The sequence below is a fragment of the Rattus norvegicus genome, chromosome 18, assembly GCF_036323735.1.
Source record: "Rattus norvegicus strain BN/NHsdMcwi chromosome 18, GRCr8, whole genome shotgun sequence".
In the NCBI taxonomy this organism is placed as follows: domain Eukaryota; kingdom Metazoa; phylum Chordata; class Mammalia; order Rodentia; family Muridae; genus Rattus; species Rattus norvegicus.
The window spans coordinates 79,581,489-79,653,577 of record NC_086036.1 but is presented as its reverse complement, the minus strand read 5'-3'; the positions used below and the strand labels follow the sequence as shown (position 1 = coordinate 79,653,577).

Sequence of the window (72,089 nt, the reverse complement as noted above, 5' to 3'; positions counted from 1 at the left end):
GTGAGCCCCTCTCTGGACCCACTAGCGATGCTCTATAAGATCAGCAACAGCATGCTGGACAAGCCTGTCTACCCCACGACCCCCGCTAAGCAGGCCGACGCCATCGACCGCTACTACTACGAGAACAGCGACCAGCCCATCGATCTGACCAAGTCCAAGAACAAGCCACTGGTCTCAGGCGTGGCGGATGCCGTGTCTTCGCCTCTGCGGGAGAGTGCCCTCATGGATATCTCGGACATGGTGAAGAACCTCACGGGCCGTCTGACTCCCAAGTCCTCCACACCCTCCACGGTGTCCGAGAAGTCAGATGCAGATGGCAGCAGCTTTGAGGAGGCCCTGGACGAGCTGTCACCTGTCCACAAGAGAAAGGGGCGCCAGTCCAACTGGAACCCACAACACCTCCTCATCCTCCAGGCCCAGTTTGCCTCCAGCCTCCGAGAGACGGCGGAAGGGAAATACATCATGTCGGACCTGGGCCCTCAGGAGCGGGTGCACATCTCCAAGTTCACAGGCCTCTCCATGACCACCATCAGTCACTGGCTGGCCAACGTCAAGTACCAGCTACGGAGGACAGGGGGAACCAAGTTCCTTAAGAACCTCGACACAGGGCATCCTGTTTTCTTTTGTAACGATTGTGCCTCTCAGTTCAGAACTGCCTCCACGTACATCAGCCACCTGGAGACGCACCTCGGCTTCAGCCTGAAGGACCTCTCCAAGCTGCCACTCAGTCAGATCCAAGAGCAGCAGAGCGTCTCCAAAGCCCTCGCCAACAAGACTCTGGGCCCACTGGGGTCCTCCGAGGAAGACCTGGGCTCCACATTCCAGTGCAAGCTCTGTAACCGGACTTTTGCGAGCAAGCACGCAGTAAAACTGCACCTCAGTAAGACCCACGGCAAGTCGCCGGAGGACCACCTGATCTACGTGACAGAGCTGGAGAAGCAATAGTGTGCAGGGGTGCAGGTGGTTGCAGAGGACTGAGCTCCCTCTTGTGCTGCACTAGGCCTGGCCTGAGCCTCTGAAATCAGTCTCTCCTTTGTCGCTGACCTGCCTATCTGGACTTGGTTTTTCTCACACATATTTTGTAGTTATATTTATATGCTCTTTGTCTGGTCTGTGCATGTTATTTTTCTTTTTCTCCGTGAGTCAAAGTCTGACCTTCATCTTCAGCATCTGTTCTTGTTGAGCTATCTTTTGTAGGAAATAGTGGGGGCACGCTTGGAGACATTGTTTAGCAGTAAAGAAACAGATACAAACAGCAGCGATAAAGAGACATCCTAAAATTAAGAAGTTGCCATGACAATAAAGGTCACGGGACCTGGTAGTATCAAGTTTAACCCTTTGAGGACTTTATCTCTGTGCCTTTCACTCAAAAATTAAACAAAAAAAAAGTTTAAGAAAAAAAAGAGAAAGAAAGAAGGGGGAAAGGCGCTTAAAGGCATTTCATTCAGATCAAAAGCTGTGTCAGACACAAAACTTATTTAATAATTAAAAAATGAGCTTTTATGACAAGACATGCATGCAGCGGTTGGAGACAGAAAGCTGTCTAGGACTCACGGGGTTAGGAAGCCACAACTTTATATGTTCAAAACAAAAACAAGGAACACCCCAGTCGCCACTATGCCCAAACCCTCTGGATGCTGAAAAATGCCACTTTTGGCAAAAAAAAAAAAGTATGCAAGCTTATTATTTAAAAAAAATGTGTAAAAATGCTATTTCTTTTTTTTTTCTGTAAAATACTGCAGTTTATAGTTATTTACAAATGTAAGCTTTGGTATCAGCTGACCTTTCTATAGCGTGATGCATTGGTAAATGAAAAAAAAAACACAGAAAAAAAAACCAAAAAAAAAAAAAAAGAAAGAAAAAAAAGGGGGGCAAATATTGGATCCTTTCCTTGTAAACCGCCAGCCTCAGCTTACACACGCCTGTATGTTACATATCATATCATTTTAATCTACCCCACTTTCTTTGTACCTTCTGGCTGTATGCTTTCTCTTTTAACTTTTTATATTGTCATTTTATATTAAATTTCTGTGTATATAATGTAAAACCACAATTTTTGGATAAAATTTAGTTCCTGCAGCTTGATTTAAATAGAGAAAATTTTACCTGCACCTGCGTCTTCTCAGATGCATGTACTCAGAGGAACTATCAGACAAAAGTAAATAAATAAAATTAAAAAAAAAAACCAGAGCAAGCAGTGCACTGTTAATTATACATTCTGATGTCCCGTCATTAATATTGTACAGTCCATTTTGGTTCACACAATTAAACCCACTGTTTTCTCAAATGTAAAATAAACCCACACGCAGTTCTTGATTTACAGAGATTGTCCTGGCTGTCGTTACTTTCCCTTCAAGATGTTATTTCAACCACAAGAGGCATTGCTTATGTGATCAACCGACGACAGTTCCATTCAGACGCACCAGCCCATGATGTGTGTGCTGGTGTGCTTCGTTCGGACGAGAAGTGTTGCGTGTTTAAAGGTGATAATTGACATGTTTCCCTCATGGGTGTCCAGGATGCCCAGAGTTCAGTCCTTCCATGGTGGCTCTTTGGTCCATTGGTAGGTTATGGTGATTCTTTCAGAGAATCCTCCCAGACGATTAGAAATAGTTGCCGCCAGCTTCTTGTATACATCTGGGGGCTTCCTGGCCAGGTAGCAGGCTAGACCTCACGCAGCTCAGGCCCTGGCGATCTTGGATTAGTTCTGTGTGGCTGGCTTGTGAGTGTTTAGTATCGACTGGCTGTTTTTCCATTCAGTCGCTGAGCAGAATTTTTGCTTTTCTTTTGTCCTTTCCGAGGCACAGGAGGGACCCGCCCAAAAGAACCAGCACTGGTCCCGAGGTGTCATGTCTCAGCTCCTAGATACCCGAACTGGTTACTCTGGCCCACTTTCAGCAGCTGAGGATACCAAGACCCAACACCTAGTAAAGGGTTTTGTCTTGCTTTGTTTTTACTATTTGCTTAAGTCTCTATAGAATTATGTCTCCAGAAAAGTAAGAACTCATACTGTGTTCAGGAATGCTGGATTTTTCTAGCGTTTTCCATTGGTAAGGAGCTGACTCAGCTATTTAGACACATCGCTGGGTGATTATGAAGATTAGGCTGAAGGTAAATGCTGGGACAGCAGTCAAGCCTGGGGTGTGGGCCGACATGGGGTGCTTCCAAAGCCATGTCTGGGTGATGGATACCTTTTTTTTATACTGCAGATGTGCAAACGTTTCGTCCTCACAGTCAGAGTCGTGAAGCCTCAGTCTAATAGGAGGTGAGAGTTCTGAGGAAGATTCTGCTGCAGACCATCCCAGTGTCTGTCACTTGCAGCTTGAGTTTGAGCACCAAGGGGACCATACAGAGCTCCAGCTTTCTTGGTGTTTTCTTTCTTTGTAGTTCCTGGGCTGGCTGGTACGTTGTCACCGTTCCCAGTTTCCCAGTTGGTGGGAAGATGTTTCCTCAACACCACAGAGATGGTGACCCCAGTTAAGGTTACTGAGTCCTCCTAGTGTACCAAGTCCTACTGTGCGCTCTGCACATGTGAACCCATTCCTTCTTCACAGCTCTGCACCAGGTCCCTGACTGTCAGCCAGTCACAGCAAGGGGCAGGTATTTATCGTGTCACGCGGCTTGTGACGGACTGAAGCTGGACTTTGGGCTCTGGAGTACTTACTGCAGTGGCCATGCTCAGCATTACCAGAAGAAAGACCTGGGGCAAAAAGATCTGATTTGACCCCGGAAGAGGCCAAGAAGGTTGTCTTTTACAGGGAGATGAGATAGAACCTAGCCCTTAAAAATGGAGTGCCGAGGATGAGCATGGTTTGGTAATCAGCTACCAGAGCAGACGCCCTACCATGCTTCCAGCCACCTCTGCCTGTGGCTGCAGCAGGTCACAAGCTTCTGTGACTTTATCTTCTGCTGGATCTGAAAATAAGCCAAAATGATGTTGGTTGTGAGTTTATGAATGGAGTTTCACAGAGGATGCCCGGTGACCCAGAACCTCAGCCAAGACAGACAGCAAGCTCAGCTGGTCGGGTTGTTAGCAGAGTACCAGAGTTGGATCCCCAGAGCCGGGTTAGAGAAGTCAGGTTTGGTAAGCATAGCTGTAAGAAGAGCAGGAGAAGAGGGAATGCGGGTCCTCTGGGCTCACTGTCTCACCTGCCTAGCCCACTGCTGAGTTCCAGCCCAGGGAAAGACCCTGCTTTATAAAACAAAGTAGACGGTACAGAAGAACGGAATCGTAGGCTGTCCTCTGGCCTCCATATGTCCATACAGGTACCCACACATGAGCATACATATGTACACACATAGACCAACTGAGGGGTAAATCAAAGGCCCACAGTCTGAAGACTTCACATGTCTGTTCCTTTTCACTGTGTTGGGACAAACACCTACCATCTTTCCTCTGACCCAGAACACATACTTCTGTGCACCATGAAACCCTGTCTGTCCCACATAGTACTGAGCAATGAATGGGCCCTGAGCAGTTGGAAGAGCCGGTTACCAATACCCTTAGGATGTGGGAGGAAGCAGGAAGATGGCAGGCAGCTGCTCACCCAGTCCAGAGTTCTTGCCAGGCTGGTGGTTGTGCATATACAAAAATAATTGTGGTTTGCATTTAATCTGCAGTTTAACCGTGAAGTTTAATAACCAATTAAACACTTCCCTCCTTTGGATGCGGGATGTTAAAAGCTTGGGCTGTTTCTCTGAATGTGAGTTGCTGCTGCTTAGCCAGTATTTGAAGTGGGATCCAGCCTGGGAAATGACGGACAATAGTTTACATAGGAGAAACTAACATTTAGGCAGTGTGCAGAAAAAGGCATGTTTAAACACTTCAAGATGTAGGTCTCTTATGGCTAGGAGATAGATGGGTTAAAGTGCTTGTTGAAACAGCAAAAGGGCCAGAGTAGCTCATCTCCAGAACCCATGTAAAAATACCAGATATGCAGGCACACCTGTGTAAGCCCAGCCACTGGGGGGGGGTGAACATAGAAGGATTCCAGGGGCTCACTGTCCAGTCAGCCTCATCTAATCTATGAGTTCCAGGCCAATGTGAGGCTACACAACTAAAGGAGAAGGTTGGGATTTCTTTTTTTTCTTTTCTTTTTTTTTTTTTTTTTGTCAGAGCTGAGAACTGAACCCAGGGCCTTTTGCTTGCTAAGCAAGCGCTCTACCACTGAGCTAAATCCCCAAGCCTGAAGGTAGGGATTTCTAAGGATGACACTTTTACTTATATACTTATGTTCACATATACATGAGCACGGCACACACACACACACACACACACACACACACACACGCACGCACATGCACACACACATACACGCAGAGTTTGTGGCTTTTCATTTCTGTTCCTGATAATCTTTAAAAACCTGTTGAACTGGCAGTTGTGGTACACATCTGGAATCCAGCACCGAGGAGGCGAAAGTAGGTAGACCTCTGGGTCAGAGGTCAGCCTGGTCTACATAGCAAATTCCACGCTATGAAGCTACATGCTAAGACCCTGTCTCAACTTGTTTTTTTAAAGTGAGCCATCGTTATCCCATCATTATAGGACAAATGCATATCTTAGCCAGGTCCAAGAACCCAGCACACACAAATAATGGTTTGGGTATTTTTACCAAGGTCCTTTTGTTTGTTATTTATTAAAATTTCTAAGAAGACAGCAGATTCTATTGAATCTAATCATCGAATTAAACACTTAAGAGGCATGGAAGAGTTCAAAAAAGAAACTAAGAGAACTTGTGCTTTTACTCGACTTCGATGACAGTGACTGAAGTGAGGGCTCTCACCTCAGGGACGCAAGAACAACAAAAACACGAAAGGAATCAAAACCACTGTTGGCAGTTTAGGGACAATCACTGCTAACATTTCAGTGCTGACATCTTCCCCCCAATATGTTTGCACAAAGTACAGGTCACGCTGAACATAATTCCTTGTTTTTCTACCTCACCAGTTCACAGTTTGTTTTTATCTTCCTGATTCTTTTAAATATCGATTACTTGACATCCTATTGGGATATGCTGTAACACAAGCAAGTCCCTAATTGTTAAAAATTTTAGAAGCAACCCCTAGGTTCATTTTTAGATTTTCACGATTCCTCTTAATATTTTTGTAAACAGTTCTGGTCACCACCTTTAAACCCAATACTTGGATTTGAGGTTTCCCTTACAGTGCAGGGAAACATAGTCAGATCACCTACAGGCAAGTTCCTGGGAGCTGCCCCTAAGACAGTCTGTCCTGCTTCACTCTGCTTTCTACAGGGGGGGGGGGGTTAAAAATATTTTGAGTATTTCATTAATTGTCTAACGATATTTTAATTGAGGGAACTTGCAATATTTACTGCCTATTGAAGCTATTTAAAGGGAATGCATAACTGCAGGTGGCTGCAGGCATGCTCTCAGGTGGATTATAACGTCACTTAAATTCGCCAATCAGCTCTAGAGACACCCCAATAATGAGGAGAAAAAGCACCCCCAAGTTACCTGGCTCACCTGGAATGAGGGCTAGCTTGTGGGCAACTGCCTTAATCTCTGGCACCCATTTCTAGTTCACCGTATCTCATTTGTGGGCACAGTGCTCGTCTAGCTTCCTCAAGCCCTGGGTTCCAACGCCAGCCCTGTATAAGCTGGGTGTCTGGTACAGGCCTCCAACCCTAGCATACAGAGCGCACAGGCTGGGGGATCCGAAGTTTAAGGTCTCCCTCCATTACCGTGAGGCAGGTAGACTGGACAAGAAGATACTCTGTCTCAAACAAAACAATCAAACAAAACACAGAATAGCCAAAGTAACAATCATTAAAAATAGCGCCAACAAAAACTCCCCTAAACTGACCTTGGTGGTGTAGGTTTGTAATCCCAGCTACAAGTGAGGCAAGGTCACAATGTTAAGACTTTGAGAGCTAAAGAGTGTGTTCAAGGGCAACTTAGTAAAATGCTGTCTAAAAATAAAAAGTAAAAGGAGGGCTTGGATTTTGGTTCACTGAAAGTATCTGACCAGCATATGTCAGACCCTGGGTTCAGTCCCTAGTACTAAAACACCAACAACCCACTCCGAGCAACCCAAAATCAATCACCAGCGTATTTCTGGACCACTTCCAAATAGTCCAACCTGCTCCCAGGAAGCCAAGTTGAGATCCTATGATTTACATGTGATGGACCTTTAATATTAGCAATAATAATAATAATAATAATAATAATAATAATAATAATAATAAATTCAGAATCAAGTGGCAAACTGAGACAGACCACTTAGGGTTGGCTCCACCAAGTTCAGTTCTTTTATGATCATTAGCAGGTATGGGTCTTCCTGCAAAAACTTGTTAGCCATTGTTTCCCATAGCTGATTTGCTTTCAGAGTTGAAGTTCAGGGCATTGCTGAAGACCTACCTACCTTCTGTGGTCAGGTGTTTCATGACCAGATCCAGGAGCTCGCTGCAAGGTGAGCACGACACGGGAGGCTGGTATTCGGGAGGCTCATAAGCACTCACAGATGGGTGCTTTCCCATAAAGAGCAGGAAGTTTCAGGGCCAATCCGGAGTCAGTCACATGACCGACTTGGGCTTGACCTGGAAACATCTCCTCAGCCATCCCGGCCTGACTGACTGCCGCAGAGGATGATGGGCCTCGGGACCTTTACTTGGAATAAAGGTTAGAAGAAGTGATTCCACACATCTGACCACGTCTTGTTACATGGCTTTCTTCACATTTAAACAGAAGCTTTAAAAAATAGGAGGCTTCTGGCTAGGAAGATGCACGTCCTCTTGAAGGTGGATTTGGAATGTATTAAAGCATGAAGCTGTTGCGGTAAGTATTAAAAAATATCTAAACCTTTTATCCCGCGCTAGTGCCAGCACCTGTAAGGCCGCATGGCACTGCAGGTCACTTATATCTTAGTGGCTCCACGCTGCCCCCAAGTATTCTCTGACCCAGGCGGTCCTCGGGCCATTCGAGCGTGGCACCTTGCCATGCTAGTCCCTAGAGTTAGTTCTGGAACCTGTGGGGCCATAGGGAACTAGTCATAATTTATCTCTGGTTACTATCACTCCTGGGGGCTCTCTACTAGCCACGAACTCTCTGGTTCCAGCCACACAGTAAAATCTGCCATTCAAGACCACCGGATCTGGGTCATCCTTCCCCGAGTTCATCTTGATTCTCCCCCTCCTTCCGCTTCTCTCCCGCCTTACAAAAGCTTTGTCCCCACCTAATTTTTTTTTACTGTTCAATGGCCTTGACCTAACTTTGCCAGCCCTCACCTGCATATAGACATCAACCTACAAGAAGCATTGAAAACTGAACCACCATTCCAGGACAGTTTTCTTTGAAAACTTGTTTGACCAAAAGGTCCATTAGTAGCAATGGACTGGGGACAGGAATATTGGGAGCACCAGTTTCTAAATAGATAAACAAGGAAACCCTGTCCTGAATAAATAGAACCGCCAATCATGTTCTGGTGACTCTGACTGGGCTGAATTTCCCAGTGGGCTGTCACAAAGTAGCAATCAGTCCCAATATGGAAACACCTCTTTTTTTCCCCATCAGTAAATTTTCTCTTTTAATACAATTTAACTCATTTTTCCTTTTTTAGAGTGATTTCTCAGGTTTTCACACATCGGACATCAATAATTTCCTTTCCTCTTTAAAATACACCAAAAAATATGTAGTGTAAAACTTACACTCTAGCACAACAAAACCAAGGGAGGGAGAATTTTAAATCTGTTATGATCAGGATAGGTTAAAGTGAATACTCTTTGTATGTGTTTGTGTGTGCACTGGTGCATGCATGTGTGTGTATGCTCACCCTTGTGGAGGGTAGGGTCAATGTCAACTGTCTTCCACTGTTCTTCTTTACTTTTCTCAAGACAGGGTACCTTCCTGATCCTGGAGGTCATCAGTTTGTCTAGACAGGCTGAACTCCTGCTACCTACATGTACCCACCTCTCAGTACTGGGATAACAGTTGGGTACCTCTGTGGGTACAAGGCATCTAAACTCAGGTCCTCACGCGTGCATGGCAGACACTTTCCTGGCTTATCTGTCTCCGCAGCCCTCTAAGGGAGAGCTTTCTTCATATGTTTCACGGTATTCTACCCAATTTATATCACTTAACTATTAATAAATCATTAACATCAAGCTTTGCATCTTAAATATTAAAGCAGCAGTTGTCGGAATCTGTGGTTGTTCTGATTTGTTAACTGGAGAGACTAGTGCCACAAACCCCTGTTATGTCATTTGTAAAATGCTTACACATAATGTAGACCTAGCTTTCACTTTCAAAGCAGTGGATTGTCCTCTTGGCTCTTCCCCGTGCCTGCTCCACAAGAGACATGGAGTTCACAAGTCATCCGTGTGAATCATCAGGGTCCACGTATGTGCTCAGGGGGTTTTTACTGACCAGGACTGTGAGCCCTTGTGTCGTGGATTGGTGGGATGAGTGACTACCCCTCATGCTGTGTCTGGCCTGTTGGTTGAACACTTGTTCTCTCTTTTTTTTTTCTACCATTCCTTTACTAATGATTAGAAACTGGTGGCATTAAAATCTGAAGTAATTTCAAGAAGAAGTCAGAATGAAAGGACTGTGTTCACATGACAGAGGGCTGTGAAAAATAATTAAAAAATAATTTTAAATAGTAGTTATTCGAATGGCAAGGGCATCATAAACTCACATGAATATTCCCCTTCAGTTCTAGGTAGATGGTTGGAACCTGGCAATAAATGACATCTGATTTGTTGTCATGGAAGCGTTGTAATACCCTCCTGACAAAACAAAGAAGGCTGGCACAGGTGCAGTCTCCCAACTCTGCTCTGCTCAAAGGAAAGCAATAGTTTCACAAAAGAGTTTCCAGGCGACCTGCCTCTCAATTTCCTTAAAATGTGCATCCCTAAAACCTCACCTCCCTGGTTTTAGAGGCCTAGAGTTTCCAGTTCTACTGAGCTGCATTCAGCAGCTGCATTTGAGAAGTTGGAGCCTGTTTGGGATGGTAAGTGGGCGGTCTCCATGCTGGTTTCAAAGTCCCCCCTTTGCCGATGGTTTCCATGCTAGGAGAATGATCTCACTGCATTGTTTTGACATGAATAGATGCATGGACTTTTAAAAAAGTCTTTTCGGTGTGAAATTGGCAATACGCTTGCTTGACGCAATTCTGGCAGAGCCCGGTGTTCATTTCTTCATGTTTCTCCCCAAGGGCACAGCTGGCCTCTCCTAAGCTTAATGCATTAAAGACAAAGTAAACTATTTATCCTGGTGCAGTAAGAGCTGTCCTTAAAGGCCGCACTATCTAGGGTGCTTTGGATTAGGAAAAGAAAATGCTTCTGCATTCTGGGGTTGGGGGCAAGGGGAGGGTGTGGTAGAGAGCAAGTACACCATCAGCTGACACCCCATGTGGGTCAAGGGTCTCCTGATCCATGGTCAGCCCTTGTAGTAAGGACACACTAGCTTTGAGTGTTAGATGGAGCACTTGCTCTCTACAGCACCCCCCTCCCCAAACCACCAGAATGCAGAAGCGTTTTTCCTAATCCAGAGCACCCTAGATAGTGTGGCCTTTAAGGGCAGCTCTTACTGCACCAGGATAAACATGTTTACTCTGTCTTTAATGCATTAAGTTTGGGAGAGGAGTGCAGAGAGTATAAGAATGGTAGGGCACGTGAGAGTTAGGAGAACAGAACTGTAGACAAGCCAGACAGGCTGGAGAGCCCTGAGTTGTAGGGCACAGTTCACCATGACCATTGTTATTTTTTAAAGTTCATGGTGGCATTCTGTCACCTGCAGTAGAAGGAGGAAAGAAACGTGAATGGTCACCAAGGAGAGAGAAAGAACAAAGCTGGAATCAGGCCACTGATCCAGTGGCGCACCTGGTTGAAAGCAACAGGTAAACATCATGGTAAAATGACCGAGAAAATGAATGCATGGACATTGGCTTGGAGAAGGTGACGCTGGGCCTGTGACCACGAGACGATGCATGTTTGGTGGACAGAACAAAACTGATAAGCCACAGATGGACAAAAACTAAACCAAGCAACTGGGAGGACCCAGACCTGACAGTTGTAGATGGTCTGGGCTGCCAGTTGATAAAGAAAGCACCAGCAAAAGGGAATCGGAGCGTGGTCTGTCTAGGGTTAAAGATCTTTAAGCTTTAGAGAGAATGTATAAAAGAAAACTCTTTCTGAAATAATTTATGGAAATGCCGTGCTCCCTTTGAAGGCTCCATGTCACTGTGTGGCACTACGCAGTGTTCTCTTTCTTCACCTGTCAGGCAAAGACCACCTCGAAGAGTCTCACTGCTGATTACTAGTTAATTGTCATTAATAAGTGACAACTGACATTATGGGGGCTTAATGCAGAGAGAACAGAAAAGAGCCGCAGATATTCTAATGAGCTGACTCCTACGTGCCCTCTATTGTTGTCGAAAATGAGGAGCTGTCGTCATTGTTCAGGAGATGGGCTTCGGCTGCTCTGGAAATATTCTCTCTAATTTCTTTATGCATAGATAATTCCTGGTGCTCTGTAATTCTCTCTCTCCGACCGCCTCTCCTTTGAACACATATGCACACACACATGGACACACATGGACACATACATGGACACACATGGATGTACATGAGACATACATGGGCAAACATGAACACCCATATGGATACACATAGACTCACACACATGAGCATACACGTACACACATGGGAATATATACAAACATATATGGGCACATGCACGCAGACAAGGGCACACATGCACACACACATGAGCACATGGATGTACACATATAAGGACACACATGTGTACACACATGCACACATACAAGGACACACATGTGTACATGCATGGGCATACATGCACACACATGGTCACATATACACACACAAGGGTACACATGACTACACACATGGACACACATGAACACACACATGGACACATATGCACCCACACATGGGCAGACATACACACATATGGGCACTCATGTGAATACTCAATACACACACATGGATACACATACACACATACAGGGACACACATGCACATATACATGGACACACATGCACACACAAGGCACATATGTCCCCCACATATGGACACATGCACACACACATGAACACACATGCATGTACACACATGGGCACACATGCACACTCACATGGGCACACGTGCACACACATGGACACGCATGCACAAGGGCACACGTGCACACATTCATAAGGGCACACATGAACAGCTTTTCAGCCTTTCCTCTGAGCACAATTTAGAAAGAAAATAAGAGAGAGAGAGAGAGAGAGAGAGAGAGAGAGAGAGAGAGAGAGCGCAATATAAGAACAGAGAGAGTTATCCCTGGACAAGGGACCAATATTCTCCAAAGCACTTATGTATATCTAACGGGCAGATGGACAAGAGAAGCTGTTCAACATCACCATGCTCATTGATTGAGAGAGGAACGGAGGTTGAGAGGCCTGAAGTGGAGAATGAAGGGTAGAAAGACAGGAGAAAGGAGGGGTTAGAAAGAGAGACAGGACAGTCATGGCTGCAGCACTAAGAGTGGTGATCGGGAACATATTAACATGTCATAGACAATCTTCCAGAGAGATGCTGCTCTTCCCAGCCCTTGAGCACACAACAAGAGAAATGAAAATCCCCACAGAATTTTCCAGAAGAGAAGCCAGGGCTGCATCAGTTGTCATTCATTTTTTGTAAACCTTATTCACACAAAATTGGGCTGTTCAATCATTAATCATAAGACTATCCAGAGTTTTTTTTTGCCTGTGCGTGTGTGTGTGTGTGCGTGTGTGTGCATGTGCGTGTGTATGTGTGCACACATGTGTATTTGTATGCACATGCGTCCATGCTATGTGAATTTAGGGCAAAAGTTAAGTAAAAAATGTACAGCAGTGTTTCCCTTATCGCGCGTCTACCCTCTTTCGTTGTCTACCGATCTACCTGGATGAGTTTGATCCTTTAGGTTCCACATGCAGGTTTCACATGGTTTCCCTGCGCCCCATTTCCATTGCTTCCCATAACGCTCTCAGGCTTCATCTGTGTCTTTACAAGTGACAGAACTTGTGGGGATTGAGGCACGAATAAGATAGATGCATGGGGCTCGCTGGCCAGCAGGTCCAGCCTAATTGGTGAGAACCTAATCCCAGTCTGCTTCAAAAAACCAAAGTGAATAGAACAGCTCATTGGGAACAACATCAGTGGTTTAACCATGGCTCCACATGCACATACATGTGCGTGCACACGAATGAGCGACATATGAATGTGTACACATCTGTGTACAGTAAACAGACAGGTAATGGATATGCTAAGAAACCTCATTTGATCACTCTGTGGTGCATACATTAGACCCCTGAATCTATACAACGATTATTTGTCAGTCAAGAATAAGAGGAGACAAGAAGATGAACCCAGCAGAGCCTGGACGACAGGAGCTCTCGCTGATTCTCAGTGTTGTGTGAAGGGAGGGCAGGTGTCAGGGTGCGTGTCGTGCTCACTATCAGCTCTAATTCTGAACAGGAGCATGGTATCCGGGGGAAGGCTCAGGCTGACACCCACAGGGAAGAGACGTGTTGTTTTTCGAGTGCCAACACCTACTAACAACCATTTTCCGTGCTATCAGATCATTTCGCACCCGGCATCCCACCTTCTCTCAAGTCTCATCTCTCTCTCTCTCTCTCTCTCTCTCTCTCTCTCTCTCTCTCTCACACACACACACACACACACACACACACACACACACACACACACACACACACACACATGCAGTTCCGAGCCAGAGACCTGAAGCCTGAGCTGGGAAGAGAAAGGTCCTGCTGTCTTCAGACTCGGTTGCTCCAGCCTCCCTGCGTGTAGCGCTCTCCCTGCCTTTTGTCTCTTGCTCTGTCTGTGGTGGATTTGGAAGACCAGTGGCAGTGGGGTCTGCCTTTCTCCACTTTCAGAATCATTCTTGGCTTGCTGATGAGCCGGGGCAGGCCAGAACGCTACAGCTCAGGATGACCCTCCTTCTTACGGATTACTGGAGCGAGCCAGCTCCCTCTGCCCACACAAGTACTGTTCCCAGTTTAAAAGTGTGGTGCTGTGCATGTCCGATGCTTATCACCACTGGACGCAGTGCGCTGTGAACGTGAAATGTGGTCCACTGGCTCATGTGTCTGAACACTTAGTTCACAACCGGTGGTGCTATTTGGGGGAGGTTGTGGAACCTTTAGGAGGTTGGTGGAGTCTTGCTGGAGAAAGTGGGTAACTGTGGGGTAAGCCTTTGTAGCCCGCTGTACTCCCCCTGCCTGCTCTTAACTTAGGGATGAGGATTGCAGTGTGAGCATCTGGGCAGGTGAGCTGGCTGAGCGGGTGTGGTGGTCAGGAGGATTTGCTGGCCTTTGTAGACTCCAGCAGGGTTAAGGTCTGATGGTTTCTAAGGGGAGCCCACCAAAATAAATGGGGAGCTGGACTCTGCTCTGTTTCCATCGAAGCCTCACCAAATCTTATTAATTGTATCTGGGCCTGAGGTGAATTCAGGCTCGTCCCCCTTGGTTGTTATGGACCAGGGAAGTTTGTGGCTTCCCCTGGCTTTGAGGGTGAAGCTAGTAGGTAGGAGAGTTGGCATCCAGCAGGGAAGACCACACACTCTTTTCTGCCATGGTGCATCTAGAGGGACCCGAACCGACAAACCAGGGAAGCAATGGTCCCATCTCCAAATGCACTGTGATGCCTTGGCGACGCTCACCCTCTGTTCCTGGAGGGTCTTAACCTCTCTGGCCTTACTGGTTTTTGCTCTTTATTATTAATTTTTGAAATGTATTGGTTGTGCCTGTGTCTGATGTGCAAGTCTCTCACCCTCTGTTCCCCCACCGTGTGTGCGTGTGAACATGTGCATGTGTGTATGTGTATGTCTGTGTGTGTGTGTCTGTGCATGTGTGCGTGTGCAGGTTTGTGTGTTCCTGCATGTATGTGTGTATGTGTATGTCTGTGTGTGTGTCCGTACATGTATGCATGTGCATGTTTGTGTGTATGTCCGTGCATGTGTGTGTGTATGTCCGTGCATGTGTGCGTGTGCAGGTTTGTGTGTGTGTGTGTGTGCGTGTGTGTGTGTGTGTGTGTGTGCGTGTGCTGTTCCTATATGTAGGTGCAGGTGCACGCTTGCCATGTAGGGCAGGGGGAGGATAGCGGACAGCCTTCTGAAGCCGGTTTTCACTGTTCTCCTTTGTTCGAGGCAGAGTCTATTGCTACTTCCTAGCCCAGGCTTCTGGAGATTGTCCTGTCTCTGCCTCCCACCTTCCCAGCGGGGTGCAGGGGAATCAGGGATTCAGACATCACTCCATCCACTTAGGTTTGCACGGTTTCTGAGGAGCAGAGCTCAGGTCAGCAGGCTTGCATGGCAAGTGCTTCCAGATGCTGAGTGATCTCCCAAGCCCCTGACCTCGCTGTCCGTCGTCTGCAGTGAGTGTCTCGCTGCTTGAGTCGTTTCTAATCTTCGCTTGTCATCTACTTTGGTTTTTTTGTCATTTTTTTTTCCTGAGGTCCACCAACCTGTCACCAAGGTCCGCTCATGAAAAACTTCTCATTTACTTTTTATTCTTTAATTAGCATGAATATAGATTTAGTTCATTACAAAACAACTTTCAATGTTCATTCTCCATGGAGGGGACATCACCCTCCAAACGACACTTCTGTCACATCCAGCAATGGATACTGAGAGAGCCACTTCCCGTGATAACAGCACCACAGTCTACAGCACCGTAACTTTGACCTCACATCACTTCTTCACAGCAGAGAAGACTCTTCCTTCTGCTGCTCTTCTCTGCCACTTGCTTTGCACTAAGACGCACCCAGCCACCACACACAGAGTGGCAACCAATGGCCTTTATGGATCTCCGGTTCTGTAGGGTCTCTTTACTCACAGGTTTGGCAGATGTCCCTATGCCTCTGAAGCATATGATCTCAGTGAAAGACCCTGCCTCAAAAACATAAGGAGGATGGCATATGAGGAATGACACCCGAGGGTGACCTCCTGCCTTCACACATATGTGCATACACACATGCTCTTGCATACAAGAATGCACATGCACACAAACACATACATGTGCGTGTGATCACACAATGCATACACACACATGCACACACACCACACACACATACACACACATACATACACATACACACACATACACACACATGCACACACACACCACACACACATACACACACATACATACACACACATACACACACATACATACACACACATACACACCACACACACATACACACACACGCACACACACATACACATACACACATATACATACATACACACACACATACACACACATACACACATACACACACATACACACACATACACACCACACACACATACACACACACGCACACACACACACACATACATACACACACACATACACACACATATACATACATACACACACACATACACACATACACACATACACACCACACACACATACACACACATACACACACATACACACATGCACACACACATACACACATGCACACACACATACACACACACGCACACACACAGGTAAATAAGGTGCTACTGAACATCCACTGTGAAGTATTTCCAGACTCTAGATCTTACAATTTACAGATGCCTCTTCCGTGTTCGTAACTGTCGGTTGGCCAAACACTTATAATTATAATATAATTGTACTCCAGCTAAACAAGCGAGAGATTGCTGAATCCTTAGCAATCCAGGAATCCAGAGAACGCTTGGATGAAAACCATCCAGATGACGGGGTAAGTCAGTGGTGGCGGTCTCCACTATGCATGTGGTGATCCTCAACTGTGGTGGTGGCGGGGGTGGGGAAGGGATGCCAGTGTGGCTAAGTCAGCGCTCATCATCCAGGGTTCTCCCGGTACCATGTGTGTCGTCGAGCAGGGTGAGAGATTGTCTCGCATATGAAATGTCACATCCAAGGGTGACCCTCACCAGGATCTGACTGCTGCCGGATATAGAGGCCCCAAGCAGGAGGAGTTATTTATTCGATGATATTATTTCTGCCAGTAGAGGAAGCCTTCTTTTGTGAAGACGCCGATTTTTGTCAAGATATTTTAAAAGTGTTCATTTGAGGGGGGGGAGGTTGAAATGGGACCGGGGGTAGGAGGCAGGCGCGTGCGAGGCGGGCTGCGGGAGCGTTTCAGGCTTCCCTTTCCTCTGCTCTTGGCTGGTGTTTTGATTAGTTTGTCCCTTAGGCTGTCATTAGCGTCTTTTAGGGGAAAGTATTCAGTCCATAAATATGAAAATAAGCCCATAATTGACCCTTGGACTGAATTTGTTTCCATTAGGTTTTGCTGTTGAAAGAGGCGACTGTTGGAGAGCGACACTTGTGAAAGAAGCGGACAGTGGGGTGCCTGGAGCAGCTGATGACAAAGACACGGGGAGGGAAGGGACTATGCTCAGGAAGGAGGGAAAGGGCGGGAGGAGGAGACGGAGAGGAGCTTTGCTTCCAGATGGAGGCATAATCGGGTACAAGCGAACGGAGCATCTAGGGAAGGTCCTCACAGTGGTGACTAACTGGATGCCCATGGCAGAGCGACCCTGCAAGCCCATCCTCCTCCTCCTCCTCCTCCAACCGCCTAGGTGCGCCAGTAGAAGGACAATGTAGCCATGAAGTTGCTACGTGGAAGATGCTAAAGATAACACAGGAAGATGGAGGGCAGAGAAAGCCCAGGGCACGGGGGCACCTGCCCCACTTGCAGGGACTCCCGGGGGCCTGTTGGGATGAGATCAAGTTCTCTTCTCTCCCAGGACCAGGCACTCCGCGCCATCTGTGTGGGAACTGGATGGACTGCCATGCTCCGGTTGTTGCTTTGGTTCTGAGTCTGGCTGCAGAGTCCATTAGAAAGGGCTTCTCCTTCCTTTAACTTTTCCCTCGTAGGAATTCCTGCTTCTGAATGAGAACACACGGTCCCACAGTTATGAACGACTGCAGCATCAGGGTGATGCTGATCTAGCATGGGCACTCGGAAGGAAAGACACAATTAGCTCAGGGAGCTGGGTGCAGAAAGTCTGGTATCTGAAGTCTATGCCCATTCCAGAAAGATTCATGGTGGGTTTGGAATCCATGGGGAGGCTGGCTGGAGAGGGAACCCATCAGGAATCTGGCAGGGCCTCAGGGATGCTCTGCTAGCGAGAGCAGCTGGAGTTCCTCCCCAGAGTCTGCCAGTTTCTCACTCCCCAGACAGGCTCTGCTCAGCTGCTCTCAGGGATACAGGGCACTGCTGATGCTCTGCCATGGGGGAAGATGTCTCCTACCTGTTGATGAGGGATGCAAAACAAAGGGAGAGGCTGTCCTCCGGACAAGAGGAGTCTTTCTTTTTCCCAAGCTCGACCTCCCCACATTAACTTTTTTATTTCTGCTCTTCAGGACCATCTTTATATACAAATATTTCATTCTGCTTCAAATCCGATGTATTGCAGTAGGCAGTTAACGCTGCTCAAAATGCCCCAGCAGCCATGGCACCAGTTCCTTGCTACTCGCCCCAATGTTCTGGATACCCAAGTGAAAGACACGGGGAGCCGGGAGGGGTGGCCAATGGCTGGGCAGAGAGACAGAGGTGGGACTTTAAGATTCATGGGCAAGGGGACCAACCTAGAGAGGAAGGGGGATTGAGAGTCACCATGCTGGCAAAGGAGAAAGACCAGGCCTGAGGGGAACAGAAAAGAGAGCATAGCAATCATGTGAGAGCCTGGGAAGAGAGGCTCCAGTCAACCCCCACTAGGTCTAGGGCAACAACAATGGAATATAGATTTTAGTAATAACTCAGGAATGTCAGAAGAGAGGTGATAGCCATGTGGATGTTTGGAAGTGGCCCAGTCATTGAGCTGATTAAGGAATATTAAATATAAGGTGGTGTGTGTGTGTGTGTGTGTGTGTGTGTGTGTGTGTGTGTGTGTGTGTTAACAAGCACATGGTGTTGTGTTTATTCATTCGGTGCAGATGTGAATTGTTCCTATATTTTGGACAGCGTGGCTAAAGCGTTTATGAACACTGGTGTACACATAACTATTTGAGTTGTTCTGAGTTCTAGATTCTTCAGATATAAACTGAGAGTGGGACTTTGAGGAGCCAAGGAAGCATTTTCCATCATGTCTATATGTTCTGTGCAGTCCTGAGGATAATCTGTGATGGATACACTTTTGGTTTTGTGTGAGTGAGAGAGTTCCTTAAGTATATAGCAAGCCAAAGAAAAAGAATACATAGTCAATCAGTCAGACAGACAGACAGCAAGAATTGGGGCTAGATAGATGGCTCAGTAGTTAGGAGCATTTACTGTCACTCTTGCAGAGAACCTGGGATTGGTTCCTCACCCCAACATTGCAACTTACAACCATTTGTAACTCCAGTTCCAGGGAGTCAGACCCCTCTTTCAGTTTCCTAGGGCATAAAGTATGAATGTGATGTATAGGCATGCATGTAGGAAAAACATTCATAGATATAAAATATATCTGCAAAAAGTCCAGCAGAAACTGTCTTAGTTAGAGATTTACTGCTGTGAACAGACACCGTGACCAAGGCACGTCTTATAAGGACTACATTTACTGGGGCTGGCTTACAGGATCAGAGGTTCAGTCCATTATCATCAAGGCAGGAGCATGACAGCATCCAGGCAGACATGGTGCAGGAGGAGCTGAGAGTTCTACATCTTCATCTGAAGGCTGCTAGCAGAACACTGGCTTCAAGGCAGCTAGGATGAGAGTCTTAAAGCTCACGCCCACAGTGACACACCTACTCTAAGAGAGCCACACCTTCTAATTGTACCTCTTCCTGGGCCGAGCATATACAAACCATCACATTCCAATCCCTGGCCCCCATAGGCTGGTTCAAACGCATGAGTCTATGGAGGTCATACCTAAATATAGAATAATGCAAAATACATTTAGTTCAACTCCAAAGGTCCCCATAGTCTATATCAGTCTCAACGATGTAAAAAGTCCAAAGTTCAAAGTCTCTTCTGAGATTCATCCAATTGCTTAACTGTAATCCCCAAAGCAAGTCAGGAAACCAGCTGGGTAAACTCCCAACTCTGCATCTCCATGTCTGAGGACAAAGAGGTCTTCAGATCTCCAACTCCTTTTCATCTTTGTTGACTGTAACAAACTTCTTTCTCCTGGGCTGGTTCCACTTTGTGTTAACAGTTTTCCTCAGCAGATAGCCCACGGCTCTGGCATCTCAAACATCTTGGGGTCTCCAAGGCAACTTCAATGTTACAGCTTCTTGTTTCAATATCTGGAATCCACACACGATCTTCTGTCTCAGTCAGGGTTTCTATTCCTGCACAAAACATGACCAAGACGCAAGTTGGGGAGGAAAGGGTTTATTCAGCTTACACTTCCACATCACTGTTCATCACCAAAGGAAGTCAGGACTGGAGCTCACATAGGGGCAGGAACCTGGAGGCAGGAGCTGATGGAGAGACCATGGAGAAATGCTGCTTACTGGCTTGCTTCTCCTCGCTTGTTCAGCCTGCTTTCTTATAGAACTTAAGACCACCAGCCCAGGGATGGCACCACCCACTAGGCTGGCCCCTCCCACCTTGATCACTAATTGAGAAAATGCCTTACAGCTGGATCTCATGGAGGAATTTCCTCAAGGGAGGCTCCTTCCTCTGTGATAACTCCAGCTTGTGTCAAGTTGACACACAGAACTGGCTGAGGAAGGCCTGTGAAGGCAGTCAACTGTGCTCCTGCTCGAGAGTCCGACATCCAGCAGATAGAACTGGGGAAGACCCAGCAAAGCTGCCAGCTGGAGCCCTGAAGAGGCTTCCTCCCCATGCTGAGCTCATCTTGGCTGGGCTTCCAGTTTTGCTTTCCCACCGCAGGCATAGTTTACCATCTAGCTGCTCTGACTGTTGCTGCTTGCTGCTCTCCTTCCTCACTGTCAGGCTTTGGGGGTAGCCCATCTCAACATAGGAGATCTTAAAGGATACCTAGGGTCTGCAATGAGGTAACCACCTCACATCTGGAGTCAGTTATTTAGTGAGCTCAAACAGCATGTGACAATCTACCAATATAATTAATATTACCCTATACCGTCTACACCTCATCAGTAATCCATAGGTATTCCAACTTGTCTGCATTTCCATGAACACCTTTTAATTGTTCATTGCTTTTGTTCATAGCTATATGAGTGGGTAGGAAGCACACCTCATGGTGGCTGCGCTTGGCCTTCCCCAGGGACTGGTGACATTGGCCACATTCTCATGCATCGCTGATCATTACTATATTTTCTCCCAGGAAATGCTTGCTCATGTCTTCTACCTAAGATCCACTGCCAGCCCCACTGTCTGCAAACACCCTCTGCATGTTTTCTTCTAAGAGTTCTATAGTTTTAACTCTCATGTTCTATAGTTTTAACTCTCATGTCTATGTGTGTGGCTCACCTGGAGTTAATTTCTATATGATGTATGGCAAAGGTTATTTTCTTCTAGACAACACACAGCCTCCTACTGGTCTTACACTTACACAGTAAAGAGAGTGACCTTTCCTCATGGCATGGGGTTGGAATCAGTGCCAAAATCTTCTGGGAATTGCACGAAGCTTTATCCAAGTCCATCGGTCAATGTATCTGTCTCCATGATCTCTGAGGCAAATTTGGAATAAAAAAAAATGAGAACGTTCCAATTTTGACTAGACTTGATTTTTAAAATGAGTAAACATTCCCCCACCCTGGACTTATTGACATCTCTTAGCTCCTGAAATTCAACTTCAAGAGTATTTTTTTCCAGATTAACTATAATTTATTATTCAATAGTTTTAAAGAAAACCATTTATCTATTTCCATTCAGGTTTAACAGTTCAATATCGTAAAATAGTAGTTGAGACAGTTTAAAATGTAGAAAATTGAAATTTTATGCTTGTCTCTGAAAACTCATTGCTATGTAAGAGGCAGAGTCCCCTTACCTTCCTGAAATCTAATAATCCATGCGCCTCACCTTTCCCCTCCCCAGTCACCAGGGTAGACGGCAGCCTGAGAAGGATGTTGTGACAGCTAATGAAATGGAATCCCCAAAATGCTCAAATGAAAGAAGACTGCCGTCTGCATTCAAAGTAAAAGCTCTGGGACAACTCCTGAATGGGTCCCACACGAGGGACCCAGATCGTTCCGTGGAGTATATCAAACGGTGCACACCCCCAACTCTGGGAACTCCGAGATTATCTGAATCCCGAGAAAAGCACCTTCCTTGTCAGCTGTTCATTACAACACAGTTCACCATGGCCGAGAGTGGAAACACCTGAACTGTCCATACACACACAGAATCCTGGCATTTGTGACAACATGGATGGAACTGGAGACCACTATGTTAAACGAAAGAAGCCAGGCACAGTAGTCAAGCAGCATGCCACTGCACTGAGGTTGCTAGCAGAATGGTAGATACTGAAGGTTGGTGTCACAGAGAAGGGGTGGGAAAGGGCTGACTGATGGGTACTGAGTTACAGTTAGGAGTAAGGTGTTCTAGAGTCCTACTGTACAATAGGGTGATTGCTGTGGAGAACAGCAAGGTACTGTACACACTTCATGAAGGTAAAAGAGAAGGTTTGAAAGGTTTTACCATTAAAAAAATAAAACACTTGAAGAGATAAATAGGTTTGGCCTGAGTTCAGTAGTTCAGTACATAAAACCTTATATACTACCCTATAAATATATACTTTTTAATCTGTCCATTCGAAAATAAATTTAAATTAAGCCAGGTACGTTGGCACACTTATAACCCCACTGCTGTGGATTTTGAAGCCAAAGGACCCTGAGGTTCTGGGGCTCATTAGTGTGGGATGAGTGATTTTTGTTTGTGCTCTGGGACTTCTGTGTGTGACACAGTCCCTTCGTTACATTTTTCTTTTTGCCCAGATCACCGTTCCTCTTTCGATGTACGCATGTGCCATATCCAAGAGACGGTTGAGTGGTAAGAGGGTTTGTTTTATTTTATGGAATTGCTTTGAGGGCTGCAGGTTCGATGCCTAAGCTTTTGACAGTCCACTACTATGTGTGTGAACAGACAGTGTGCAAAGGTCAGCACACCCCTTGCTGGTCCTCTGAGTATTTGCAGCCTTCTGCTGTCGCTCTCCCAGTGTAGTTGCTGTATCTCCTTAAGCTCCTGTAAACTCAAGGTCGGGGATCCTAACCCTTGGGAAGGGAGCCTGCTGAGGTGCTTGGCTCCTCGTAGTGTATAGGAGAAAGGAGCTGTGGTTTTTAAGGCACATGATTCTGTAGGGTTTATTATTTACTTGTGTATGTGACATGCATGTCCCTGTTGACGTTTGCATATATTTGTCTAGGTTTGCATGTACATATAAGTGCATGTGTGTGCTGGTCAGATTGACTCTCACATGGCACTCCCTCTGTATGTCAGGTGTTACACATTAAATATAACGTATTCCTTGGGCCATGGGTTGGGTCCGGTTGGGCCTTGGGATTCAGAATTTTCCATCTTTACAGGACTGATCTAAAAATATGTCATCAGGGAAAAGGCAAGGGAAAGATTGTTTGAGAAATAGACTTCTGCTTATATTCAATGTTTCACCGCCTATGGGACCACAGCCAAGTAATGGTGGTTAGAGACATTTAGGGTATGAACACCTGTGTGCATGCATGAATGTATGAGCATACACATACTCACATATATGCTCACAGGCTTGCACACATATAGTTTATTCTCAACAAAGGGTTCTCAGTGGAAGGGGAACATGCAGTCTTTATTAACAATAATGAGAACTATATGAGAGACTCTGTTCCCAGTTCTGGAAGTTCACAACTAGAGCCCACATAAATCTGAGTGGTTGACTATTTGAAATGTTCTTTTATAGGTAATAAAGGCAGAAAGAAGCAGCAACATGTTGTCCTAAACCTGACCATCCACTGAGAACCATCTGCATAATTCTTCAAATTTCCTTTCTTGAGTCCAAGTGCAGTGTACAAATTGATGTCAAGTGGGTAGTGATCTCCATAACTCAGTCCTAGAATCAGACAGTGGTACTAGGTAGGGATCCTCCTTTCAGATCCTTTGACTAGCAATCCTCAAGCTGATCAATGGAGCTAATTCTGTTCTTCATTTCTGTAATTTGTGTAGTATTTATAGAATAGTATGTGAAAATGAGTATCCTGGATGCAGATAAATAGTCTTTTATACAAACTCGATCCAACGCTAGCACTCACAGTTGTTCACACATGCACACACAGGTATTTACACATGTACTCACAGGTGTTCACAAATGAACTCACAGGTGTTTGCACATGCACACGCTTGCATGTATACTGGCAGACTTATGCACTCTCTTTTCTATGGATATGTCTAATTGTAAGAAGATGGTGGGTGGGCCTGTCCAGTAACTTAATGGACCACTTTAGGACACAGATTAGTTAATTAATTGATTCTATTGGGATATAACTAAGTACAAATATGTATATATTTGACATCATCACCAATACAGGTAAGACCCAGGCACATCCCAGAATTTTCTGTACCTTCCACATTTGTTTCTGTGACAGAAACACTTAACATGAAATCAACCCTGTTAGCAAAATCTGAAGCACACAGCCTTCTATGTTATTACCCTCCACAATGCCCTCAAGCACTTAGATTCAAAAAATATATTTCCGGAACTTATTTATTTATTCACTCATTTATTTATTTCTCTATATTGCTCTGAGATGTGTTCTGTTTTGATCAGTCATATAAATAATTTCTCAATATCCCAGGGCAAACCAAACAAACTCGGCAGTCTGATTGAAGGTCTTCCTTCAGAGACCTACAGGCCAGTGGCATCGGTGTAGAATGCCCGGGTTCCCAGTGCAGCTTGTGCTAGGGTCCTCCTTGCAGGTGTATAGCTTGGAGCCATGGGGATGGGTGTCCTAGTCTAGGTTGTGGGGGAATTTCACCCTACTTTTCCTGCTTAGCCGTGTCTTTGGGAGGCAGGATATTCTCTTGGATCTCTGTTGTCTTCAGTTTGGCCTTATCAGAACTGGGAGTTTCCTCCACTTTCTGGCCTGTCTGGTTTTTGTCTCTGCCTGGACTCCCACTTGAACTGCTGCAGCAAGAGAGCCAGACTATTTTTATAAACATTGGAAGGGGTAACAAGAAGGATTAGCAGGGTTATGGAAGGAAAGGAGTCTTCTGACTTGTACCCCGTTTCCTCAGTGCTTCCTAGAAGTGACTCGGCTGGAGGGCTCTCATTCAGCTCAAACCAGGTACTCCCTGTTCTCACTGTCTCCCGTTTTCCCAGCAGCCCACAGACCCAGTCCTCCCTCCTTCCTGACCTCAGCTGAGAGAAATCGTGGAGCAGGTGGTGGGTGTTTTGTAGGCAAGATGATGGTTTGGTAAAAGTAGGAGGTCACATGTGTCTTCTCATGTCTTCCTCGGGTCCACACCCTCTGCACTGAATGTGTGTGAGCATGTATATTTGTGTGTACATTCGAACATATGTATACACACACACACACACACACACACACACACTCTCTAGAGGGAAAGAGAAAAGCAGCAGAGTGCCAGTCATATGTATGACCATGTGAGCATGTGTATATGCATGTGAGGTGTGTGTCCATATGTGAAGCACATGCATATGTACAGGCATGTGTATGTATGTGTACCTCCATGTATACATGCCTGTGTACATGTGTGTGGTAGGGTGTTGATATGTTTCCTATGTTTCTGTTGATTCCTGCTCTCTTCATGGCTCCCATCATTCTTGCCTTTGGCACTCTTATGTCATTACTGTCTATTTTCCTGGTTATTTTTCCCCAGGGTCCGGCATCTTTTTAAGTACTTCACTCAGACCAGCCCTCCTCATCCTTCAGGCTTGTGCTCAGGCACCAGTGCATTTGAAAAGGCTAGTGAGAGTTGGGGATTTAGCTCAGTGGTAGAGCTCTTGCCTAGCAAGTGCAAGGCCCTGGGTTCGGTCCCCAGCTCCGAAAAAAAGGAAAGAAAAAAAAAGAATAAAAGAAAAGAAAAGAAAAGGCTCGTGAGGCCTGGTTAGAGACAGGACATTACACTGTCATGTTTTCATTTCTGAATCTCCTTGGGAGTCAGCCTAGTGCTATAAGCCCATGGTAGAGGTACCATGATATCTATTGAATAGGTTACGTAAGTTCTGCATAAGATACATTATTTAGAAGGTAGTAGGACTTCCTAGGTAGGAGTCAGGGGCCATGTGGTTAAATAGATATGATGAGGAACTCCCAACCTGGCAAGAGCTGGTGGCCTCAGGTAATGAGGCTTGAGGTCCGGGGTCCCTCATTTGCATGGCCCTCTACAAGATGTTGGGAGCAGCATCTTTACCTATGGGATGGGTGATCATCACTGTCAATATGACTGTGATCACCAAGGAGGTGACTGGTAAGGCACCTCAGGTGCCTATGAGAATGTTTTAGAGAGGATGGACCAAGGAGGCAAGACTCCTCTTGAATGTGGGGTCCCATTCACGAGCTGAGATCCAGGTGAAACAAAGTAGGGGGAAGGAGAAAAGCAGTACAGTGCTAGTGTCACTCTTGTCTGCTTCTTGTTGGCCATGAGGAAGCCATGTTCCATGATGAGGGACTTAGAACTGAGGTCATGAGCTAAAAATAAACCTTTACTCCCTTAAGTTATATGTATTGGGGGCATTGATCAACAACACAAAGTAATACACCATAGATAAACAATCAACATCGAGTGAGACTTTTTCTTAAAGAAGATATCCCAAACCAAGAGTCCTAAGAGTCCCAGTATGCCCTGTGGCAGAGCTAAGTGTCAAATTTGCCAATAAGGTACACAGCAAACAGGAACCCAACCCCATGGAGGCAGAGCCAGTGTTCTAAGCTTTGCTAACAGCCTTCCTCATTCTTAGCAAGCATTGCCTTCATCACAGATGAAGCTGACCTCCAAAGTTCCCTCTAAAACAAGAACAGATCTGAGAGCAGAGATTCATGTCGGCAGGGATTTTCCTTGTTGATTTGTTTTTGTTCTTGAGAGATGGCTCCACGTTGCCTCAGCTTGCGTCAGACTTTCGATGTCACCGGTGATGACCATGAACCTCTGATCCTCTTGGATCTACTTTCCAAATGCTGTGAGTAGAGGGGTAGGCTACCATGCCCAGTGTTTTATGTAATGCTGGTCATCAAAGCCAGCACTTTGTTGATACTTGGGAAGCATTCTACCAGGGAAGATATGGTCCAAAAAGATTCTCAGGTGACATGATTTTGTAATTTGAGGAGATGCTGTGTTTTATCACCACGTGGTACAAAGATGTTGATGGGGGACTCTTTCTCCTCTCAACCACCTTCCTTTTGCACATCTCAGGTCCAATCAGTCATTCAGTGGACATTCCTTCCTGAGTTTCCAAACAGGAAACCTGCTGTCACGTGCCTCTAAGATACTTCTTTCTCCAAAGCAAGGGTAGGTGATAATGATCCCATGTGACCATCAATTTCAGAATAAAATGTCAGGCTAAATAATCTGTGTGAAGACCCTAAAGCTGTAAGTACATTGTCCCTTTCCTGTGATTCCGAGAACAGTCCACAAAGGAATTTTTTCAACCAACTCTGAGATCTGTAAGCAGCATCTTCTTAGACTCTGCATGCATTTGGTACCTCCTGGATTTAGTTATTTATCAGGAAAACAAGTCAATATGACATTGCTTTATGATTCAGGCTACTGTATGCTCTCTAAAGACATATACACACATACCTGTGTGGTTATGGCAATGCATATACAGTATACTAGTAGATAATGAGAATTTTCTCTGTCCCTGACATCTGGCCAACTAGGCAGATACTACCTCATTTCATAGATATGGGGGTGAAGCTATACCTTCTCTGGGGTCACTTAGCCCTCTGGACTCTTATCTACTCTTGTGTCAGCAACATCTCCTGCCTCATGTCCCCATCTCTGTTCTAATACAACGTCCTTCTGATGTGCCTGTATCTGCCTCCTCCTGTGTCTGTTTCTTCCTTCCTATTCATAAAGACATAGAACCTAAATCCAGTAGATCCTAGTTTTACCAAGTACAGTGGCAACAACTCTATTTCCAAATAAGGCCGGAGAGTGAGTGTTGGTGTTAGGCCTTCAACAAATAGCCAACACGGGCATAGTTCAACCTTCAGCAGTGATTTCTAAGACATCCAGTTCTGCCAGCTAGTCCTCACCAGGACAGCGCTTATAAAGCCCCAAACTGGACACAGCATGAACGAGACCAACTACTGTTTGAGCCACTGTGATCAAGCAATGTAAATATCACTATAGTTTCATATTTACTTTTGCCTTGTAACATGTATGACATACACTGTGCACTGTGTTAAAGTCTGATAATTACCCATCAGCCGTCCTCCCTTCCCTCAGAGACAAGAGTACAGCCCAAGGCAGCCCTACTGTAGTGATGTGTCACCAATGAGGTGTTAGGGGGAAAGTGAAGTTTCTGGGTGGCATCCAGGAGAGGAACCTGTTGTCCTTTCTTCCCTCTTTCCCTCACAGGAGCTGAGAGGGGAGCTCGTTTCATCCCAGCAGAGGAAGGCAGTACTGAAGTGAATGGTAGGGCCTGGAAGCGGCTGGGTCCTGCTTCCTGGAGTGTCAAGGGAAAGGACAGTTGTCTACTACCCTGCACTACTTGTCTGTCCTCCCTCTGAGACGGGAATCAGTGGTTTTCCTATTCAAGTCCTTGGTGTTCTAAGACACCTTGCTATAGCAGCCTCGCTCATGCTTTAAGTGATGTGCTTTCCAGTTGGAAAGTTCCTCCAGCTTCTCTCCTCCTCTGCCTCCTTCTGACATTCTCATATTGTCGGGTATTTCTGTTCTTGCTTTTAGATTTTTCTTATGGCTGCTTTTATGGCTTTAAATAAAAAGCAAAAACACCCCTCTACGCCTCCACTCTTCCTCTACCAACTGGAATGCGCAATTTGTAAGATGAATAGGGGAAGGCTTCTATTTCGTCTTCTACATCTTGCTTTCTGTCAGCTGCAACGTCACAAGGTAGCTAACATTTACATTATAGCCGACGACCACAAACAAATTTGTTCAGGTGCATTCCCAAAGTTTAAAAGGAAAAGGCTGTGTTTACGCACTGTGTAAATAGTGTTCACCGAGGGCCAAGTAGAATATGAGGAACATTTCCTTCTTTGTGGTACAAAGAGTGTAAGGTGACCCCTGGGCCACTTGGACCAGGACAACAACAATTAAATTATTCAATGATGTCAATTCTGTAAAATCCAGTGGATTTATTTGCTCACACATATGTAACATGTGCCGATTTCAGAGGCTGTGAAGGATGTTGGGAACTGAGGGATTGTTCTGAATCCCTGTCCTTCCAGGTGACAGTTCTCTGAGGAAAGACAGACAGAAACCCAACAAAATGTTCAAGGTGTTGATACAAACAGTAAGGGGACAGAGAAAGCAGAGAGTGGGACAGTGTGTCCACACAAGTGTCCGCAAGTGTTGCAGCAGCACAGTAAGAAAGGACTTGAGTGGAGGGCAGAAGAATAAACGTCACAGCGAAGGGGAACATCTCGGCCGAGGTGGTGGGAGGAGAAACTTATGAGAGGAAAGTTTTCCAGATTAAATAGTCATTTCTGGGGCTGGAGAGATGGCTCAGTGGTTAAGAGTACCCGACTACTCTTCCAGAGGTCCTGAGTTCAATTCCCAGCAACCACATGGTGGCTCATGACCATCTGTAATGAGATCCAATGCCCTCTTCTGGTGTATCTGATGACAGCTACAGTGTACTTATATATAAATAGTCATTTCTGTTGCTATGATCAAATACCTTGACAAAAGGCAAACTGGGGAGAAGGGTTTATTCCTGTGTGCAGTTCCAGGGAAAAGGAGTCATAGTGGAGAAGACACAGCCACAGGCTGGGGGTGCGCGGCAGCAGGATTAGGACGCAGGTGGGTCACATTTCACCAGACTTTGGAAACAGAGAGCCAGGGCAGGAAGTGGAATGAGGCTATCAGTCCTCCAAGCCTACGTCCGGTGACGTACATCCTCCTGAATGGCTCCACCTCCCTCTAAGCCTACGCCCCATGACATACTTCCCTCTCAGTGACGTACTTCCTCCTGCATGGCCCCACCTCCATAACCTTTCCAAACTGTACTACCAGCTAGAGAACAAGTCCTCAAGCACACAAGCCTATCCGGGATATTCATATTCAAATCACAACAGGAGCTAATGGAGAGTAAGGAGGATATCGGCCGTGAGTTCAGGAAGACACTCTGATCAACCGGTTGTAGGTCCTGGGCTATTGACCAGTTATTAGAACAATGGAACTGAAAAGGCAGAGGTAGGAGGCCTTAAACTTGACACTGGGCTAAAGAGGTGAATGGTTGAAAATAATCCATGAATTTAGACCATGCCTCTTGAGGCAGGGTGGGGACACAAGCCCACGGACCTGGTGGAAAATGGTCACCAGAACAGTGCCTGTGACTTTCTTACGCTGCTGTTTGGTTTGCAGCGACTGCCAATTTTTCACTTTTTGCTTTCTTGTTTTTCCTCTGGTCTATAATTGCTTTCAATTTTAATCCAGAATCGATGTTCTTCTGACGGGCCTCAGGGGACCCTCCGGTGGAATAAAGACATCATATTTCTCTTCCTGGTTGACAAATATCCGTGGGATTCCTATCTACACTGAACAGTCAGCCCCTACCAGTCATCTGTGTTTGTGCTCACTTCTACCACTTATTGAAATGATATGATTTAATCACGTTTTTAAGTTCACCACAGATGCAGTAAGGAGGGCTGCCACCCAGTTTCACGTGCTACTGCCCAGCTAAGTGCCTGGAAATGACTGGTAAAACCACTGAGCCTGCAAGAATTCTATTTTCAGTCCACCAGAGAAAAGATGTTTCCTATTTCTTTCCAGTGTAGCATGGCCTTTGACATCATTAAGGGGATTGGTTTTGATGAACCACAGAATAGCTGGTGATGCCATGTCTATGGAAACAGAGATGGGCCTGTTAACACTCCGTTCAAGAACATGGGAAGGGTCAGAAGACACTCACCTGAGGCTCTAGAAATTACTGCACAGATGTATGGAGTCTAGGCAGAGTACATTGTATAGGCAGATGAGCTGGAGTGGGGTTCTAGTGGTCCCCCTTTCCTGAATTGTACCCGTGCCTGGATGAAAATTTTTGGTGATGTGGGCTACCCATGAGTCATTTGTGCTCCTGTAAGTGACTCAAATAAACTCATTGACTCACCAGGCTGGATTGACACAGAACTGTCTCTTTTGTGTGTCATATCCTTTCTCTATCTTTGTTAATATTTTATCCCCCCTCCCACAGGGATGACAGGAAACCCCACAGACCTCCTTTTCTCTCTCCCTCCCTCCTTGTCTTCTTATCCCCCATCCCTCTATCCCTCTATCCCTCCATCCCCCACCCTCCCATCATCCCACCCTCCCATCCCCCATCCCTCATCCCCTCATTCCCTCATCCCTTCATCTTTCTCACTCTGCTTGGTTTTGCTCTTCTGTGCTTTGCCTTCTGGGACATCGGAAGAGATAGGAGACATAGCCACAAGAGCCTGTCCTACCACTGGACCTTGAAGTCCTTTCCCTGTTTTATCATGTTCCTAATGATGTTGCCCCAAAGTTGTTAGAATTCACAGCAATGCAGGGTGAGCAGAGCCTCTTTGGTGCTGGTGGGTGAGCGTTCACCCCAGCACACTTAGTACTGCTGACTCTCAATGGTGTGCTCCGAGATGGGCAGGATGATGGGAATCACCACTCAGGGTGGAGAGCCGTGGAAAGCTAGAACTTGGGAGGTAAGTCTTGTGTGAGACCCTAAGCTGCCCCTCTGGTCCTGTGAACTTGACAGGAGACACACAACTCTGTGGCTCCCTTTCTTCAACTCAAACGCTTGAAGGAGTTGCTGGCTTTGTCACTTTATCCGAGACAGTGCCTGGCAGCTTGTAACACTGTGACTGACAGGGCAGAAGAAGGATCCAGAAGGAAAGACCCCAGAAACCATGATGCTGCTGTGGGTATAGGTCGATGGATTTCTTCTGAAATGACACTCAGACATGTACCACAAATACACACAACCTTCATTCGCTGTCTTTAAAAGCAGAAGTAAGTAAAAAGGAGTTTTCCAAAATTTCATGGAATGAATAAACATTCTATTTATTTATTTAGTGTGTGTACATGCATGTGTGTGTGCATGTGCAGATATATATATATATACATATATACACATATATACATATATACATATATATATATATGCATGTCTGCACAGGTGTGTGTATATATAAATGGGCATATTTATTTAGAGTGTGCACTCAAATGCTTGTGTGGTGTGTGGTGTGTGTGTGTGTGTGTGTGTGTGTGTGTGTGTGTTCATGAATGTAGAGGTCAGAGGAAAGTCTTGGGTATTATTTCTCTTCAGAAACCAAACGTCTTGTCTTTTGAAACAGGCTTCCTCACTGGGACCTGGGCTAGGCTGGTTGCCTAGCGACCCTTAGAGATCCATGCGTGTACTTCCCCAGTGCTGAGGTTGCAAATACACACTGCTACATCCAGCTTTTTAGACTTAGGTCCCCACAGCAAGTACCTTACCAACTGGACGACCTCCCAGGACCCAGACATTGCTTTACATGTAGGAGGGACAGCTCTGCAATGCAGGTAATGACCAACTCTGTGTGCTTGCCCAGCTTGGGTCTTCCCTGGCTTCCATGGCTCTTCCTTCTTCCCTACAGGGTTTTACTCTCTGGAACTCCCTGTACTGCCTAGGTTGGTCTTAAACTCAGGGTAATCCTTCTGCCTCAGCACTACTGATATATTTATAACGTGTTAGGAAAGTGGATCTGCTTTTCCCTCCCAACTCCTTAAACAAACAAACAAACCAACAAACAAACAAAAGACTTTTGTACTCTTCTATGCTGAAAGGTATCAGACTGGGGCTCTGACAGAACATTCACAATATTTTGATAACTACAGTTCATTAGCAATAAGTTTAGGCAAAGGGGTATCACTTGTGTTAATAAAAAGTTTTGCACATTAAGTATGGCAGCTTAATCGACCTTTCCCCATTCTGATTGCTGTTCAGACCCCACCAGAAACACCAGCAGACGGTTTCTAGAGCTATTTACTTTGTAAATGGAGGTTATTGCTGCCTAAAAAAAATGCAAAATACATTGGAGGGTAATTGGGAGACATTCGGGATGGGAGAAACTTACTTGGATGACTTTTAATGGCAAAATATACTATCTTCCACTGGGTGCAAGTGCATTGTGTTAGTGATGCTAATTGTTCAAGCAGCCCTAAATGGCTTTAAAAAAACCTGGCAAACACTTGTCTAATACCTCCAAGCAGATGGACAAATTTCTAATTAAATCTAAATTTATTCCTTACGTCTCACTTTCTACAAAAAGAAGAGGATCTTGGTGCACTTTGACTCTGGGGTGAACCTACCGCTCTCAGCTTATTCGGGCCCCAGCAAAGCGTCCGCTCAAGGAGTTTCTCAAACTTCCTGTTCTGATTAGAAATTAAATGGATCAGGAATTTTTGTCTTATCATGTCTTGCATTAACAGCATGTACTCATTTCATCACTATTGTTAGACTTCTCATCTTTGGAATCGAACACTTGAATACATCAAAGAGGGGAGTTTCTAGAACACAGGCCTTCTTAGCGGGGAACGCTACTGCAAAGAAACAGGACTCAAACCCGGAGCCCACCGAGCTTTAACTCTCAACGCCTACACCTGGTTGCCCACATCAGTCAGCTAAGTCCTGTGTCCAGGTTTTTCTACAACCTCCCAAAACAGCACCACCAGTTACAGCCCACGTGTGTAAACACATAAAGCCGTGGGAGATATTTTATATTCAATCCACAACAGTTAGCTGCTTTTTAAAAATTTTTAAATTTTTTTGTCAGTAACGAGATTAATTGACATAGTTTCCCTATTGACACAGTTTACTCCTGTTGTTATTCTTTCTGTTTTAAAATTGTTTATTTGTATGTGTGTGTGTGTACACGTGTGTGTTTGTGTTTGCACACACACATGTGCAGGTCGATACCATTTATCAGTGAATGCACATCATGTGTGTTCTTTTGTGACTGGGTTACCTCGCTCAGGATGATATTCTCTAGTTCCATCCATTTGCCTATGAATTTCATGAAGTCATTGCTTTTGATAGCTGAGTAGTACTCCATTGCATAGATGTACCACATTTTCTGTATCCATTCCTTTGTTGAAGGATATCTGGGTTCTTTCCAGGTTCTGGCTATTATAAATAAGGCTGCTATGAACATAGTGGAGCATGTGTCCTTGTTATATGTTGGGGCATCTTTTGTGTATATGCCCAGGAGTGGTATAGCTGGGTCCTTACGTAGTACTATGCCCTGCATAAACATATACCTGCACGAGAACACAGGTGTGCGCACACACACACACACACACATTTTCTCACTGGTACCTTTTACAGTTTTGTTTTTATTCTTGCTATCCTTTATTTCTACCATTGTGTGTTGAGGTTTTTGTCACCACAGAGTCAGTCTTTCAATCACTAAATCTTAAAAAATGTGTTACGATCCCTTTAGGTACTGGCTTTTCTTTTTCTGTGTCTACCCTTTGAGTGTGTGAGACTTTTACTGGATTGTTAGCATCTCTTGTTTTCTATCTCTTGTCCTTTTTCCTAGATCTGTGCATCCTTGACAAACTCCTCTACAGCATTTTCTAACTCACTGTTGCCTTCTTCGTCTGCTTCACCTGAGCACAGTTTATCCACGCGCAGGTTTTCTGTTCTAGCCATTCTATTTTCGGCCCTCATGCTTCTCCTTTATCTCTGCATACTTTAGTGTGCATGTTTGAACTTAACCTGCTTGTAAAACAAAGTTCCTCCTCATCCTGAGAGATGGACTACATCTCAGCCTGTATCCCGTACCTTCAGTTACTCTCTCTGAGGACAGGGACTCTTCCCTGTTCCTTCCCTCTGGGCTGGCGATATTGAACCACATGAAGGTGGTGGACAATTTACAGAGCTCCAGAAACCTGACATGTTGCTGTGCAGCAGCAATGGAAACTCACAAAACCTAAGTAGTCATTGCTTCCAAATCTGGGGAGCTGGCTCCACTGGTCCTTCACCCCTCTTTAACTTTTGAATCTTATATATCTCCCCCTCTCTCTTCTCTTTCCTCCCTCCCTCTCTTTCCCCCCTCTTTTCTCTTCCCCAATCTCTCTTTCTCTCCTCACTCTCTCTTCTCTCTCTCTCTCTCTCTCTCTCTCTCTGTGTGTGTGTGAGAGAGAGAGAGAGAGAGAGAGAGATAGAGAGAGAGAGAGAGTCTTTAAACCTATTTCAAGATATTTTTTACATTTCATTGCGAATGATTTTATTCCCTGATTGCTGACCTTATTCTCCATACTGAGAGGCCCATGAAGTCTGAATTTCTATTTGGAGGCTTGCGATGGTTAGTTATTAAAACAGTCGACTTGCTACATCTGGAGTCACTTGGGAAGCACAATTGGGGCAATGTCTGTAGGGGATTGTCTTGATTGTGTTGACTGAAGTGAAGACCTGCCCCCGGTGGGTGGCACCATTGTATAGGCAGGGGATTCTATACCGTGTAAGGGTGCGTAGACAAGCTGAGCACTTGCGTGCACACACTAATTCGCTGCTCTCCGTTCTTTAACTGAAGAGGTAACGACTTTATTCAAGTTCCTACGGCTTTGACTCACCCACAACAATGGGCTGCAGCTTGGAAATGTGCACCAACTGAATCCCCTCTCCCTTAAGTTGTCTTTTCGGGCAACCTAACTTAATTTTAATAAGTTAATTATTTTATCATAACAACAGGAAACGAAACCAAGGTGAAGCTTCTCTTGAGAACTTTTCTCTGATCTTACTTCCTCAGGCCTAGTGGTCTCCAGCCAGATCATGCACAGGAAACCTAGTTCTCATTTGGGCATTGCAGATTTAGCTCTGAGCCTGGGAGAGATCTGGCCTAGTTCTGGCCGGGCGGTTTCTCTGAGTCTTCTCACCATGGGAGATTCGAAGCTCTCTGGGAATAAGTGAGTTCATCAGTCTCTGTTTGTGCTTGGCTAAGCCCTCTCTTAGTTCTTAAAGTGGAGTGGCTTCTGCCATCCTCCACACAATTTGGAGACACGCCCAACACCCGGGATGGGAACCATATATGTGTGAGTGGGAAGGAAATCTCAGAAGAATTCAAAATACCTTGAACTAAGTGATAAGAACACAGCATACATACTATGTGGAGCACGGTGACTGATGCCAAGGGAGAGGTTTAGAACACCAAATTCATATACAAGAAAAGCAGGAAAGTATCAAATCAATTCTCAAAGCCCTCATCTCGGAAACCCGGAAACCAGTGAAGTAAATCCAAAGCAAGTGTAAGGAGGGAAACAAGTGTAAGGGCAGAAATCTGTAATGGCGAAAACAGAAACACAATAGAGGAAAGGTATGAAGTAGAATCCAGTTTTCTGTGAGCAGATCAGTCGAATTGATAAAAAGAAAAAGAAAAAATACTGATATAAATGGGGATCAGGAATAAAATGAGGATCCTCTAACCATGGGAGCACAAAGAATAGTAGAACTCCACAAGCAAATCTACAATCATAAATGTAGCAATTATTTTAAAACACAAATTGCTACAATATACTGACCTGAAATACAATTTAACAGCCTTGTGGCTAACTATGACAAGTGAATTCCTGGTTTATCCCCCCACCCCAAGTCAAGTATCTAGCATCAGATTGTTTCTTTGTATGTTCTCTGTCAAAATTTCAAAGAAAAATAGTGTCACTTCTATAAAGTCTGTCGTAGAAAATAGAAGAGGGGTAATGTTTTATGTTGTAATGTTTTATGAAGCTCGTATTAAACTGATGCCCACACTGTGTGGCATAAAAATCACTACAGACCAGAATCCTTCATGAGAGTAGATGTTAGAATTGTCATGTAAAATCCAACCGCATGAGAAGAGTAACGAGCCATGATCAAGGTCCAGGTAAATGAGTCTAACTCGGTGTTCAGGATTCACTAATGTAATTTGCCATTTGAACAAACTAGAACAGAGAACGCACACTCACCAATCAATGCGCTGTAGCTCTGACAAAATCCAACAGACTTTGATTAAAATAAAAACCATAAAAATAAGAAGGGTAAATAAGAGTGTCCTCGGCTTTAAAGGACCAAGAGCCAATGACTGCCATGTTTAATAGTAAAGGAGTAGATACCCACTTTCTAAGATTGAGAGCAATGAATGTTATGTTTAATAGTAAAGGAATGAATATCTACTCTCTGAGGTTGAGAGAAGGGTAAGAATGTCTCCTGTGCCCAGTTAATACAATCATGCTGACACTATAAAAACACTTCTCAAAGGAATAAATGAGTTAGGAAAGTTGATTCTATCCAAGAGGAACATACAAAAATCAATGTGTTTCCTTTTTAAAGCATTAGACTTGGTGCAATTTTCAACAATGTGCCCAAATAAAATACTCAAATGCAAATATCATAAAATATATTCACATGTATACAAAATTATAAAAATTCATATACAAATGAAGGAAGAGACACCAAATTTATTTAACTTTGTGAAAATGCCACCCATCAATATATATTCAAGTTTAAAAATATTCCTTACAGAAACCCCCAGAAACATATTTGTAAATGTTTATCACATTATTGTGACATTATCATTGAACCGCAAAGAGACTAGGAGGTTTATTTATTTATTTATTTTAAAGAATAATAAATTCGGAAGGATCATTCTACCCAGTCGTAAAACTGCTGTAACTACAGTTAGTTATCTAGACTGTGTGACTTTAGCTGTAACTACAGTTATCTAGACTGTGTGACTTTAGCTGTAACTACAGTTATCTAGACTGTGACTTTGGCAGAGGCAGGAAGCATAGATCAGTGAAACAGAGCAGGGAATCCAGAATGAAGACGAGTGAAGCAAGGTGTCTATTTTGATGAAGGAGACATGACCTTTTCGGTATAGAGAGAAACACGACATGCATACGTCAGTAGGGGGGGCCTTTCACCTAAATGTCAGCACCTATACAAAAATGTCATGTAAAACAGATCGAGGGTTTGAGTGTAAAATCTAAAATTCTGAAAAATGTAAGAAAAACAATAGTGAAATGATTTGCAAATTTAGGGCCATCCAAAGAGTTTTTAGATACTAAGCCAAAAGTGCAACTCCTAAGAGAAGTCTGGGTGACTTGTATAAACCGAGAGTGAAAACCTGTTCTGTGATAGATTCTATCAAGAGAATAGACCGGTTTAGGGCGTGAGACATTTGCAAAGCACGTAATGGAAGGACAAGTAGACAGATTCTATAAAGAACTCTCAAATCCTGATAGTAAGTAATCCAAGAAGAAGGAGGAGAGACATTCATCCAACAGGACAGATGGACAGAATATAACAACAAGGAAATGCCCACAACATCATTAGCCACAGCACCAATAACAACAACCACAACGAGTTATAAATCCATGGGGATGATTAAAGCTAAAGCTGACGATAGTGCGTGCTTCTGAGGGCGAGGATAAACCGGATCACTCAAGCTGGCTGCGAGGAATGTGAAACGGTACAGAAAACTTCAAAAATGAACTTGAGAGTTCCTTTAAAAACTAACCCTGTAGCTACCCTATGACCTAATAATGTCAGATCTAGGCATTGATCCCACAGAGAAACTTACCCCCACCCCACACACACACCTAGCACTCTTGATTACCAGTTCTTAGGTACAAACAAGGCAGAACCAAGGCCAGTTAAGCAAGGTAGACACAGCATCTCCATGGAGCCCCACCCAGTAACAACGGGAGAGAGTCACCATCAGTGCAACAACTTGCACACTAGCTCTTTCTGTCACTCTGAGTAAACACCATGGCCAGAATAAGGGGCTCATTTTGGTTTGCAGTTCCAGAAGAATTCGTCGATCGTGGCTGGGAGACATCGCAATAAGTGGTAGTCACGGTAGAGGCATCAGAATACAGAAGTGCTGTGAGGACCTCGCCTCTCAAGCCAGGCTCCAGTGATGCACTTCTTCTGGAAAGACAAAAACATCTAGGCATCTGCAATACAGGGCCACAAAGTGGGGACCATGCGTCCACATAGATGAGCCAAGAGTGGACATTTCCTCTTCAGACCGTCACAGCTTTGACAGAGCTCCAGGACTTCCGCTGTTCATTCAAGCCCTTCGAGATTATATTCTTCGTGATCCCACTCACGCAACTTCACTGAAATGATGGATTGATAGAAGCACAAGAGAGATCAGGGTGTGTAGGGATTCATGATGAGGTGGGAGGGGAGGCAATTGGGGTGGGGATCTTGGATGGAACGCATGCCAATATCATGGGAAAACCCAGACACTTTGTGTTGCAGGATTTAATGCAGGATGGGGACAGTGTGAGCTTACGATGGCCTTTGCCCAGATACAGACAAACATATTAGCTAAACGCAGTGCTAAATCCAATTATTGCCTTTGTAAGGAGGTTGCAGAGCAGAGAGTTGACCTAGCATTGCCAAGGAGGAAAATGGTGGTGCTCTAAGTGAATGAATAATAAAAGAAAAAGGTCTGTCATCTTCCACATAATGTCCATGGAACAGGTACCACAGAATACAAAAGGCTAGACATATTATTCTACTAACACTCACATGGATCCTTCCCTCCACGACTTGCAGAAATCACAGAATGAAAAGGATGGGTTGAGCTTTTCGAGAGAAGCTGGAGAGATGACTCAGTGGTTAAGAGCACTTGCTGCTCTTCTAGAGGACCTAGGTTTTATTTTCAGCACCCATGTTGGACAGCCTGCAATCACCTCTAACTTTAGCTCCAGGGCCCCCAGTTGCTTCTTCTAGCTGCCATGAATATCTGCCTACAAAGGGTACAACACACACACACACACACACACACACACACACACACACACACACACAAATAAAACCAAAATACACACACACACACACACGACATATATGACACACACTATACTCACACACACATACATATACACATGACACACATACATACATATACACACATGTACACATAGAACACACACACATACAAATAAAACAAAAACCAAACTACACACACAAATATTAAGAGAATAAATTAAGGGAAACCCTGTGTACTCCCCCTTCCCTCAGGCCAGGCATAGTTGTCATCAGGGTGCCCTCTGTACATGGTTTTTCCATCAGACCTGACTTTTTTAAATTAATTTTTGCACTCACCTCTGATTTCTTCCTGTGGATCTTAATACACCCATAAAATTTCCCTTCTCTTTATTTACCTTTAACTCTTCTTTTTTTTTTTTTTTTTTTTCCGGGCAAACATCCCCCTCCCCCCTCCCCTTCCTTATGGGTGTCCCCCTCCCAACCCTCCCCCCATTGCCGCCCTCCCCCCATAGACTAGTTCACTGGGGGTTCAGTCTTAGCAGGACCCAGGGCTTCCCCTTCCACTGGTGCTCTTACTAGGATATTCATTGCTACCTACGGGGTCAGAGTCCAGGGTCAGTCCATGTATAGTCTTTAGGTAGTGGCTTAGTCCCTGGAAGCTCTGGTTGCTTGGCATTGTTGTACATATGGGGTCTCGAGTCCCTTCAAGCTCTTCCAGTTCTTTCTCTGATTCCTTCAATAGGGGACCTATTCTCAGTTCAGTGGTTTGCTGCTGGCATTCGCCTCTATATTTGCTGTATTCTGGCTGTGTCTCTCAGGAGCGATCTACATCCGGCTCCTGTCGGTCTGCACTTCTTTGCTTCATCCATCTTGTCTAATTGGGTGGCTGTATATGTATGGGCCACATGTGGGGCAGGCTCTGAATGGGTGTTCGTTCAGTCTCTGTTTTAATCTTTGCCTCTCCCTTCCCTGCCAAGGGTATTCTTTTTCCTCATTTAAAGAAGGAGTGAAGCATTCACATTTTGATCATCCGTCTTGAGTTTCGTTTGTTCTAGGGATCTAGGGTAATTCAAGCATTTGGGCTAATAGCCACTTATCAATGAGTGCATACCATGTATGTCTTTCTGTGATTGGGTTAGCTCACTCAGGATGATATTTTCCAGTTCCAACCATTTGCCTACGAATTTCATAAACTCGTTGTTTTTGATAGCTGAGTAATATTCCATTGTGTAGATGTACCACATTTTCTTTATCCATTCCTCTGTTGAAGGGCATCTGGGTTCTTTCCATTTTCTGGCTATTATAAATAAGGCTGCGATGAACATAGTGGAGCACGTGTCTCTTTTATATGTTGAGGCATCTTTTGGGTATATGCCCAAGAGAGGTATAGCTGGATCCTCAGGCAGTTCAATGTCCAATTTTCTGAGGAACCTCCAGACTGATTTCCAGAATGGTTTTACCAGTCTGCAATCCCACCAACAATGGAGGAGTGTTCCTCTTTCTCCACATCCTCGCCAGCATCTGCTGTCACCTGAGTTTTTGATCTTAGCCAATCGCACTGGTGTGAGGTGAAATCTCAGGGTTGTTTTGATTTGCATTTCCCTTATGACTAAAGATGTTGAACATTTCTTTAGGTGTTTCTCAGCCATTCGGCATTCCTCAGCTGTGAATTCTTTGTTTAGCTCTGAACCCCATTTTTTAATAGGGTTATTTGTTTCCCTGCGGTCTAACTTCTTGAGTTCTTTGTATATTTTGGATATAAGGCCTCTATCTGTTGTAGGATTGGTAAAGATCTTTTCCCAATCTGTTGGTTGCCGTTTTGTCCTAACCACAGTGTCCTTTGCCTTACAGAAGCTTTGCAGTTTTATGAGATCCCATTTGTCGATTCTTGATCTTAGAGCATAAGCCATTGGTGTTTTGTTCAGGAAATTTTTTCCAGTGCCCATGTGTTCCAGATGCTTCCCTAGTTTTTCTTCTATTAGTTTGAGTGTGTCTGGTTTGATGTGGAGGTCCTTGATCCACTTGGACTTAAGCTTTGTACAGGGTGATAAGCATGGATCGATCTGCATTCTTCTACATGTTGCCCTCCAGTTGAACCAGCACCATTTGCTGAAAATGCTATCTTTTTTCCATTTGATGGTTTTGGCTCCTTTGTCAAAAATCAAGTGACCATAGGTGTGTGGGTTCATTTCTGGGTCTTCAATTCTATTCCATTGGTCTATCTGTCTGTCTCTGTACCAATACCATGCAGTTTTTATCACTATTGCTCTGTAATAACTCTTCTTTTTGATGTGTGAGCTCACATACGTGCGTAAGAGGCTGTGTGTACACTTGTGGGTGTGTACCTGTGTGTTGGCCAGAGAGCAGATTCAGCTGTGTTCCTCAGGGGACATACACCTTGGTCTGTGAGACCAGTCTCTGGCTGGCCTGGAGTTTGGCTAGCAGGATAAACTGGTTGACAAGGGGGCTCCAGGGATCCATTTGTGTCTTCTCCAGCTCTGGGATCATAAATACATCCTACATCTTTGTCTATCTCTACCCATCTTATTTTGGGGACAAAAACACTGTTTTGTTGAGGCTGAGCTCCCAGGATATGCCTGTCTGTGTAGGCACTTACAGCTCTGCTCACCATTTACCCGTAGGCTGGACCAAAAGCAGGTCCATTCATTTACATGGGAAGTAGCCTCCCGCACTGCACCGTATGTGGTCCCAGCCCACGTGTGACTTCTCTTCATGAGTTTTGAACCCAGTTCCTCACACATGCATGGCAAACTCTGTTTCTTGAACACAAAGAACCTTCTTTGATAGAGCACGCATGAAAGCTGTATGACTTGCCTTGGTTTTGCTTTGATGTCTCAGCCACTCTTCCTCTCTTCCGAACACCCTGTTACCAGCCGATGTCTACACATCCAATCAACTTGTTTAAAAAAAAAAAAAAAACCTCAGAATTCCCAGTGTCCCTTCCTTCCAGAGAACCCTCCCTGATTATTTACTGTCCTTCGCTTTTCTGCTTTCCTTCCTCTTCCTCGCCTCCTTCTCCAGCACCCCCTCCTGTTTCCTCTTCCCTTTTCCCGGGAGACACGGATTTCTTTGTGGTTGGGGTGAGTGATTGAATTTTACCTGTGCTAAATTATAGTCGCGCGTTCTCGTAATTGCAGAGGGCCACGCGGAGGAGCAGAGCGTTGCGTGCTGTTGTGCTGGGATTTCCCAGATGTATAATTTCAAATTGCTATGGAAAAAAAAAGTGCCTTGCAATGCATTAATAATAGCATAAAATGTAACTTGCTTGGCCGAGGGTGAGCACAGGCTTTATTTTCTTAGCTGCAAAACAAGCTATGGACCTCGGGTGACTCGCATTTATTGTTAGAATGGGTTTTCTATTGCATACCTTCCCAAACACAAAATAAGAAAAGATTTATATCAAATCCCATCCTTTGCCGCGCTCTGTGCCACACACCCAGAGAGCACATGTAAAACGTTAAAGCACACAGTTGTTTTTATCCCTCCCCCTCCCCCGCCCCCTTTTGCACAGTAGCTCAAAAAGCAGAGGGCTTTTTCCCTGTAATTCAAAAGCACCCATCCACATCCAGAGGAAGAAACAGGTCACCCGGGCTATTTCTTTTATATGGTGTCATTATTCTCTTCCTAGCATCTGACAAACACCGCTCCCATGACTTAAAAAAAAAATAAAAAGAAAGAAAGAAAGAAAAAAGAAAAAAATAAGGAAAAGGAAAAAAAGAAAAGAACAAAGTAAAACCTACAGGAAGCTGTATGACTTTCTTGGTATGGGAAGGCAGTGAGCTGTAAAGCTTTTTGTAGTGGGGTGGGGAGTGTGTGAGCATCATGTACCTGTGTATTTGCCTGGCCTTCTGAACACTGACAAGCATAGGTTCCGAATTGAGTCTGAGGGGCAGGGATGGAGCTATGCATGACTATGTATGGTGCCCAAATCCACGTGTGTTTTACACGTGGCCAGAGGCTGTATTTTTATGCCCTCTGTGTGTTCCTCGCTCGCTTGGTAGGCTAGGGGGAGCCACTGTGGTTTTAATAGAATTGACTGTAAATCGAATTGGTTAAAACAATGTCCACTTAGGATGTAGTTCACACAAGCCACTCCTTAGTCCTTTTCCAACAACTGGGAGTGGCTTGATTGTTCCCATTTCATGGAACAATAGACACACAGACATTGAGATGCTTAGGGAGGGGTGGGCAGATGCTGGCCAAGGAGCTTGGAAGGCCTGACTCCAGAGTCCAGGTTCTTCCTCCCTGCTGGATTGGGATCCTCAGCAGCTCCATGTAGCAGTCAGGGCTGCTTGGGACAGCCTCCGAGAAACAGGGCATCACACACAACTTCTTGTCTTGACAGCATGGTTGACTGGAGGGTGGGACCCTTCTTTGTTACCCTGAATCTCAATGGGGCATTGCAAGGAGGCAGCTAGAGGACCTGAAGCACCTTCTGGTCTGCACATAGGCCATGATTTATTCCCATGATTCACTGAGAACGTTGATCAGATCCCCGAAGGACCTCCATGTAGGTTGCATCTGCAGAGGATGCAGTCTCTGTTTTGCTAGAAAGACCACAGAAGTGTATTTCTATAGAGCTTTGCATTGATATAAATAGAACTGACTTCAATCCCTTCCTAACTATGGTAACAGACCCCTGAAGAGTGTCAGTAGACATCCTGGTATGGCCCATGGTGTTGTGATAAGGGCTTAGGAGGTAGACTCATCCAGCAAAAGGGAGAAATGTTCTCTTCCTCTTAGCAGGGGTAAGGGTGAATGAACGACCACCCCCTGGTACTCCTTGAAAATGGGCCTGTGGCCCTTTTCATAGAGAGATCTCCTTGAAGGACTCACCTGGTGTGACCAGCTTCCAGGCCCCAATACTCTGGTAACTTTAATCTCTTATTATTTTCTTCTTATGCCTGTAGACCTTATCTGAACTTGAGTTCTGGGCACCATGTGAAGGAGAACCACAGAGCTGTTGAATACGAGCCTGAAAGGGTGTTGGCCACTCTGAAAAGAATGTGCAGAGTCCTCTGCAAACTGTTTAAAAATCTTCCTATTGAGATTACCCCCAGCTAAGCAGGCATTTTAGCTCCTGGTCTTTCTTTAGACATTACCTTACTGAATTCTTTAAAGGGTTCGCTGTGGATTATATGTAGAGTGTCACCTAGAGCCTTGCACATTGATGGCTTGGCTGTCCAGGGTAGCAATGTTCAGAGGCAAAGCCACTGAGGGTGGACAAGTTCATGTAGTCTCTGATGCCACGGATGGGGCAACCCATTGATGAATTCATAGTTTAATGGGCTACTGCAGAGGGTGAGAGCTGCTTAGAGGAAGTTGATTCTGGGTCATGGGTTTGAAGGCCGCCTTCTGTCTACCATGCATTGGCCCAACCAGGATGTTCCCTGCTAGGGTGCCCTGCCTCATTTCAGGCCAGAAACAATGGAGTAAAATGACCTCGGACTGGAACTTCTGAGAATGTGAGCTCAATGAACTTTCCCCTTTTACATACATAGTTTACCTTGGGTATTTTGTCAAGGCAACCAAAGAGCTGACTAAGACAATGTTGACTGACGGAGGTGAAATCATTATTAGTAAGGAGGTGCTCAGTCAGTCACAGCTCTCTCCCCAGCTGAGACTGTGCTCCTCACTGCCATGACAACCTTGCTGGACCTCAGAAGAGGGACCATGGCCAGGACTGTGGGAGGAGATTCAACCTCTCCTGCCTTGGGGCACAGAGACAGCCTGTATGTGCCCCTTGCTCAATGGCTTTTATTGGTTTTATTCATTTAATGTTCCAAACTCAGCACTAAGAGCAGAAGGAATATGTGTCACCCGTGTTTCCCTGATCATAGAACAGAGTGAAATTTCCTAGGCAGGGCACATACCAATTCTCAAGAACAACCCTCTGGAGGCCTCCATAGGATGCGGAGGGGATCTGCAGCTCACAGTGTTTTAATAATAATGTTGATCTGATGCTCTCTTTACCTCAAAAGTGTGCTAGAGGTTCCGTGACAGACGGCACAGCAGCAGACCAAATGCAGGAGACATGAGAGTCTATTAAGTCAGACTTCTAGAAAGATTCAGAAAGATAAAATACGATGCTACTCTCCTCGCCTTTAAAAATAGTTATCGTTCATAAAAGATGTGCTCTTATGTGATGTCTACTATTATTCTCAATGACTTAGCAAATAAGATTCTCAGTCTTAATTTGCAACACGATGAATATCAGCACTAACTCCATGGGCAGCGTTGTCTGTTGTTCTCCACAGAAAGGTATAAATGGTTGATGAGGCCCTAATACCCTACGGCTGCAGTAGGAGAAGAGTCTGGAAAAAGCGCTGATCCCATGGCCACCTCCTCTCTGACTGAAGTGATGTCTCTGTCGTGACACACAGGGGGAGATATGTTTTCTCCACTGTGGATGATTCTGGTACAAAATCACTCAAGCCCATGGCCAGAGGATCCAAGGAACTCCCCAAGACGCTGGTTCTGAAGTCTCCACCAAATGAGTAGTCTCCAGAGGCCCAGCCTCACATGCTGCTGTTGGCATGTCCTGGACAGTGCCCATGGTTCATATCATATCCAATCACAAGTCCAGGTCTGCACCTTCAAGAAGAACTCTAGTGACAGTGTGTACTCCAGCTGGCCTCGGGCTCCTACTGCCAGGACGTCCCCATCATGGCGGACTGTAACTGCAGACTGGTTCAGACTCAGCCTTTTCTTTATTAAGTTGCCTTCGCTAGGAGTTTTGTCACATCAGTGAGGCACTCACTCACATACTTTGTTTCAAGTTAAAATTTTTTATTTAATTAATAGGCTTTCATCTAAAAAAAAAAACAGGTTTGGAAGCTGGGTTTTGGTTGATGGGGACTGGAGACTACCTTCTCATTATTTTATTATGTTTGTCATAGATTTCCTAGGATGCTAAGGTTTTATTCCCGCTGACCTTTAGCCCCAAATACAAAGAAAATACCTGTCACTAAAGGTAAAGACATCCAGTTTGTGAGGAGGAGTTGCAAAACAAAAGTTTTATGGGCTCCCAAGCTTGCACCGTCAAAGAAGCCCGGACAAACTAGAACCCTCTCCCGTCCGTCTGTGATTCTGCAGAGCGAGGCCATCTCCGAGACTGGCAGGCAGCCCCCAAGCTTGTCTGAGAGCTTTCTCAATCTCTAATTTCTGTGATCCCCAGTCCGGACTCATTACCTAGAAAGGCGCATTAAAAATAATGAGAAAAGCACTTCAATATCTCTCACAAATTATAACAGGCGGATGAAATTCAGATTAGATAAAGTATGTATTTATTTCATGGAACAAACATGCAGACAATAAAATTTTGTTTAACAGTGAGCATATTATTCAGGGACTTGGTGATAGAATTCTAATCTTCATTATAGAAAATCACTTTCTAGGTGGCAGAACCAAGCTGATGTAAATCCCTCAGGTGTCTTCACAATGGCTTCCCTCCCCTCTAATCGTGAGCTGGCCATTCTAGAAGGCTACTTACCAGTGTGGATGGGCTTCAGAACTCTTGAGGCCTCAGCCATGACCCAGGGCAACAGGCTTCCCTCTCTCAGATCAGACTCAGGCCAGGCCATGCAGCAGAAGGGCAGGCGCTTGCGTTCCCCGTCTCTGAAAGAGTTCGGTGGAGCAGGGGACCAAGGTGAGAGTGCTTCATGCAGGGTCCAATCTGCATGCAAGTTCGAAGTCTGGAAGTATCCTGGCTCTAGGGGTCATCCCATTCTTCCCATCTTGAACCCTGATACACAGACCACAAAGCCCTTATGTCCTTCATAAGAACGGAGAGGTGTGGATCCCTAACATTTACATGGACGTTGAGTGCTGAGGGGTGTGGAGGCAGGAAGGTTCCCAGAGCTCACTGACAGCCAGTCTCTCATAGATGAGCAGCCTATGGGTTCAGTGAGAAGCCCTGTCTCAAAAATAAGTCAAATGAGGTGGAAGACAGGGAATGTCAACCTCTAGCCCCTTCACTTAAGCCCCTCCCACTAACTCCCCAGGAGCACACACCTCTTCCCTCCTCTCTCTCTCCCCCCTCCCCCTTCTCCTCTCCCTCTCCTCCTCCCCCTTTACCACCTCCTCCTCCTCCTCCTCCTCCTCCTCCTCCTCCTCCTCCTCCTCCTCCTCCTCCTCCTCCTTCTCTCTCTCTCTCTCTCTCTCTCTCTCTCTCTCTCTCTCTCTCTCTCTCGTTAACAAATGGAAACACTTTCCTTCCTGTTTTTTGGACTGGAGAAAGTTAGATTGCTTGCTCTGTGTCTATAAGGGGAGAGAAAATGAAAGGAGGGAAAAAAATGTAAGAATTAAAGTTATAACTTGTCAGGCAGGTATCTTTCAGAAATCTTCGAGTAAAAATTCTTAGGTCAAGAGGCCATTTGTCTGGGACTGCCATTGAATGGGTTTGATGAACGTGGCCTCACCAATTAGCTAAAGAAGGCAGGTCTAGAAAGAGATGCCTCCTCCCCCAGATCACTGGCGGGGAATCTGTAAATCCTCATGGGCACAGTATCTGTTTCCAGTCACGGGGCATTACTCTTTATGACTTTTATAAGCAGAGCCCCTGTCGCACACATGCTGGAATGCTACCTTGGTCAGGAAGTGACTCTGCGGGGGGCCTTGCCCACTACATGGCTGTGGATGTGTGCCTATGGGGTCAGAACACATGTTAACCCATCACACAGGGCAGCTAGCTCGTGAGGGCAACCCCAGGCTGACTAGAAAGTGAGACACAGGTAGGTTCTCAGGTCCATAAAAAGGTAACGGGACCCTCTCTGTAGCTATATGCCTATAGCAATAATGAAACAGCCACACAGGCAACAGTATGTGGTCTTTATGCTAATGTGCTGCTGAAGGAAGGCCTCACTATAGCAGGTCACAGACTAAAGGTCACAGGTTGTAGACAGCATGGACCACTGACATCACATCCTTCAGTCTGCATTCTGTCCTGACTGAATTCTTACACTGCTCACATTTCCTAACTCTTGTGGCTCAATGATGTCTAATCACCTCTCCCACTAACACGAACTGTGAACATCTTCGTTATGAACTTTTCCAGCATTCCTCAATGCAAGGGGGAAAATATTCCTATGTGGGAATTGCACGGAAAAATCCCAAATACTGCCTGTGCCTCCCCCCCCCCCCCCCCCCGGCGGAGTGATTTACTGTCCTATGTAGCTCTGTGCCGAGGTGACGTTGCCACCACAGTTTGCATTTCCCCATTGTGAGGTGTGTAACTCCTCTCCCTGTTCAACAGCATGACAAATTGGCCAATATCCGAGCATAAGCACCCTTTCTGTGGCCCGCAGATTCGTGGTGTGTGGTAGCCTTCGAGGTGTTAAGGCAAGAAATGACCTGGTACAAGGCCGTGCTTACACGACAGCCGGTCTCCCCACTTGCTACTAGAAGTGTCCCCTGGGATTGGTGTGGCTGAGGCTGGCAGCTTTCAAATCCACATTCCTGCAGGGGTTGTGACCACATTGTGAATTTAATCCAGTTTTTAAAAATGCCTGAAGTTACTTGAGGAGTCGAAAGTGAAAGCATGAACAGCATAGGCCAGTCCTTTTCTTCTCCTCTCTGTGTATAATTTCCTGCACACTGGCCCACCATGTTTCCGGTGAGAGTTAAGGCAACAGTCTTCTGGGAGACAGCTCCTCACAGCTCAGGCAGCAGTCGCTGGAGGCCAGCCCATTGCCACCAAATCTCTTCAGAGATTGGCGCTGATTTGTTGACAGAAAAACACATTTTTTTGTGGGGGAAATGACTCCGACGAAGGACCTTGACTTAACAAGCAAAAGTTTACAGATGAGAAACAGAAATCTATTCCCAAGAGGGCAGGTGTGGCTGAAGGTGCCTGGGGCTTGGACCATGAATGTAAAGTGTACTCTGTCACCTTCCTGGTGGCACATAGCATCCAGTTAACAATCCTACCGTAAGAATTGCTTCCAGTGGTGAGGAGGTCAGGGGAAGTACCTTAGGTACCAGACAGGACCAGAATACTAGCTCCTTTGGTGGATGTGAACATCTTCATGGCCCAGAAGTCCTAGGGGCCTGCTCGCCTGTTAAGGGACGATGGTGGAGAAGTCGGTCCATGATGATCTCAAAAATGTGTCTCCCAAGATGAGTTCTGCTGCTCCGAGACTTCCGGTTTCAGCTCTATTAATTTTGCTAAGCTGTCTTGGATTCCCCATTTGTTTAAAGGTTAACTGTCTTCATACTTACGAAATGGGTATTTCTGTTTTGGTTCCTACTTTGCTCATGTTAATGATTTATAAAGCACTGAGTGTAAACGCTGATGAGCCGGCATTAAATTCGTACCATGAAACCTCTACCTGCCCATGACTTAAAGACATTGTGTTAGCCAAGTTGTTTCTGTCGCTGGCTTGGAAATTCCACTGGTTTCTGGGCTTCATTTTGAATACAGGGAAGAGAAAGCATTCAGGAGCATGCTCCCTAGAAAGGAGACCTGGTTTGGCGAAGGTGGCCAGCTGAGTGGGCGGATGCTGGGGGTTTGGGTTCTTGACTCTCCATCCCACACTCTCTTCAGGTAGAGTTTTATCTGATACCTTTCAGAATTATCATCCTACATGATATTTATATCTTCTTGAGCCTTTATTTCTTCATACTAAAAGGTTCATTCTTCTTCCTCCTGTGATTGTTTGGAACTGGGACTGTTGCTGTAAAATTATAAAAAAAACAAACAAACAAACAAAAAAACTTTCTCTTACCCTGCACTAGATCTGGCACCACAGTGCTCCAAGACATTTGCTAGATATCTTGATCTCAGTCAGCAAAGCGTCTCACCCGCTCTGCTCCATCCCTTAGCACGCACTCTCTCTACCCATCCAGTTCTCAAGGCAGGCTGCCACCATGCCAGAAATACACATCCTGATTTTGTGGCAGCCTAGCATCTCCAGCCACCACACACTCTCTTGAACTTAATTCGTCACATTGAAAGAACACACAACACAATGACCTCTGATCCAATCGATAAGATATAATTGCCACCTAGACACACAAAGCCCTGTACTCATCCACCCCTTAAGAATATTCATAACAACCTGTAAAGGTGCAGAGAGGAATCTTAACATCAGCTTCCCTGTTCTCTCTGCTGCTTCTCCTCCCTCCTCGCTCCAGTCTCCTCCCCTCTCTAAGACTTTCTCCCACCCATCCTTCCTTCTCATCCAATGACAGGCCTCGTTCTATCTTGTACCTGCCTACACCTGCGTGATGACATCATCCTACGGGGACAACTCCTTAACTCATGAATTTGGTTTTGTATGTCCACTGAGTGAAGGTTCTGTGACTTAGGGCCATCTCTCAGTCATTTCTTTTCACAAGTCATGCTCAGTCGGGTCAACTCATAGAAGAGCATTCTGGTGATGTAACCCACCGAAGGTCACAGCACTGGACGGGTGTGTCTCGTGCCATATGCTGTGAAGCCATGGCAGTCACGTTGCTGTTGATTAAAAATGGAGCAGAGCTCTGTCCACTGTTGCTTCCCTACCTCCCTGTTGGCTTGCCAGACACCGGCAAAGGATTCGTGTTACCCTTGTTACCTGAGATTAGCCCCACAGGGTGCGTTCTGTTCTGGCATTGGGCTTCCCATCCAACCTTTTTTGGGTTGCGCAATCCTGTCAGAAGGAGATCTTTAAACATCTTCTGTACATGTCTATTATATGCAAAATAGGTATGGACATTAAAATCAACTTTAGATTTATCACGAAGCACGCATAATCTAGAAATGAAAATGGTTGTGTTGGTGGGATAAAACATTTCAAGCTATTTGACTTGCTACAGTTTTCCTTTGCCTGGTAGATTGCTGTCTCCAAATCCTGTGCGTTGATCTTCAGGGCGTTGGTATAGACAATGCCTTTCTGAAATCATTAAATCTTTCAATCTGTGATGAACTCAGGTGGGCTCTCTAACGGTAGGAGGCAAATTAATGTTTCTCCTTTCCTTTTCTCTTTGTGTTTTTGTAAGACACTACTTCACACTGCTGCTCAGGTTAGCCCAAAACTCTTTATGTAATGCAGGGTTGTCTCAAATTCGTGGTGATCCTCCTGCCCTCAGCCTCCAGAAGTGCTAATTTTATAGGCACAAGTCACCAATCTGGGCTGTTTTCTGCTCGCCTTTTGTGATCTTGCTGAGTAAGGAGTGGGTCATTTTGTGGCTGGTCTTTGCAAGGTTGTTGTTGCCACAGCCCTTAATCTCTTCCTAAATCACCTTTCCCATTTATGAGGGTTAACACAAATCAGATCTCTTGGCGTATGTCCTAGCCAGCTGCAGGTAAGTGCAATGGTTTGCCTATTTGCCCTCTGCTGTAGGCTCTCCTGACCCTGGGGGGTGACCTGGCTGGTGCAGGCCTTCTGCTTGCTGGTTGCCATTTCAGTCAGGAAACAGCATGCTTAAAATGACTCCATATTAGCTTGGGTGTTCTCCCTGCCTGCAGAGCGCAGTCAGCGCAGAGAGAGCTCTGGGCTGAGAACTGTCATTTACTGGAGCAGGGGCCTCAGTTTCTCCCTCTGCAACAGAGTCACGATCGTTTCCACTTCTTAACTTCCATTGAGGATTAATCAAGACGGGGCGTCAGGAGGGAAGTCAGACACAGACTGTGTGCCACTGTCCCCAGGTCAGTGCTAATGCCTGGGAAGTGACCTTAGTAGCCCTGAAAGAGAAGGCCGTGTATTTGATTGTTTGCTTTTTGAGATAGTATCTCTCTATGGAGCCCTGGATGGCTGGGAACTTGCTTTACAGACCAAGCTGGCCTCAAACCTGCAGAGATCCATCTGCTTTTGCCTCTCAAGTGCTGGGTTTAAAAGTGTGGGCCATGGTACCCATGGTACATTTTTTTTTCCAGCCAAATCCTTTGAAGAAATTTTTTATGTTTTTTTTTTTCCAGACAGGCTCTTGTTTGTTTGGGCTGATTGTGAACTTACCATGTATCCAAGGGTGACCTTGAACTCCTGATCCCCCTGCCTCTAATCCCAAGGCTGGGATCATTGGGCTGCTGCATTGAGCCTGGTTCCAATAGAAATTTTTTAATTATTTAAGCAAATGACTCACCGAGGGCATTCCCTTTCCGGGTCCTTGGTCCTTACCTATGAACCCCCGACTGCTCCCTGACCTGTTTCATCCGGCACAATAGAACAAGGTCCTCCTTTGGGATGCTGGTTATTATGCTCGAAATCCAGCTGCATCCGCTGGGCATCTGCTTGATATTCTAGCTCCAATCTTTCATCCTTAAAACTCAGTAAGAAGACGCCAATACTGGAAGAAAGAAAAAAGACATCTCTCCCTTTGAATAAAGTTAAAGATAGCATAATTTTTGATTAACTGTGCAGACAACCCAGAACACTCTCGCGACTTAACTCGCCGGTTTAACTGCGGGCTTCTCAGGGCGCGAAGCTGTAGGTGCGATAATTAATAACAAGCCAGCTGAAGACATCAGACTTCTCCAAACAACACTGGCTGGTGGTTCCTTCGGTGTCTCTGTCTTCCTTCCTGGCTCTGTTCTTTAAAACTTGCCTCCTGCAAGCGTCCTCCAGCTGTTGGGAAACTGTTCTTCATCTGGAGCCCACGATTGTTTTTTAAGAGATTAATTCAGATGCAGAAGGAGTCCCAGGGACTGGAGTCTCCATCTGCAACAATAATCATTAGATGCTAAAGCCGTGGCTACATGAGGCAAGAATTTCTAATGATGCTCTATTATTCGGGCCCATCTTTTTCCTGTGCTTCCGCCAGAGCTGCTGAGTGCTGGAGCAATGGGGAGACCAGAGGATGCTGTCAGGGTAGGTCTGGTTCTAGTAGCCCCTGAGCTGGTATCTCCAGGAGGCATCTGAGCCAACCTTAAATTTGCTTTGGTTTACCCATTGTCCTAAGGACAGACATCATCTCAAAGCATCAATAGTGACAGGACCTAGGTCTTCCTTTGCCTTTTATTTTTAACAGTTAGCAGAGCCAGGCTAGGGGTGGGAGTAACACACTGTAGCTCCTTTCCCTGGGCTGGCCCTTGAGACTGTCCCGGGGGCTGGGTTTCCACAGTCCAGTCTGGTGGCTTTGTGAACGACACTGACATAGTCAACAGGCCTGCATGAGTGTCTAGAGGGAAAAACCCTCATCAGATTTGGTGATGTCTGAACCCTGTGGTCCAATGCTCCAGTATCACATGGCTGCCTGGGAGAATTGCATCGAATTAAGACGTAAAACAATTCATGTCATTGCTACAGAAACACGGTCCCTGTAAGTAAGACAAAATGAGCGGTGCACGTGAGCACGAGCACAGTTTTAAGGAGGTTTTGCGCCATGAACTTCCTAAATTAGGAAGAATGGCACAAACCAGCTCCTTCCTTCTCTTTAAAGTGCATCTTGTTCCAGCCGAACACAAAGATGATGGAGGATTGTGTTCTGAGGTGAAGATTTCCCTTGAGAGCGACAGAGAGGTTCATGTTCACATGGTCTAGGATGGAGAAGAAACAGTGGCCCATATAGTTTTAGTTCAGGTCACCACAAGTATCCCCCAGATACCGGAGTCAGCTTTGTGAATCATGAGCGACACAGGAGAGGTGAGGGGCAGGCTTCCTCAGGAGAGACAGAGAAGATTCAGCGCGGGCGCGCGCGCGCGCACACACACACACACACACACACACACACACACACACACACACACACCTTGGAGGCAGCAGAGTCCTGCAAGCAGTCTAGGGAGGCTGAGATTTGCATGGGTGTCCTGTGCTCCTGTCTCTCAGTTTGCCCAGGGAGTGGCAGAAAAGGTTAAGGTGGGTAGGAAGAGACAGAGAACATGGCCCGAGCCTCCAGTTCTCCTAGCAGGTCAGAAGGATGTCTGACCCGTCTGTCCTCTGTCCTTTGCCCTTAACACGTGACCACAAGCAGACTGCAAGTGTTTGGTATTCAGCTAAGCCATGTTTCTCCTTTAAAGAGGTGGAGGTGAAGGTCTGTGGCCTGAGGCTCTTCACAATCTCCATAGAAACACAGAGGGGGTTTTGTGCTTATTCCTGGTTCACACCAACCTCTTAGCCTTGGCTGCTGGGATAGACGCACTTTGGCTTTGTCTCTGACAGGGTATGACTTCTCGGCCCATCAGGGGCTGTGACTCAAGGCCCAGGCTGCACTTTGTGTAGCTGCAAGCTTCTCAGGTCGGGGCCTCCTTCCTCGTCATTAAGCATAGCTCCAGGGATAGCGATGCAACACTGTTGGTAGAATGCTTCTTTATCATGTAACACTGTTGCTCGAATGCTTATATCCCAGGCACAAGGCCGGGGGATTGATCTCCAGGACCAACCCCACCTCTCACCTGTAATTCCGGTAGAGCACTCAGGAAGTAGAGGGAAAAGAACCAGGAGTTCAAGGTTATCCTTGACTACATATAAAGTTCGAAGCAGGTGCGGCTACTTGAAACTCTGTCTCTAAACAAGCAGGAGAGCAAACAGCAGTTCCACCCCCAACTACCACCCAGCTAGCCAATTGCATCAGTGCAGAAAGGCCAAAGTACAAAGTATCTGTGGAGAATGCAGAGTGTGCGGGGTTTGGAGCTCACAGAGGTAACACTGTTGCTCCCCTGGGCTGCCCAGGCTCAGCAGGCTCACTTTCCCTTGGGTCTCCTCCCAGAATCCCCTTTACTACATCCCTAGCCACCGTGACCCAGCTTTTAAAGCGGATCCTCAACACGACTGTTTTAGTAGGAATAACTCTAAGAAACTATGTTTGAAAGGACTAAACATTAAAATGAAGGAAAGCACAGACCTGTCAGACAGAAAGCAGCAGGGCAGCCTGGCGGATGCACGCAGGGCACTACGGAAGACAGTGCCTTTATAGACTTCCGCCATAAGGCAAGAAAGGATTACCTGGGAAATTAATTCTAGAAAAGTTCCTCATTTAATTTGGTTGAAGATCAAGGGTCTCTTATTCTTCTCCATTCTGAAAAAGACACACGGAATTTGGGGTCCAGGATGGGAGCTGCCTGAGAGGGAAGAGAAATAATGAGCCGGTTGCTACAGGGATGCGCTCCTTCAACATACCATGAACAAGGGACAAAGATATCAAGTGGGTACAAATTCAGAATGAAGCACAATTGTTTTTCCATTTGGCAAAACCCCCATTGTTTTGGTTTCTAACATACACATTCAAGAAGTACACTGATGGGGCTTTCCACACTCAGGGTGTGGCCCTGAGCCTGTGATCATTACAAAAGATTTGTAATTCAGGAATTATTTATGCAATGATTGTGACGTCACAGTGGCTGCCGAGATCAATTGCTGCACCCAGGGATCGGGAACCTGACATCCTGCTATCAGACTGTCCTGGCGGCCTTCCTGAACGAAGCTGGGTGACAATGCCAATGGTTTCCTTCTCTGATTCCTACGCTGACCCAGGAAGGCTGCTCTGTTACAGAAGCCCCTCTCAGTGGCATCTGCTGCCTCTGGAATTCTTATGCAACCTTCAAGGTTGCTTGTCTCCTTTGCTTAATTTTAAAATAGGAGAACTCTAAAATAAAAGATAAATAAGGTGAACTCTAAAATAAAAGGTAAATAAAACAAAGCGGTCCAAGTCCCTCTTAAAATTTCTTTGCAAGTAGGCGAGGTGTGAATGAAGATTTTCAAACCCATTTTAACCCAATTCCAGAAAGCATGGAAGGTTTTTTTTTTTTTTTTTTTTTTTTTAAGCCCGTGGAGAGTTATTATGTGGGGAAATTTGTAAATACTAGTTAAAAGCAAAAAGGTGGATAAGATTGTGTCAGGTTTTTTTTTTTTTTTTTTTTTTTTGGTTCTTTTTTTTTTTTCGGAGCTGGGGACTGAACCCAGGGCCTTGCGCTTCCTAGGTAAGCGCTCTACCACTGAGCTAAATCCCCAGCCCCGATTGTGTCAGGTTTTAACTTCTCCATTTTATCATGGTTTAAGTTATTCTCTGCAGTAGGCATATATAGGCATGTAATAAGGGAAACAGACTTCTTTAAAAATAAAGCAAAATAATGCTGCATTGGGTGAGTCTTGGTGGGTGTCTTCTCATGGGCATTTCTTTCTTCTTTCTTTAAAATACAGGGTGGGACCTTTTTATGTCTTAAATGAATGTATGCATCGCAAAGACCACAGGCAGGAGGTTGACAGTCTCTCCAGCCCCTTCTGGGAAATGCTGATTCTGCAGTGTCAAGAACCAGCTTTGCAATGGCTTTTTTTAAACTGTTGGATGCTTTGGACCATGCCTGGGATTCCTCTGTGAACAGGAGAGTCTTAATTATGGGGACCATGAATCTTCTCAGCAATGGCCACTCAGCTGGTGATGAAGGAAGGGGTTTGGGTCTCCATAGAAAGACAAGATGGCCACAGAGGGGCTGGGGAGGGAGCTGTTGTCAGCTCTTCACAAATTCTTGCCATTGAATCTAAACATGCAGAGTTGAAAGAAATGTAGGAACTGTGTATACCAGATACCTAGCTTCAACTGTGGCCAAATATTCATGGTTCCCTCCTTCTCCAGATGGACAACTGAGAAACAAATCCCAATTATTACTGTATTTCACGCCAGTGTTTTACTAGAAGGGCCCTTAAGTAAACCCAAACCATACACACCCATCACTATCATATCAACCTTAACCATAGCTCTACCGTTACTCTGCCTTGTGCGGGTGTGTTCTTTGCGTATGTGTGGTGTCCCTGCATGGATATGTGATGTGTCCCTGAATGAGTGTGTGAGTGTGTGTGTGTGAGTGTGTGTGTGAGTGGGTGTGTGTGAGTGTGTGTAAGCGTGTGAGCGTGTGTGTGAGTGTGAGTGTGTGTGTGTGAGTGTGTGTGTGAGTGGGTGTGTGTGAGTGTGTGTAAGCGTGTGAGCGTGTGTGTGAGTGTGTGTGTGAGTGTGTGTGTGAGTGTATGTGTGAGTGGGTGTGTATGTGTATGAGTGTGTGTGAGAGTGTGTGTATGTGTATGAGTGTGTGTGTGAGTGTGTGTGTGTAAGTCCACGTGGGGGCCGGAGACTGATGCTGAGTGTCATCCTCAATTGCTCTTTAGTTTTTTGTCGAGGCAGGGTTTCTTGCTGAGGACAGAGCTCACGGATTCGTTTGTTGAGGCAGGGTTTCTTGCTGAGCACAGAGCTCACAGATTCAGCCAGTCTAGCAATCCAGCTTGCTCTGCGGGGTGCTGGTCCCTGTCTCCTAGGGCTGGGATTACAGGAGGGTGCCCTGATTCTCCAGCTTACTTTGTAAGTGCTTTACACACCGAGCCAACTCCTTAGCCTGTAGCCATGCTTTCTTAAAGGCGCGGACTGCATAGCCTGTGTGGTGTTGTTTGTTTTCCAGCACACTTCTCTGCCATCCTTTCCGAGGCACACCTCAGTGAGGCCCAAACATTGCACATGGTGGCTACACTGATTCAAGTCTTCATCTGTAGGCTTTTCCCTCTGTGTGTCACTTATATCTTGGCGAACGGAACTGTTTGTTTTGTGCAACATCCCCAGCCTGGACATTGTCAGTGGCCTCTCTATGCCACTGACAAGTTGCTCATCCCTTAAAATTTCTCGACGTAGTAGTTAGGTCTAGACCACCTCCAGTTTTCATTCATTCATTCATTCACTCATTCATTCACTCATTCATACACTCATGTTTCATTCACTCATTCATTCATTCATCACTCACTCATTCATACATTCATGTTTCTCTCACTCATTCATTCACTCATTCATACACTCATGTTTCATTCACTCATTCATTCATTCATCACTCACTCATTCATACATTCATGTTTCTCTCACTCATTCATTCACTCATTCATACACTCATGTTTCATTCACTCATTCATTCATTCACTCACTCACTTATACACTCGTGTTTCATTCACTCAATTCACTCTCTCTTTTCATCAAGAATAATTTGTCATCCAGTGGCCTTGGTTAAAGAAAACTTATGCTTAAGTATTTGATACCATTTTAAAAATGCTTCTGCTTCCTATTTAAAACACAGCACTTTCACACATTTTAACTATGCTCCAAAAATGTGAGCATTCCTACTCTTCCTGATCTTCCTGGCACTGGGTTTCCTCTGAAAGGTCTTTTATTCTCCCGAGATAGCGGCTGTAGGAGTTCTTGGTAAAGGAATCCAGAACCAGGTGAAGTCTTTGGCTGGCACTTGTCAGCTTTGCACTCGGAGGTCAGGTCGGGGTCTCACCTCTCTTTAGTGAAGGATATTCAGGTGTGGCAGTTTTCCAAGAAGCCAAGTGATGGACACTGAAAGAGGTAACAGTGCAAGCACACTGGTGCAGATGTAATCCTCTGCAATTAAAAAGAGTGCATTGGTCGGTCATCTGGGTGTCTTGTGGAGTGTATTTCCATTTCTTAAAAACAAAACAAAACCAAATAATCTATTTGTTGCCCCACCAAGGAAGAGGCAGCCAAGTTCATCAGACGGCCTCACTCTTCTCACCCACAGGCTTGTCTAATCAATCTATGCACTCTGGATTAACACAGACGGGCCAGAGAGAGAGTGTCACGAAGGGAATAATGGATGCGTGTAAACGGCTGTGGTGCATGTAAGTCAGTGATGGGTGTGGCCCAGCCACTGGTACATATGTCTCCAAGCTTGAGTGCCTTGGAGAAGAGTCTTAGTTGGGCCCTAGGATAGCTCATTGTCCCGTTTCACCCTCCACGATAAGTTGGAGTTGGTAGCCTAGGCACATTTTCCCACTGGGTAAGCAGGCCCACGGCTCCTGCTCTGAAACGCCACATTTCCTAAGACTTCACAGCACTCAGTGGAGGCCATTTAAAGTACGGGCTCTTTACTCCAAAACAGAGCACAGTGTGAAGGTCTATCAGAAGGAGGAACCTGGGTTTGTGGACAGCTGTTTCTTACCGTAGGGAAAGGAAGGCCAGCCTCTTATGGCACCATTGCTCTGTGAACTTGGTCCAGAACAGTCCTTTGCTTTGATGTTCAATCTGAGCTCCTCCGTGATGGTGCTGACTGTGTGTGTGTGGGTGGGGGGGGGGGGCTTGAACTCACAGGTCTCTGGGGGAACCCCTCAGCAGCTCTTACATGCTGTGAGCCCTGTTTTGCACTGAGACAGGTGTTCAGATTCGAAGCCACGTTTCAAGAGACTTTTGTTACCGTTGTTAATTTTCCCATCTCACACCCTGTGATTCTCCTTGAGGGGGAGTCCGATAAGGCTCCACACGTCTTAGGAACACTTGTCCCCTGGCTCTACCGATCAAGTCATTTGATCCAGTATTGGAGGAGTGGGTAAGAGGGTCACTCCGGGACACCTCCATCTTCTGGGTTCAGACGATTTGTTTCTCCACATGCAATGTTGACTTGCACTTGAAACTCCTTTAATTAATCTTTGGGGGGAGGGAGACGTTTGAAAACGAGACAGGCAATCATGAGAAAGATAATGGATTGATGGTGGGCACGTGAGGGAGCCCAGCATGCTCATCCCAGTGAGGCGGAGTGTGTTGTACAGGAATTGGGTAAGAGCAAGCCCTCCAGGACCAAAGAAACGTAAGAGGCATTTGACTGGAACACTTAGCAATCAGAAAACCAAGACAGAGGTTAAATTGTTTTGAGCAAGAGAAATTAATACATTAAAGGTTACATTTCCAACTGTGAGGCAGTGAGCTGGGCTCCTCCGTGGTGTCAGAATTACATAAGGCAGGAGAAATGGCTCTGAAATGATTGTGGAATCATTAAGGCAAGGCAAGGCAGAGCAAGACACTTCCCAGCAGGAGGGTGCTAGGAAGAATAAAGACGTGGAGAGAGCTCATTAAGAATGAATTGCAGACCATAAACATTTGGAAGCGTTGAGTGTGGAGTTCTATCTGTTATCTAATGACTCGGAGATTAGAAAACTAGCAATGACTTTCAGAAAAGGAGTTGACTTTGTGGGGGAGATTGTTTGCCGTTCCGGAAAGAGAAAAAGGGTTTTGTTTTGTTCTGTTTTGTTTTGTTTTTTTGAGTTAGGGAAAAAGTCTCTTATCTCTGTAAATCAGCACAATTTAAGCAACTTCAGCGATCCTCTGACAGTTTCTTTCTGCTGCATAATTACACACTGTCTCCAATTTTATTATAAGATATGGAAAGAACCTCTGGGTGGGGGCGGGGAGCAGGTAGGGAAGAGAGGCAGGAGGAGACAAAAGTCCAACTTCACCACTGTCTTCAGAAAGACCTACAAACCTCCACCCAAAAGGCCTTGCTGGCAAATCCTTTAAAGCAGACTCGTGTTCTGTTTTGGTCGAGGGCATTCCATTCGCACGGCTGCTAATTGCATGGTTTGATGGGCAGAGTCAGGACAGCTGGAATGAGATAATCCATCTTTGGTGCTGACTCCCTCATCCCCCACCTCCCCACCCCCACCCTCGCACACCCTCCTATCCACCACAAGAAGCAATGATTTAAGACTCCAAACTCTGGCCATGTGTAAACTCCTTAATCTTCCAGAATATTCAGTGCCCTTTACTTTGTGGTTAACACAAGTCAGGGATGGTGGGAAAGCATCAACCTACACGACTGGGCAGCACAGCCAGGCCTCGAAATAGCCCCCTTTGGAAAACAGATGGGGGCTGGTAATGTGCTGTCGTCCTCCGGGAAAGAGCAGAGTTCAGCGGTGCTCTGGAAACCCCGTGAGCACTTTCCTAATGGTTTCTTAGAAGCAACGGCGTCCGCTGGGCAGCGTGATGCCAGCGCTACACCGCTCAGAGGGGAGGCACGGGTGTGGGCAGCCCTGGTATTGCAACATCTCCTCTTCATGAGACACGCAGGAGCGGCCAGAGCCTGTTGGACTCTCTCTAAATGACTCTTGGTCTTAGTTACCAATTGCTTTTATTAATGTGAATTTCTAGAAGCGATCATCCACGAGGTGTGAGAGAGGCGAGGGTGGGAGAGGAAGGCATTGCAAGAATTCCCGGTTGGTCACCGAGCTTCAGGTTCATTCCATTATGAAGTTCGACCCCCTCCCCCACACCAGAGACCTTAAAAATCCTTGGGTCACTTCTTAAGAACAAGGTCGTTCCTTCTGGCACCAGTTTGGGTTGCAGTCAGTTCTTAAGGTTCCCAATGCTTTCATAAGTCTGATGCTGGGTGTGGACACTCCTGCAATGGCCACAACCTTCTCCCTTCAATGCTGGGCTCCGCCTAGGCAACGCTGAACCAGAAATGGAGGCCCCCTGCTGGCTGCCTTTCAAGGTTAGTGGGTGCATGAGGCCAGCTTCGTCCTCTTTCCTCAGCAGCCAGCTAGTGGGATCAGCATCCGAAGGAACCATGAGAGATTTGAAGGATGAGCAGTGTTATGACCGTTCCCAATGTGGTCACTGTGAAAGTCACTCCCCGCAGGATGTGACACACCTTCCTTTGGGGTGTCTGCTGCTCTGGGTCTAACATTCCAACCGTAGGATGAAGAACTCTCAGGATTGCAGATACTGTGTAGGTGACAAAGGGAAGAATCCCACCCCAATGGTTTTTAGTTGCTTCTCCTTGTTGTTACCCTCCCTGTTAGCTACGCTCCTATGCTCGACATCAGAGTCGCACGCATGCGCTTGCATACCACTGGCTTAAAATTGTGCATCTTTTTTTTGTTGTTGTTCTTTTTTTCGGAGCTGGGGACCGAACCCAGGGCCTTGCGCTTCCTAGGCAAGCGCTCTACCACTGAGCTAAATCCCCAACCCCAAAAGTGTAGTATACATCTTTAATCCCAGGAGACTGAGGCAAGGAGACCTCTGAGTTCAAGTCAGCGGGGGACAAGTAAGTTCCAGATCCAGGCGTGGTGGTACACACCTTTTTTTTTTTTTTTTCTTTTTTTCCGGAGCTGGGGACCAAACCCAGGGCCTTGCGCGCAAGCGCTACCATTGAGCTAAATCCCCCAACCCCTGTGCATGGTTTTAAAAGCACCTCTACAGAGCCATGTCCACCTTTGTTATGCACCACCGAAATACCACACTGAGTAACAGCATGCAGTCTCACCAGAAAAAGATTTGTTTTGTGAAGCTGTCAATGTCACGATGTTCAATCTATTTTACATTTTTAAAAATAATTATTACTATAATTATGTGTGTATGCATATGACGAATGCGTGTACTTTCATGCATGCATGTGTGTGCATGCAGGTATAGGTGTGTTTGCGTGTGTATGCATGCGTGTGTATGTGTGTGTGTGTGTGTGTTGTGTCTGTATGTATGTGCCATGGAGTACATGTGAAGATCACAGAACAACTTCGTGGATTCGGTTCTCTGGTCCCACTTTCATGTGGGGTTTTGGATACTGAACTTAGGTCACGAGTCTTACATGGCAAGTGTCTTTATCCGCTGAGTCACCTCACAGCCCCTATTTTTAAAAATAATATTTGTTTTTCCTCAAAAGATTGAAGTTTTTCCTTGGCAACAATTACTGTCTGTTATTTTCCCTGTAGTTAAAGGCTTACTTTGTTTTCTTTGGAAAAAATGTTTTGCCTAATTCCTATCGTGAATAAAATTACTGGGGTAATAAAATGGTGTTCCGTGAAAAGGCAACAGTTGCACACATGTCGGTCCTGGGGAGCCGCCTTCTTTTTCGGCAAAGGTTCCCACTTCATCACTCAGAAGAGTAAGTGAGAGCATTGACGATCAAGACTCAACCAAGCAGTAATCCTTAGGGCTTCACCAAGAAAGTGAGATGTGGCTTTTTTTTTTTTTTTTTCAACATAGGCATGGCAGAAGACACATAGTGACCTTCAGGATGGCTGTGCTCCAGTACCCATGGTATCCATCACTGATGATTTCAAAACCCCAGAACCATTGCCAAAAGAGGAAGAAAAGCAAACTAAAAGCTCACTGTTAGGATGAAAGCTAGTTTTGCCCTCAGGACTGACTAAATGTGTGCTGGGGACCCTACGTAAATCAAGTCACGTGTCAATAACCACTTAATTGAAAGCAAGGTTTTCAAAGGTATTGGGACACTACAGCACATCAGTAGTGAGAAAAATACATTAATTAAAACGTCTAAATCAGGCATAGTGGTTCTTGCCTGCGTTCACAGAAACCGGGAGGCTGAGGCAGAAGGACTTTTATGAGTTCACGGCAAGCGTGGGTTGTTTAGTGCGTTCCAGGCTAGCTTGAGACACACAGTGATGTTCCAGGCTAGTTTGTGACACACTGTGATACCCTGTCTGTAAAAGGAAGAGGGAAGTAAAAAGAGAAAACAAAACAAGATAAATAAAGCAAACAAACAAGAATTTGAAAACTCCTACCGTTATTTTTGTGGGCACCACTCAGAGCTTACTGAGCAATCCTTGGTGGGAGAAGGGACTCTGGGCACGGCTGTTCTAGAAGAACTGTCTAGGGCATCTTCATTCCTGGGGAGTCCATAAGTAAGGAGAGTTTGGGATTCACGGAAGTTGCAAGAAACTTCCCACAGGGAGTGGCACTAATTGAGCAGCTCAGAGAGCGCCTGTAACCAGGGAATCAGAGCCTCCACAGCAGCCTCCACTCAAGTCCTCGGGTCTGGAATCTGAGGTTGCTCAGTCCGTCCATTGTTCAAGTACATTACATCCAACACCCCAGACCTCATACTCCCTAAGGGTCTGGTTTCCTTCCCGTCCTCCTCATTTCCTGAAGTCCTCCCCACTTCCCATGTTCTTCTTGTGCCACCCTGGACCTTCTAATTACTGCACCTTTGTTCTGCCCCTCCAACCCTTAGGCATTCTTATGACCTCCAGGTAGAATCCTATCCTGCAGACCAGCACTCTTCCTGCCCTCTTGGCCACTCCTCCCTGGGGTATAGCCCATCGTGTTCCCAGTCAGATGCACATGTGGTGAACCCCATCTTCACACTTGCCATTCCTTCTTTCACAACTACTTCTCCTCTTATCTATCTACCCTCACTCCGATTTATCTCTCTCCCACGCACTTGCTCCCCAGCCCACACTGAATCCTGTAAGAATCAGTCCACACTCTGGCCATTTCCTGAGGGGAGATCTATCGAATTTAACTTGAGGTTCCTGCCCTGGTTTTACCACTTAGTGTCTGTGGAACTTAGCCCCTGTATTCTCTTTCCTAGTCTCGGTCTCCTCATCTATGAAAGGCTCTTGTTGCTTATTGTGAGCACGGAGAGAGAATCTTGTATAAAGTAGCCATGGCACCTGCTGGGAAGACCAAGGGTGTGGTGAGCAGTAGCGTCTTCATTTTCATTCCATCTTTCTTCTTTAGGTCATTAGAACGGTGCTGCCGACGTTCAGGTTCCACTGCGGGCGATGCCTGCTAAACTAAGGACACAGAGACATGGGAAGGAAACACCAGCAAGGTGACCAACACCGTGGCTTTCCGGCTTTAGATCTGAATACACGTGCATCAAGTCAAACTAAAGATCATTTCCTTGCTTGCAATGTCAATGTTTAAAGTGCTCAGAAGTTGCGTTTGCCTGGTGGCTATCCCACGGTGCTGTAGAGCTTATGGGAAATTTCTACCCTTGAGGAAGATTCTAAAGGATGGAGCTGTCAGTCGCGTTTCCCAGCTGGTACTGGTATGAACTACACCTGTCGATCTAAGATGAAAGGCATGCAAATGCCCTTGATAGGGAGAAGTAGTAACTATACTTACATAGTAAGGTGTACTTAACACTAAGAGTCGGAGGGTTTCTTGACAATGCATGGTTAGTCAGACTGACGGTCTTGGGACCTGCCTACTCAGTGCTTTTGTTCAACCCAACTGGGGAAGTTTGTCTGGATTCAGAGACACCCGAGCAACACTGAATCAGATCTATTGTGGAGACGGGAGACTCTCTTGACCATAGGTGTCAACAGGAACACTAATGCATCTGCACGTCTCAGCTACTATGGAGAACGCTGGCCAGAACAAAGGCATTTCATAGCTGTGGTGTTAGTTTTGTCAACTTGATACAATCAAGAATCACCTGGGAAGAGAGTCTTAACTGAGGGGATGTCCATAGTAGGATGGCCTATGGGAATTATCTTGATTATGTTGATTGAAGTAGGAAGACTTGTCCACTGTGGGCGGCGCCATTCTCTGAGTAGGGGATCCTGGTTGTATAATAGTGGAGAAAAGTGAGCTGAGCACTAGGCTGCAGACATTAATTTCGTAATGCTGTCTACTCTTGATTGTGGATGTCCTGTGACATCCCGCTTAGAGCTCCTGCTGTCTTGACTTCTCTGCAATGATAGGATATAATCTGGAATAGTGAGCCAAACAAACCTTTCTCCTTTAAGATGTTCCTGTCGCTTTTTATCAGAGTGACAGGAACAAAACTGAGATAGTGGCTTTGAGGGAAGATGCTAGATGGTAGTTCACAGGGACCATTGCTGCTGATAGGCCATCTTTCCCCTGGAAGCCACACCGGGTTCTTTTCCAAGTGACCTTCCTCATGTCTCTGTGGGCTGCTGCCTATCCCTACCAGCATGTCCACTGTTATCCCGAGGATGCTGAAATGACTGACCGTGGCTCAGACACTCATTATTGATAACCTTGCACTTGGAATTAGGTAGAGCAATATGTCTGCACACAGAATTTCCAGGAGCTAACTGTGAAGTTCAGGGCCCATGGTTGGATCTGGTAAGAACAAGCTTCATGGCTTCATCAGCTTCTCTCTTAGTGTACATCTTCTTCACATGCCCGTACCAGATTGGCTTTCTGCATCCCATGTTCCAAGGGCTTGGATAACAGTGCCTTGTTTGACTGCAGCCTGCCAAGGCAACAGAAGTCAGGGATTGCTGTCAAGGTTTCAGTGCCAACAGAGACTTTGGTGGCAAGTAGGGCTTCCCTAGCTCTGAAGTGTACTTGACCTAGGTTTGCGTAATGAGTAATAGCCTGCCACATGGTGCTTACGGGGAACCGTGACTCACACAGGCCCTGGCAGAGTTGTTGGCCCAGGAGAAAGGTGTCTCCCAATTAGGAGATGCATGCCATGCCAGGACTGAATCATAGGATGTGGGGATGGCAGAGATATTAGAGGTCACCCAGCTCGTGTCTAACTAAGGTTATAGATGATGAGAAAAGAATCTGGCAGGGCAGATGGGCTTCCCCAGGCACAGAACCAGAGCCAGAACTGAATTCTTCTGGCTTCTAGTCCTGTGTTCTAGGATTGCTCAGACGTATCAGATCGGTCTGATGTTACCTGTTCTGCTCAGACGTTTTATCTCCACAGCTGAACTGTAATCCTTACACGCGTAAAGACTTTGACGGTTGGCTTTAAATGTCAGTCTGACATGAGCTAAAATCACCTGGGAAGTCAGCCTCAATGAAGGATTGTCTCTATTGGGTTGGTTGGTAGGCATGTCTGTGGGAGTCTGTCTTGATTAAGTTGACTAATTAATATGGGAAGATCCAGCTTCCTGTGACTGGCATCATTTTCCTAGGCCAGTGGATCTCAATCTTCCTAAAGCTGCGAGCCTTCAATACAGTTCCTCATGTTGTGGTGCCCCCCCCCCCAACTGTAACATTATTGCGTTACTGCTACATAACTCTAATCATGTCACTGTTATGAATAGTAATGCAAATATCTGATATGCGACCCTTAAAGGGGTCACGGCCCACGGGTTGAGAATGGCTACCCTAGGCAGTTTGGGGTGTCTTAAACTATATCAGCGTTGAGAAATCAAACCGAGCATAAGCAAGAATAAGCAAATGAGCCTGGGCACGTTAATTTCTCTCTGCTCTTGAGTATGGGTGTGATGTGAATAGCCGTTCCAAGTTCCTACCAGGGCGACTCACCTGAGAGGATGGACCGTAACCCCGAATCGTGAGCTAATATAAGCCCTTCCTCCACTAAGTTGCTCAGGTATTTTAGCATAGCCATAGAGATGAAACCAGAACGTGGACCCTATTTTAGCCTTCTGCAGTGCCCTTTAGAAAATAGAGTCTAGCTAGGGAATATGAAAGGATCCCATGTGACATCCTAAGGGGCTATTGTGTACTGAACTGAGTATGGTTAGAATGGGAAGTCGGTCAGTGAAAGGAGCTGTTGGTACAGGCCAGGAGTATTGACAAATCACTCTAAATGCCAAGTCTTACAGCACAAGCCAGCAATCCCAACTAGGAGGTGGACAAGTTCAAGATTGGCCCTAGGCTAAAGAGTGATTTCAAGGACTGTTTAGGCAACTTTGTGAGACCCTGTCTCCAAACAAAAGGCAAAGGAAAAAGACTGGGTATGTAGCTCAGTGGTGGAGTACCCGCCAGGATTGTGGGAGAGCCTTGTTCAGTGCACAGTACAGTGGTAGAAACGGAAACAAAAGCAAAAGTGCTCCCTAGAATCTACATTATGTCTTTATATGCCGAAGGGAAGAAGCATTCCAGGACCTAAGCAGCAAGACTTCTTTAGGGGCAGTGGTAGACCTGTGAGTGCAACAGTCTGTGTGTGTGGGGAGTTCTGAAGGACTCCCGAAGACAGTGTCAGCTCAGGTTACTGAAGGCTGTGACAGCCAGCTTCAGGGTTCCTGTTCGCCTGGTAGCTCCTGTGGTTTTGAACTAGGGTGACATGGTGACCTTACTCCTAAAGTCTGCATCCGTGGGATGAGGTTGTGGGACAGTGACATGTGAGTGATGCTCCATAGAGATGTTTCTTTGTATGGTGTCTTAGTCGAGCAACAGGGATAGATCTAAAATATATGAAATGTTTACCTTAGCCTTTCCTCTTAGGCAGCCTGTGTTGGCTCTGTTAGTTCCTTGTAAAAGTAACTTCCTCTGAGTAATTGTCTTCTGGGAGGATTACTGCTGAATAAGATCACCCTTCCTAGTTATTTCTGAATTCTGGCTGGCTGGTTCAATTCAGCTGTTCTGGTGCAAACGACTCTCCAAGCTGATTGAGTCAAACTGGCTTTTGTCAGTTTCTGACTGAATTGCTCTGCTTGGTCTCAAACTGACTCTGAAAATCTATTCTAATCTCCCGGCGCCTTTTTATTCTTTAGCTTCAAGTGCCTCTGCCTCTGCATGGTCTGCACAAACTGAATGGAACTCACAAATGAACTCAGATGAACTCAACTGCACTGCATGAACTACGTTGCATGAACTGACTTGACCCTGAATCACTCTTCGATGCCCTTAAGTAGCTTCTCCTTCTTATGCTGTTCTTGTGAGAGTTTGAATGTGTCTTACCTCTGACTCATTCTGTCACTTCTTTTTTTCTAATTTGTTTGTCTGCTCCCCAATTAGACATCACTTTCAAACATGAGTGCTTCCTTCTTCAAACCAACTTTACCTTCATTGCTTGGGGTTAAAGGTGTGTACTAAGGATGTGTCTGTATTCCAACCAGAGGGATTAAAGAAAGGTGTGTCATTCTAGCCGGATCACTCAGACCTAGATCTTTGGATGTGATCCCTTGCCAGAGCAGCCATTTTGCTGGATTAAAATTCGTCTACAGTTTGCTGTGTTAATTATAACAAAATATTTCAATTCAATATCTAAAAACAGCATACATTTATTGTACCATATTTATGGAGGCCAGAAGATAGCCCCAGTGAATGGAAATTGGAGTGTGAGCAGGGCTGACTCTTAGATCAGAAGAGAAAAAAACTGGAACTGTTCTTAGTCCTTGGCTTCTGATCACCACCCCTGTCTTCCACGTAGTCAATAGCTGGTCATTCCTCCCTCTGAACTTCTACCACATGGCCACCCCCTCTGAACAAATCCCCTCTGGCTTCCTACGAGAATGCATGTGATTACATCCAAGGCCTCAGAAGTATCTAGAATAAGCATTTGCATCATCCTCACAGGGCTTCCCAGTTTCCCAGAACTGCAGTTAACAAGGTCACAGAGACTGTGGAAGGAACAGGGAACTCATGACAGATAGCTCTGAAGGCCAGATAACAGAGATCAAGGTATGCCTGGTACTCCAGGGTATAGGACGGAAGGAGGATCTGCTTCAGGGGTGAGTGGAGACTGTGGTGGGGGAGACAAACGCAGAGAAGCAAAGGTACAGGAAGCAGAGGGTAGGGTGAAGCCATGAGTAGGTGAGCGTGTGTGGGTTTATAGTGTGTATGTTTGCATGTGTTTGTCTATAAGTGAAACTGTGAGGTGAATCCACAGCTATGCGAGTATGTGTTTGTATAGCTTGTTAGGGTCTGCATGAGGAAAGATGTGCTCATTGCAGGGATGTGAGAGAGGTGACAGCAGAAAGTCTCTGTCGTGTGTCCCCACCTCACCTGAACCGAAATCCCTCCGAAGGGATATTCCTCACACTAGGAGTAAAGGTTGGGGAGTAGAGTGGCTTTGAATGAGAAATGTCTTCTATAGTCTCATGTATTTGAATACTTGGCCTTTGGTTGGTGGCCAAACTGTTTGGGAAGGTTTCAGACCATTTAGACCCTCTCTGGGAGGAAGTGTGTCAGTGGAAGTGGGCTTTGGTGTTCTCACGCTCGGTTCTCTTCCTCTGCTTCCTGTATGTAGATGAAATGTGGTCAACTGTTCTCTGCCACCACCAGTACCATGCCTTCCATGCCACGAGATGCCCAGAGTCAACCCTGTCTATGTCGGTTCATGGTATTTTATCACAACAGAGTCGTTAATACAGCGGGGAAGCTATTAATGCAGGGAAAGAGAAGTAACTGCTTGAATAAGAGGGAACATTGTTCCTCAGACCTTCTGCCCCATGATCTGTATGCACATGTGTGGCTCCTACCCCAGGAACCCTGTTCTTCAGCCAAGATTAGTAACTGCAGCTACCAGGAATTTTATTAAACAATCCAAAAATGAATGGCAAAAATGTTTAAGAACCGCTAAATACTAGCCTCTCTGAGAAAGCATGTAGACTCAGAAAAGAGGAAAAACATGCTAGAAGCTACCATTCCTGACATCTACTCACAGCAGACAGATGGGGAGCAGGGAAACCCAGAGACACTGGGGGTGTGGAACATAGCCTCGTGTGTCACTTCTGTGCTTCTACAGAAAGACCCGGTGGGATGTGGAGGAGGTGCTATTGAGATGCTACCTGGATACACAGAGGCAAAGGCAGGGCTGGCCTGGGAAACCTAGAACTGTAGGATAGATAAGAACCAAGTCAATCTGCCATGGTCTCTGGTCTCTAGGATACATCCCGGCTTACTTATAGCCACAGGTGCTTCAAATACTCACCATATACAAACATATACCGCAAACACAAAACCCTATTGATGAATGATGCCCGGGATGAGGGATTAAAAAAAAACATTTAAGCAATGGGCACCGAGAAGCAGAAACAAAAGATTATTTACCTTTGGTTTAAAAACTGAATTTATCAGAACTGGAGAGACGCTCCAGTCTGTAAAGTGATTGACACACAAGCAGCCAACATTGGGTTCATTACCGGACCCATGTAGAAAAGCCAGGAAGGTGTGTGTGTGCATGCAATCTCAGTGCAGGGGAGGAAGAAAGACGAGTCCCTTGGGCTTGCTAACTGGCCAGCCTGGCCTACTTCGTGACTTCCAGTCCAGTCATCGATGCTCTCAAAAAAACCATCCAGCTGCTAAGCAGTGGTACTGACCTCCATATGCAGCGAGACACACATTTACATGTGAAGGTGCCCACACACGATCATCTACACATATAAACACATACCTGCACATACATGCACATGTACACACACACACACACACACCCCTAAATAACACCACCACCAACAAAGAAAATTCCGAGGTGTCTTTCAGTAGGAACTCCTGGCTCCATTCTGCCTATTTGGAAGGAAATAAAAACGTGTTAGGATTCCGAAGTGAAAATTCCTTTTCCCTTCAACCAAGACATCTGCCGCAGAAGCTCTTTATCTGGTGCTTTGTATACGTATTTTTAATCCTATACAAAAAGGATAGGGTGTCAAGAAGGATCTATAACAACACCATTTTTTTTTTTTTACTTCACTTCAAAGACTTGGCCATTTCTATCCATGTGACATTCACGCTCCTTCAGGGTCAAACAACATCTTGCAGCCTTCATAAAATGATTAAATATTTTAAACAGCGCCTGCTCATACCTCCACCGCCCCTGGAGACTGATACTGTTATCGTTTTTGTCAAAGCCAGTTTCCATCCGCATTTGTCATTCCTGCTTGCGTTTATGAGTTATCAATCGCCGAGTCAAAATGCAAAATAACTGATGCTCTCTGGGCGGCATTGGAAGGTCTATCTGGGGCTTTTAATCAATGCTGATTCTTATTTTCCATACCCATACATAAATCTCTACTATTCCGGGCCACATATAATGCGTTTGTACAGAACGCGGTGACAGAAGCAGCAGCTACATTATCAAACATTACACCTCGGGGCTAACTGAGTACCAAGGGCTTTCAAAAGGGAAC

The 72,089-nt window shown here is 45.6% G+C and overlaps 1 protein-coding gene and 3 long non-coding RNA genes across 5 annotated transcripts in view; 2 read left to right on the top strand and 2 right to left on the bottom strand.

Moving 5' to 3' along the window:
* Nucleotides 1–2,322, top strand: part of Tshz1 (teashirt zinc finger homeobox 1) — a 76,407-nt gene extending 74,085 nt beyond the window's left edge. For both annotated transcript variants that reach the window (NM_001400632.1, XM_063277293.1), the window contains exon 2: nucleotides 1–2,322. This exon is cut by the window's left edge and continues 2,267 nt beyond it. In NM_001400632.1, the coding sequence (NP_001387561.1) occupies nucleotides 1–945 (945 nt within the window). In that variant the 3' untranslated portion in view covers nucleotides 946–2,322.
* Nucleotides 2,323–27,604: 25,282 nt separating this feature from the next.
* LOC134483071 (uncharacterized) lies at nucleotides 27,605–31,196 on the top strand. The gene is made up of 2 exons (XR_010059935.1): nucleotides 27,605–30,260; nucleotides 30,504–31,196. It is a non-coding gene; the product is annotated as an uncharacterized LOC134483071 (long non-coding RNA).
* A 15,470-nt stretch (nucleotides 31,197–46,666) lies between these two features.
* LOC120098286 (uncharacterized) lies at nucleotides 46,667–47,811 on the bottom strand. Its single transcript, XR_005496448.2, has 2 exons — nucleotides 47,354–47,811; nucleotides 46,667–47,052 (listed from the first exon to the last, which is right to left on the bottom strand). It is a non-coding gene; the product is annotated as an uncharacterized LOC120098286 (long non-coding RNA).
* Nucleotides 47,812–52,769: 4,958 nt separating this feature from the next.
* On the bottom strand, nucleotides 52,770–55,296 carry LOC102552776 (uncharacterized). The gene is made up of 3 exons (XR_597087.4): nucleotides 55,172–55,296; nucleotides 54,888–55,067; nucleotides 52,770–53,498 (listed from the first exon to the last, which is right to left on the bottom strand). It is a non-coding gene; the product is annotated as an uncharacterized LOC102552776 (long non-coding RNA).
* Between the last annotated feature and the right edge of the window lie 16,793 nt (nucleotides 55,297–72,089).